Raw genomic sequence first — 72,089 nt, 5'->3', positions numbered from 1 at the left:
AAGGTGCTTTTTTGGGAGGCCGCTGCATTGGTGAAAACATTCTATTATGCCAAGAGCTTATGCATAGCTACCAAAAGGACACTCATGAAAAAAAATGTGCTTTAAAGATTGATATCATGAAAGCATATGACACCTTAAATTGGGATTTCTTGCTTGCTGTCCTTGATACCATTGATATGCCGCAAAAGTTCATTAATTGGATAAGGACTTGCATCTCTAGTCCTATGTTCTCGGTGGGCTTAAATGGTGAACTTGTTGGCTTCTTCAAAAGTACCAGAGGTTTAAGGCAAGGGGATCCACTCTCTCCTCACCTTTTTGTCATTACCATGGAGGTGCTCTCTTGCATGCTTAGTGAACTAAAGGAGAATGCTCATTTCAGCCATCATTGGAAGTGTAAGAAAAATAATATTACACACTTATGTTTTGCGGATGACCTCATGATATTTTGTAGGGCAGATGTGAATTCCATATCTCTAATAAAGGAGGTATTAGATTGCTTCCATTCATGGTCCAGACTTGGAACAAATCTGACCAAAAGCAATATTTATCTTTCGGGAGTCACTAATGCTGAAGCGGAGCACCTTAGATCAATCCTTGGCATTGAATTTGGCACACTTCCTTTTAAGTACCTTGGTGTACCTATGATATCCTCCAAACTAAAAGTTGATGATTGCAAACCCCTCATTGACAAGATTGTAGCTAGAATCTCTTCATGGAAAAGTAAATTCCTTTATTATGCTGGAAGACTTATTCTCATCAAGGCTATTCTTTTTAGCATCCAAGTATATTGGTCTTCAACCTTTATTCTCCCTGCAAAAGTACACAAGGTAATTGATGGCTACCTTAGAAATTTCCTTTGGATTGGAGACATAACCTGTAGCAAGAAGGAAAAGGTGGCTTGGGATGAGTTTTGTCTTCCAAAAGAGGAAGGAGGCTTGGGAATTATGAAAAGTAAATCTTGGAATAAGGCCGCTATGATGAAGCATATCTAGAAACTCCTTCAAAAAGCTGGTACATCTCTATGGGCTGATTGGATCAATGATAATTGGCTTAGAAGCAAAAGTTTTTAGGGGATTAAACCAAAATGGCAATTGTTCTTGGGTTTGGAGGAAATTACTTTTGCTTAGGAAAAGCATAAGAGGAAAAATCCAAAAAATTGTGGGGAATGGGCAGAATACTTATCTTTGGCATGACAATTGGCATCCTTTAGGACCCCTCTTTGACAAATATGGTCCTAGGGTGGTATATGACTCAAGACTACCATTGCATTGCAAGGTGAAGGAGGTGATTGAGGAAGATGCTTGGAAATGGCCATTGACAAATTCCACAGCCCTTTTGGAGATCAAAAATGCCATAATTCCAGCCCCTTCATTTGATGAAGTTATCCTATGGTGGAAACCAAGCACCAATGATCAATTCTCTATCAAATCGGCTTGGAACAGTACAAGGGAGTCAAAAGCTAAAGTTCCATGGTATAATATCATTTGGTTCAAAAGACACTTCCCTAGATACTCATTCATTGCATGGATGGGTATTAAGGGTGGTATGAAAACCAAGGATAAACTTCATAACCTCGGCATCATTCCAAACAATATATGTGGTCTTTGCAATTTGGCTCCGGAAAGCATGGACCACCTATTCTTTCAATGCTCCTATTCTGCCTCCATTTGGAATTATGTTTGCAATCTTTGCCATTTGGATAATCCCCCTCAACAATGGGGCTCTCTTGTTCCTTATTGTGCAAACAAATGGAAGGGTGATACTCTACTCCACATCATTTGCAAGTTATGTTTTGGGGCCACTATATACCACATTTGGCATCCTTTAGGACCCTTTATTGACAAATATGGTCCTAGGGTGGTATATGACTCGAGGCTACCGTTGTATTCCAAGGTAAAGGAGGTGATTCTTAGCCTTTTTTTTTTTAGTAGTAGGTAGTTGTAACGTAACCTAGGTTAACTGATAGTCGGTTTTTTTTGGTAAGTAATAATAATTTTATACCAAAGTAAGGATGTACAAGTGGCTTATCTAGGACAAAGCCCCTAGATTAAGCTTAACACAAGCATACCTAGGACAAGCCCCTAGGTTTTTTTTTTTTGGTAAGTAACTAGAGGATTACGGTAGGGGGATCCTCTCTCTCCGCACCTTTTTGTCATTGCCATGGAGGTGCTATCTTGCATGCTTAGTGAACTTAAGGAAATGCTCAATTTAGCCATCATTGGAAGTGTAAGAAAAATAATATCACTCACTTATGTTTTGCCGATGACCTCATGATTTTTTGTAGGGCGGATGTGCATTCCATATCTCTGATAAAAGGGGTATTAGAGTGCTTTCACTCTTGGTCCAGACTTAGAACTAATCAAACAAAGAGTAATATCTATCTCTCCGGAGTCAATAATGCTGAAGCGGAACATCTTAAATCAATCCTTGGTATTGAGTTTGGCATTCTCCCATTTAAATACCTTGGTGTACCTATGATTTCTTCCAAGCTAAGGGTTGATGATTGCAAACCCCTAATTGACAAGATTGTGGCTAGGATCTCCTCTTGGAAAAGTAAGTTCCTCTCATATGCTGGAAGACTTATTCTCATCAAGGCTATCCTCTTTAGCATCCAAGTATATTGGTCCTCAACGTTTATCCTTCCCGCAAAAGTACACAAGGTAATTGATGGCTACCTTAGAAATTTCCTTTGGAGTGGTGACATATCCTGTAGCAAGAAGGCAAAAGTTGCTTGGGATGATATTTGCCTTCCAAAAGAAGAAGGGGGTTTGGGCATAATGAAAAGCAAATCTTGGAACAAGGCCGCAATGATGAAGCATGTATGGAAACTCCTTCAAAAGTCTGGAACCTCTTTATGGGCAGATTGGATCAATGATAATCACCTCAGAAACAAAAGCTTTTGGGAGGTTAAACCAAATGGCAATTGTTCTTGGGTTTGGAGGAAATTACTTTTGCTTAGGGAGAGCACCAAAGGAAAAATCCAGAAAATTGTAGGAAATGGGCAGAATACTCACCTTTGGCATGACAATTGGCACCCTTTAGGACCCCTAATTGACAAATATGGTCCTAGGGTGGTTTATGACTCAAGACTTCCGTTGCATTGCAAAGTCAAGGAGGTGATTGAGGAAGGTGTATGGAAATGGCCTTTGACAAATTCTACAGCCCTCTTGGAAATAAAAACTACCATTATTCCTCCTCCCTCTCATGGTGATGATATCCTATGGTGGAAGCCTAGCACAAATGGTAAATTCACTATCAAATCAGCTTGGAATAGCATAAGGGTTTCAAAATCTAAAGTTCGATGGCATAGTATTATTTGGTTCAAAAGACATTTTCCAAGACACTCTTTCATTGTATGGATGGGTATCAAGGGTGGTATGAAAACCAAGGATAAGTTTCATAATCTCGGCATCATCCCTAGCAATGTATGTGGTCTTTGCAATTTGGCTCCGGAAAACATGGATCATCTTTTTTTCCAATGCCCCTATTCTGCCGCAATTTGGAATCATATTGCTAATCTTTGCCGCTTGGATAATCCCCCCCAACCATGGAGCACTCTTGTTCCTTATTATGCAAATAAATGGAAGGGCGACTCTCTTCTCCACATCATTTGTAAGCTTTGTTTTGGAGCCACTATCTACCACATTTGGTGTGAACGCAACCATGTTCTCTTTGGTAGTAGCAAATCTCCGAAAGATAGGATCATTGCCGCCATCAAGGATTGTGTGAAGGCTAGAGCTTATTCTTTATCAAACATTCCAAGCTCACGCATAAATGACTCCATTGTATTGATTTGGGACTTGCCAAACTCAATATTCCATTAACTCTTTGAGTTCCGAATATTGTAAAGAGTTATGCCTTGTGTTTCTTGTATCTAGATTTCTTGAGTATTTTGTTTGGTTGTGTAGCTTTAGGACAGTTTGCTCCCTTTAGTACTTGTGTTTGTGATGTATCTTTGGATCTCTTTGTTCCATTGTTTGAATGTTTTGAGCTTCATGTTGTTTCGACATAACCTAGGGGCTTGTCCTAGGTATGCTTGTGTTTAAGCTTAATCTAGGGGTTTTGTCCTAGATAGGCATTTGTACATTCTTTCTTTGGTATAAAATTATTATTACTGACCAAAAAAATAAATTTATACCAAGGAGAAAAGGATATACAATGGCTTATCTAGGACAAGCCTCTAGAAAAGCCTAACACAAGCATACCTAGGACAAACCCCTAGGTTTTGCAGATTAAAAACAACAATCACACAAATCAAATTGGAACAAAAAGCACCACAACAACAACACAAAAGCCTAATACAAGGAACACATCACAAGTTCGAACACCACCATAAGACTACTCAAAAATTGCATGAGGTATACCCCAATTTTTTGCAATTAGCACATTTTCACTAGTCTTGTTAACTTTTTTCAAGCAAGAAACTCTAACTCTAACACAATCTTGGATAAGCATTGTAACTCTCTCCCTTAGTAATCCACCTCTTCCAAAGCAAATGTCATTCCTAGCCTTCCATATGTGGTAGACGGTTGCCCCAAAGCATAGCTTACTCAAAATATTTTTGAAGCTATTCTCCCTCCATTTGTTAGCCAAATCCGCAATCAAAGAAGCCCACGGACTGGAAATGAGTTGTTGATGGCATAGATTAAGCAATCTATTCCAAATTTGGGAGCTAAAAACACATCTAAAAAAGAGATGATCCATGCTTTCCGGGTCCTCATTGCACAAAGGGCAAATATTTTGGGAGATAAGGCCGATTCTAACTAACTTGTCCCTTGTCATGAGCTTGCCTCTAATACCCAGTCACACAATGAAGGAGTGTCTTAGAAAGTGCCTTTTAAACCATACAAGATTGTGCCAAGTAACCTTTACTCTTCTACTTCTTGTTAGCTCCCATGTCGATTTGATAGAAAAAGTGCCATTAGTATTATGGGACCATATTAAAGAGTCCTCACCACCCATTGGGCAGCAAGGGAGAGCTTCCTTTATCTCCATAAGGTGGCATGAAGTAGCCGCTAGCCATTTCCACCCATGCTCATCAATTACTTCCTTTACTAAAGCATTCTTAGGGATCCCCGAATCATAGATAACCCGGGAACCATACTTCTCCAATAACAGTCCATGGGGGTGCCAATTATCAAGCCAAAGAAAAGTATTTTCCCCATTGCCAATAATCTTCTTGAAATTGGTCTTTCCCTAAGGCCTAGAATCTTCCTCCAAACCCATGAACTCTCACTATTCGGTTTGATTTCCCAAAAACATTTACCTCTAAGCTTGTTTGCCTTAATCCATTCCACCCAAAGAGAATTCCTTTTGTCAAGGAGGATCTTCCACATATTCTTGATGATGGCAGCCTTATTCCAAGATTTGCATCTCATAATGCCTAGGCCACCATCTTCTTTAGGAACACAAACCTCATCCCAAGCAACTTTGGCCTTTTTACCATCCATGGAAGCACTACCCCAAAGGAAGTTCCTTAAGATTTCATCTATCTCCTTATGGACACTTGAAGGGAGAATAAAGATATAGCCAGACCTGTTAAGAGTTTTTTCAAGAGAGAGAAAATGCTTTCCCTTCTCTCTAGAATCTCACCCCTTTATTTTTAATTTTTTTCAATATACCATCATCTTCCCCCATTGGTTGGGGTCCCTTTCGGCATCAACCTCTCGCCTGGAGACCCCTTTAGTCACCGGCTCCTCTCTTCATGGCTGTCCTTTCGTTGTTTTCACTCTTTGGGTTATCCTTCATTACTATAGTTTTTTTAGTTTTATTTTTTGTTTTTTTGTTCTCTTTGCCTTAGTTCTTCGTTTTTTTCATCATTGATCTTTGTCATTATCTCTCCAGTTTGCTTTTATCCAGTGTTAAACTTGGTTTTCCAGGTTTGCTTTTGTTCCCTCCTTCTTCTTCTTGGCGGTTTTGCTTAAACTTCCTCTCAAATTCAAAATTTCCAGTTTCTCTTTCTTCCTTTGTGTTCTTTCCCTTTTGGTGTATATAGAAGACCCCCTTTTCTTTTTTTCAAAGATGTTTTTTCCATTTTGGAGGGCTTTGTCTGCTGAGCCTTTCTTTTGCTGTTTCTTTCCGTTTTTGGCTTTCCTCATGGGAGAAGTTATGTCAAACAAGGAAAGTTCTTTGTCAACTCATGTTACCTCTTGCATGAAACACCATGATGGCCTTACTCTCTTGTCTAGGAATGCTACTGGAAATGCTTTTTTTATCCCCATAAAAGAGACTTGCATTGAAGGTTCCTCCCTCATACACTCCACTGCCAAGCCTACTGAACTGACTTTTTCGGCATCCTCTTCTTCAGTTCCGGTGACTGAAGGAAAGTGCTCTTGGAATAATTTATTCAAGGAGAAACAAGTTTCAAACCTTAAGCTTCAATACTTTCCTCCTTCGGAAAGCCTTACTGGAGGAAAGTACTCCATTTCCCCTCCTCCTGAAGTTGCGGATGAAGGTGCAAAAAGATGGGAGAAGTGTGCTATTGGTTTTTTCATTGGAAGAAGAATGTCGTTCCTCCTTGTCAAAAGGTATGCAATCCGCCATTGGTCCAACTATGGGCTTACTGATTTTATATCCACTGGAATGGGAGTTTATCTTCTAAAATTCAAGGATGAAGAAGGTATGATGAAAGTCTTGGAAGAGGGACATGGATGATTGGTGGACAGCCCCTATTTGTTAGGAGATGGGAAAAGAACCTCTCAATGGTGGCGGAAAACATAAAGAAGATAGCAGTATGGGTAAAATTCTATGGAGTTCCCTTGGAATATTGGTGCTTAAAGGGTTTTAGCCATATTGCTAGTGTCCTAGGCCGTCCCCTCTATGTGGATTTTGTCACGGAGGAAGGGAGTAGATTGGAGTATGCCCGTATTTGTGTGGAGATTAATGTAAACCATGATTTCCCGAAGAAATTGGAGCTTGTACTACCATCAAAAGAAAAAGTTGAAATTCGGCTGGAGTATGCATGGAAACCTTTAAAATGCAACTTGTGTAATATGTTTAGCCATGGAAATGAAGAGTGTAAAAGAAGAGTGGGAAGAGGAGAAGCTGAAAGAGGAAAATATGGCTTATATAAAGGAAGAAAGGTGAATAATAAGGAGAAGGCCTCAGGTGCAAAGGTGGGGATGGCAACTTCTGAAATTCAGAATACGGCTATGAATAACAATGGGAATGGTCGTCTAAACTCAATGACCCCTAGTAGTAGGAAGGAGGGGAAGAAAATCCTTAACAATAGTATGGGGATGATGAATAACAAGAAGTTTGCAGCCTTAGCCACCAATGGAAACATTGAGATTAATGCAGCTCAAAACGAAGGGGAGATTATCACGGTAGATGAAACACATGAGAAATTAGGCCCTTCAAATAGATTGGAATCTGTTCTTGGTGCCTCTTCCAGCAACGTGACATCAAAAGTGGCCGATCTTACAAGTGTGGAGCAGGTGGAGGAAATTCCCTCAAAAGAAGGAACTTCGGATCAGGAGCTTTGTGAATCTCCAGCAATCAATCACTTTGGAGGCAAAATTAAGGTTGATGAGGTGGATTTCATAAGGGAGAAAGGTGATGCTCTTAGCAAATCACAACGGAGGAGATTGATGAAGCAAAAACGAAATGCTTCCCCCATCAATTCTCTCAAATGACCAATATAGCTTGCTGGAATATTAGGGGCCTTAATGCTCCTATTAAGCAAAAGCAGGTTAGTAGATTCATTTTGCAAAGTAAGATTGATATTATGGCCATTCTTGAAACAAAAGTTCGAAGTACTAATGTCAATAGAGTATGCTCTAGCATTTGGGAAGGTTGGGAACATTGTAGTAATATGAGTGATGGTTCTATAGGCAGAATTTTGATTGGTTGGAATAAAGCTACTATTAGGCTCAATGTTATTGCGGATGATAGCCAATATATACATTGTGATGTGAAGCTTGTTAAGGAGAATTCTAGCATTGGCTTGACAATAGTCTATGGCAGCAATAATCCTATGGAGAGAAAGGTTCTTTGGAGTAATCTCATAAATCAAGCCCATATGATGCAAAATACACCTTGGATCATAATAGGAGATTTCAACACCATCAAACACCCCCTAGAAAAGGTTGGTGGGGCTGCTTGGGGAAACTACTACAGTGAAGACCTTAGTAATTGTATGAGAGATGCTGAATTGGATGACCTAAGGTTCATGGGTCATCTCCTAACTTGGAGTAATTGTAGTGAAGGAGCGAGAAGGATTGCATGCAAACTTGATAGGGCTCTCATCAATGATTCATGGAAGGATTTATTCCCAAATGCCATGGCTCATTTCCTCAACCCCTCCATTTCCGATCATTCTCCATGTTTGGTGAGAATTGGTACCATAGAAGATTGTAGGAAAGTTCCTTTTAAATTGTACAATATGTGGACACACCATGAAAACTTTCTCAATGTTGTTGCCAAAGTTTGGAACCAAGAAGCACAAGGCAGCCCCATGTTCATTGTGACAAGCAAACTTAAAAAGCTGAAAGTTGAGTTAAAAAAGTTCAATAAGGAGCATTTTGGCCACATCTCCGAAAGAGTGTTAGAAGCTAGAAGGCAACTTGAAAATATCCAAGAGCTTCTCCGGATAAGCCCCTTGGATAAGGATCTTGCTCGTGAGGAAAAAATAAGTTTAGAATCCTATAGATCCCTTTCTTTAGTTGAGGAATCTTTGGCTAGACAAAAATCAAGAGTTCATTGGCTTAAGGAAGGTGATCAAAACACAAAATTTTTTTTCAAAAGCATCGAAGGCAGAAGAAATAGAAACTTTATCTATGGGATCCAAAGGGAGAATGGAACTTTTGTTTATGGCATGGAGGAGGTAAAGGAGGAATTTGTGGATCACTTCAAATCTGTCCTAAATGTAAGGGAGCATTCAAATGTGAACCTTAAGCAGCTAAAAAAGGTAGTCAAATTCCCGCTTAGAAATGAGGAAAAAGAAATGCTCATCAAAGAAATTTCAGCGGAGGAAATCAAAGAAACCATTTTTGCCATGGATAATAACAAGGCCCCGGGTCCGGATGGATATGGTGCATGTTTTTTCAAGACAGCATGGAACATTATTGGTGATGATGTTATAAAGGCCATCAAGCACTTCTTCAAAACGAGCCACCTTTTAAAAGAGCTAAATTGTACCATTCTTGCACTTGTTCCTAAAGTTTCTAATCCTACTCTTTGCAAGGATTTCAGGCCTATTGCTTGCTGCAATACTTTGTACAAATGCATCACTAAAATCATGGCAAACCGCCTCAAGGTCATTCTTCCGCAATTCATTAACAAAGCTCAAGGTGCCTTTGTGGGAGGCCGTAGCATTGGTGAAAACATCCTTTTATGCCAAGAGCTTATGCATAGCTACCATAAGGACACTCATGAAAAGAAATGTGCCATTAAGATTGATATTATGAAAGCTTATGACACTCTAAATTGGGATTTCTTGCTTGCTACCCTTGATTCCATTGATATGCCGCAAACATTCATAACTTGGATAAGGATGTGCATTACTAGTCTTATGTTTTCGGTGGGCCTAAATGGTGAACTTGTTGGCTTCTTCAAAAGTGCTAGAGGGTTAAGGCAAGGGGATCCACTCTCTCCTCACCTTTTTATCATTGCCATGGAGGTGCTCTCTTGCATGCTTAGTGACCTAAAAGAGAATGCTCAATTTAGCCATCATTGGAAGTGCAAGAAGAATAATACCACTCACTTGTGTTTTGCGGATGACCTCATGATTTTTTGTAGGGCGGATGTATATTCCATATCTCTTATAAAAGAGGTATTAGATTGCTTCCATTCTTGGTTCGGGCTTAAATCAAATCTGTCCAAGAGCAATATCTACCTTTCCAGAGTCAATAATGCTGAAGCGAAACACCTTGAATCAATCCTTGGCATTGAGTTTGGCCCTCTTCCTTTTAAATACCTTGGTGTCCCTATGATTTCTTCAAAACTAAGGGTTGATGATTGCAAACCCCTCATTGACAAGATTGTGGCTAGGGTCTCATCTTGGAAAAGTAAGTTCCTTTCTTATGCTGGAAGACTTATCCTTATCAAAGCTATTCTCTTTAGCATCCAAGTATATTGGTCTTCAACATTTATCCTTCCCGCAAAAGTTCATAAGGTAATTGATGGCTACCTTAGAAATTTCCTTTGGAGTGGTGACATATCCTGTAGCAAGAAGGCAAAAGTTGCTTGGGATGATATTTGTCTTCCAAAAGAGGAAGGAGGATTGGGCATTATGAAAAGCAAATCTTGGAACAAGGCTGCAATGATGAAGCATATATGGAAACTCCTTCAAAATGCTGGAACATCCTTATGGGCTGATTGGATCAATGATAATCACCTTAGAAACAAAAGCTTTTGGGAGGTTAAACCAAGTGGCAATTGTTCTTTGGTTTGGAGGAAATTGCTTTTGCTTAGGGAAAGCCTTAAAGGAAAAATCCAAAGAATTGTAGGAAATGGGCAAAATACTCATCTTTGGCATGACAATTGGCACCCTTTAGGACCCCTCATTGACAAATATGGTCCTAGGGTGGTTTATGACTCAAGGCTTCCGTTGCATTGTAAAGTCAAGGAGGTGATTGAGGAAGAAGCATGGAAATGGCCATTGACAAATTCTACAGCTCTTTTAGAAATAAAAAATACTATTATGCCTCCTCCCTCTCATGGTGATGATATCCTATGGTGGAAACCAAGCACCAATGGTCAATTCTCCATCAAATCGGCTTAGAATAGCATTAGGGAATCCAAATCTAAAGTGTCGTGGTATAGTATCATTTGGTTCAAAAGACATTTCCCTAGGCACTCATTCATTGCATGGATGGGTATCAAGGGTGGTATGAAGACCAAGGATAAACTACATAACCTCGGCAACATTCCAAACAATGTGTGTGGTCTTTGCAATTTGGCTCCGGAAAGCATGGATCATCTCTTTTTCCTATGCCCCTATTCTACCGCTATTTGCAATCATTTTGCAAATCTTTGCCGGTTTGATAATCCCCCCTATCCATGGGGCACTCTTGTTCCTTATTATGCGAATAAATGGAAGGGAGATAATCTACTACACATCATTTGTAAGCTTTGCTTTGGTGCCACTCTATACCACATTTGGGGTGAATGCAACCATGTCTTCTTTGGTAGGAGCAAATCTCCAAAAGAGAGGATCATTGCCGCTATCAAGGATTGTGTGAAGGCTAGAACTTCGTCCTTATCAAACATTCCAAGTTCATGCATAAATGACTCCATTGCATTGATATGGGACTTGCCAAGATCTATATTTTGTTAACTCTTTGAATTCCGGATATTGGAAGTGTTGTGTATTGTGTTTCTTGTATCTAGTTTATACTTGTGTGATTCCTTGTATGGCTTGTAGTTTCGGTTTGTTTGCTCACCTTAGCCGTGTATTTGTCTTCCTTCTTAGTGAATTCGTTTCGTTTTGTAGCTTTGGTGCCATGAACACCATTTGTTCCATAAAGTGCATTTGCATTTGAGGTGTAGCTTTGATTCTCTTTGTAATTTTATTTGTGCTTTCTTGTGTTGCATGATGTTTCGGCATAACCTAGGGGCTTGTCCTAAGTATGCTTGTGTTAGGCTTAATCTAGGGGCTTTGTCCTAGATAAGCCATTTGTACATCATTCTCTTTGCTATAAAATCATTAATTACTTACCAAAAAAAAAGGGAGAATAAAGATAGATGACCAATACACTTGAATACTAAAGAGGACAGCCTTGATAAGTAGGAGCTTACCCGCATAGGATAGAAATTTGTTATGCCAAGAAGTAATTCTCCCAACAATCTTATGAATGAGCAGCTTGCAATCACTACTTTTGAGTTTTGAAGAAGTTATTGGTACCCCTAGATACTTGAAAGGCAAATCTCCACCTCCAAATTGATAGAAACCGAGAGTTTAAACTTCTCCTCTTGGGGCATCTCGGAAAGGAAAATGTTGCTTTTGTTGCAATTCATTTAGAGACTGGACCATTCATGAAAAATAATTAAGGATCTTTTCATGAGAGCAATAGAATCATAATCTGCCTTACAAAACAAAATAAGGTCATCGACAAAGCATAAATGAGTTATGTTGTTTTCCTTACATTTACAATGATGGCCAAGGAAGGATTGTTCTTGAGATCTCCAAGCATTCGGGAAAGGATCTCCATTGCCATGACAAATAGGTAAGGGGATAACGGGTCCCCTTGTCTAAGACCATGAGAGCTCTTGAAAAAACCCACCAATTCACCATTTATTCCCAAGGAGAAAGAAGGAGTTGTGATGCAACTTCTAATCCAACCAATGAATTTTCCATGAAAACCAATTGCTTCAAGAATAGCAAGGATGAAATCCTAATGAACCGTGTCATATTCCTTCAAAAGATCAATCTTCATAGCACACTTCTTGTCTTTGCTCACTTTATGGTAGTTATGCATGAGGTCTTGACACAACATTATGTTCTCCCCAATGTTCCGTCCTCCCACATAGGCTCCTTGGGCTTTATCAATGAAATTTGGGAGGATGACATTGAGTCGATTTGCAAGAATCTTAGAAATGCATTTGTAGATGGTATTATAGCAAGCTATAGGCCTATAATCTTTACACCTTGAAGAGTTAGCAACCTTAGGGACTAGAGCTAAAATAGTACAATTTTCCTCTTTGAGAAGATGTCCCGAGAAGAAGAAGTGCTTGATAGCCTTAACCACATCACTCCCAACAATCTCCCAAGCTACTTTAAAGAAGAAAACACTATATCCATCCGGCCCCAGAGCTTTATTGTTGTCCATGGCAAAAATAATGGATTTGATTTCATCCTCCTCCACTTCCTTGATCATGTTCTTTTTTTCTTGAAGCTCTAATCGAAAATTTAGCGGCCTTTGAATTTCCTCAACATTAGAATTGCAAGAATCTGTGGAATTGAGGACCTTCTTGAAGTAGCATACTAGTTCCTTCTTAACATCTCCCATATCACTCACAAAGGTCCCATCATCAAGGCACACACCATTGATAGAATTCCTACTCCTTCGAGCTTTGATGCATTTGAAGAAATATTTAGTATTTTGATCTCCTTCTTGAAGCCAATGAACCTTTGCTTTTTGGCGAGCCAAAGAATCTTCAGCTCCACTAAGTTTAGAGTAGTTCTCCAACCAAACCTTTTCTTCCTTAGCTAAGTCTTCATTTAGAGGGTTGATTTGGAGCTTATTCTGAACATCCTCCAGCCTTTCTTTTGCTTCTTCCACCTTTTCTGAAATTCTCCAAAACCTCTCCCTATTTAGCCTCCTTAAATCTCCTTTTAATCTCTTAAGCTTGCTGATGAGATTATACATAGGGCTACCTTCAATGTCCTCTTTCGAAGCTTCCTTCACAATGTTATGGAAACTTTTATGATTTGCCCACATGTTGTAGAATTTAAAAGGGACCTTTCTTCTCTCTTCACAACCTCCACAAGTCACAATACAAGGGGAATGGTCAGAGATGGAATGGTTGAGAAAGATGGCTAAGGATTTCTCAAAAGCATTTTTCCAATGTTCATTTACTAGAGCTCTATCCAACTTGCATGCTATCCTCCTATGGCCTTCACTACCGTTACTCCAAGTGAGCTGGTTTCCCATATACCGAAGATCATCTAGATTTGCCTCCCCACAACACTTGTTTAAGTCATCACAATAAGTATCTCCCCATGACACCCTTCCAATTTTCTCATTTGGACCCCTAATTGCATTGAAGTCGCCCATAATTAGCCACGGTTTCCTCCCCATTTGATTAGAGAACCTAGCTATTTCCTTCCATAAGCTTCTCCTTTCCAATGGTTGATTATACCCAGATACTATAGTTATAGCTATGAGGGTGTTCTCCTTTACTAACCAAGCCTCCCCATGAATGAATTGAGGGTTTTTCTCTATAATGTCTAATCTGATGATTTCCTTATTCCATCCTACCCAAATTCTCCCATTAGGGTGAATATCACTATTGTTGTCATACTCCCACTCCCTCCAAATATTACCATTCACTATAATTAAATTATCAATCCCTACTTTAGTTTCCAGCATAACCATTAATTCAATATTATTATTCTTAATGAAGTGTCTTACCTCCCTTTGCTTGATAGAAGCATTAAGGCCCCTAATATTCCAGTGTGCAATCTTGGTCATTTGGATAATGGGGGAGGGGAATTTGCTTTCTTAAGCTTAGCCAATTTCTTCCCCAAGTTCATAGTCTTCATGTCCATTTCCTTCTTCCTAAGATCCATCTCGTCCACCTTTAGCTTTCCACCAAATAGGACTATTGTTGGAGAGGCTTCGTTTTCCAAATCCTCCGCACCACTTGTGGCGGTTCCATCACGCTCCGGAACAATTCCACTTGCTGCTATAACTTGACTATTCTTGGATGTGCTAGCTGCATTCATCTTTTCTTTCACTGCCGAATTAACATCTTCAGTGGATTTCTTCGAATTTTCCTCCTCATGCATCACTAAGCTCCTTTTGTCTTGCTCATGGGGCTCAAAGTTGGCTAACACTGAGTATCTATTATTCTTATTAGTGTTTACCATCGAATTATGAATTTCCACACCTTTGCCTTTGGCCTTCTTGTCATTGCCTTTTGCCACTTGCATCATGTTATCTTTCCCATATTGTTTCTTAGATACTATCATCCCAGCCCCATCCTTCAGAATTTTCTGAGAGGTTGAGCTACCTTCAATCTTCAGAGCAAACGAACAGTTGGTTGTGGAGTGTCTAAAGCATTAGCAAACATTGCATTTTAGTGGTTTCCAACTATGCTCTACATTGATAACCATGCTTTCACCATTCGGTAAAGTTAAACTTATGGACTCTGGGCATTCAGCATCCACTTTGATCTCAATGCATATCCTTGCAAAATCCAGTCTTGTCCCTCCTTCAGTGATAGAATCCGCGTAAAGAGGAGTTCTAATGGCACTTGCTATGTAGCTAAGGCCTTTTGGAGCCCAATACTCAAGAGGAATGCCATACAATCTAACCTAAATAGCCACCTTCTTTACGTCATTGATCATCATGAGGAGGTTTGTAGTCTATTTCCTAACAAGGAAAGGCTGTCCACCAATGGTCAGTTGTCCTTCTTCCACCGCTCTAGAAACTCCATCCGTATCTTGGAATTTAAGAATAAAAACTCCTTGGCCAGAGGTCATAACCTCAATAAGGCCATAGGAAGCCCATATTTTCTCAAGAGTTCTCTTAACAGCCAAGAACAGGGGTCTTTTGCCAAGGAAAAATCCAACTGCACATGTTCTCCATTTTATAGCACCTTCTTCTGCAATTTCTAGAGGAGGAGCAACACACACATGCCCCTTTGCATCTCTTCCTTTAGGTTCAATGTATTCCAACTTAGCACATGACTTCTTTGGGGAGAAAAGGGAGCTCCAAGAAGCCTTTTTTTCTCCTTCTCCTACGGATTCCAAAGTACCAGCAATAGGAGGAACAACTTCCGAAACCTTTTCCAAGCCAAATGAAGACATACTAAAAGGTAAAAGGACGTTTGAGGAAAGAGGGAGGAAAGGAACAAAAGATGAGAATTGACTTACTGAAACTATGCAAACAGCCTGCAAAAGCAGAGCAAACAAAGGCACTGTAGACTAAAATAACCCAAAAAGGAAATAATAATACTGCCACGGAAAGAAGAATGCAACATGCACCAAATAGGAAATGGCGCAAAACACAAGAAACAACACCAAATTTGAATTTCAGAAGGGAGGGAACACCAACGACCCTAAAACAAGCTACAAACCTCAACAGAACAAATGGGTAGTATTGAAACTGATGAAATGAAAACTGGAACTGGAATGAGTTTGACACAGGGAAAAACCTTAATAGAGAAGAGCGCTAGAAACAGCACCTGCAAAAAAAGAATAAAGGGACACTAACATTATCGCCATTTAAAAGGAGGAGAGTTTTAAGCAGCAACCGAAAGAGGGGGAGAAGCTGGTGACCCTTGGTCACCGGACCGGAGGATGGTACTTGAAGGATACCACACCAGCTGAGAAGGAAAGACACTAACTATAAGAAAGAGGAAGAGGGGAAGGTGTTTTTTTAGAGAGAAGGGAGAACATGATTTTTAGAGAGAAGAGAGGCTTGACAAGCCCCTAGATTATGCCGAAACTAACAAGAAAGCTCAAAAATTCAAACAATGGAACAAAGAGATCCAAAGATACATTACAAAACAATCACTCTAAAGGGAAACACCATACTATGCCTACTCAAATATTGCATGAGGGATACCCCAATTGTTTGCAATTGACACATATTCACTAGACTTATTCACTTTCTTCAAACAATTTATCCTTACTCTAACACAATCTTTGATAAGCATTGTGACTCTCTCCTTTGGTACTCCACCTCTTCCAAAGCAAATATCATTCCTAGCCTTCCAAATGTGGTAGACGGTTGCACCAAAACACACCTTACTCAAAATATTCTTGAAATTGTCCTCCTTCCATTTGCTAGCCAATTTCAGAATCAAAGTGGTCCACGAAATGAGATTGAGATGTTGATTACATAGGTTAAGCACTTCATTCCAGATTTGGAAGCTAAATGCACACCTAAAGAAGAGATGATCCATGCATTCCGGTTCCTCATTACACAAAGGGCAAGAATTGTGGGAGATAAGGCCGAATCTCACTAATTTATCCCTTGTCATAAGTTTTCCTCTTATACCCAACCAAACAATGAAGGAATGTCTTAGAAAGTGCCTTTTAAACCATACAAGCTTGAGCCAAGTAACCTTCTCTCTCCTACCTCGAATTACCTCCCAAGCTGATTTGATGGAAAAAATTCCACTAGATTTGGGGGACCAAATTAAGGAGTCCTCTCCACCCATGGGGTAGCAAGGGAGAGCATCCTTTATATCTAAAAGGTGACATGAATTTGCCACCGGTCATTTCCACCTATGCTCCTTAATTACTTCTTTTACTAGAGCATTCTTAGGGATACACGAATCATAGATAATTCGAAGACCATATTTATCCAACAACGGTCCATGGGGGTGCCAATTGTCATGCCAAAGAAACGTGTTTTCCCCATTGCCAATGATCTTCTTAAACTTGGTCTTCATTAGATCCCTTAGGCCTAAAATCTTCCTCCAAACCCATGAACTCTCACCATTAGGATTTATTTCCCAAAAATATTTACCTCTTAGCTTGTTGGTTTTAACCCATTCCACCCAAAGAGAATTCCTCTTGTCAATAAGAATCTTCCACATGTTCTTTATTATGGTAGCTTTGTTCCAAGATTTGCTCCTCATAATACCTAAGCCACCCTCTATTTTAGGAACACATACCTCATCCCAAGCAACTTTGGCCTTCTTACCATCCATAGAAGCACCACTCCAAAGGAAATTCCTTAAGATTTCATCTATCTCCTTATGGACACTTGATGGGAGAATAAATATAGATGACCAATACACTTGAATGCTAAATAGGACTGCCTTAATAAGAATGAGCCTACCCGTATAAGATAAGAATTTGCTACGCCATGAGGTGATTCGCCCAACAATCTTTTGAACTAACAGCTTGCAATCACAACTTTTGAGCTTTGAAGAATTTATTGGAACACCTAAGTATTTGAAAGGCAATTCTCCCACCTCCATATTGATTATAGCCGAGAGTTGATTCTTCTCCTCTTGGGAGACCCCGTAATGGAATATATTGCTTTTGTTGCAATTAATTTTGAGCCTGGACCATTTATGGAAAAGGATTAGAGTATTTTCCATGAGGGAGATTGAATCACAATCCGCCCTACAAAACAAAATAAGATCATCAGCAAAGCATAGATGAGTTATATTGTTTTCCTTGCATTTCCAATAATGGCCAAAAGAAGGATGGTTCTTGAGATCCCCAAGCATACGGGATAGTATCTTCATTGCCATAACAAAGAGGTAAGGGGATATAGGGTCCCCTTGTCTTAGACCATGAGAACTCTTGAAGAAACCAACTAATTCACCATTAATCCCCAAGGTGAAAGAAGGAGTTGTGATACAACTCTCAATCCAGCCTATGAATTCCTCCGGCATACCAATAGCTCCAAGAATTGCAAGAATGAAATCCCAATGTACCATGTCATATGCCTTCAAGAGATCAATCTTCATAGCACATTTCTTATCTTTGCTCAATTTGTGAAAGTTATGCATAAGGTCTTGACACAACATGATGTTTTCTCCAATATTCCGTCCACCCACAAAGGCTCCTTGAGCTTTATCAATGAAGTTAGGGAGGATAACTTTAAGACGGTTTGCAAGGATCTTGGAGATACATTTGTAAATAGTGTTGCAGCAAGCTATAGGCCTATAGTCCTTGCACATAAAAGAGTTAGCCACCTTAGGAACAAGAGCAAGGATAGTACAATTTACCTCTTTAAGGAGACGACCCGAGGAGAAGAAATGCTTGATTGCTTTGATCACATCACTCCCAACAATCTCCCAAGCTGCCTTAAAGAAGAATGCACCATATCCATTCGGCCCCGGTGCTTTATTATTGTCCATGGTGAAAATGGTGGATTTGATTTCCTCCTCCTCCACTTCCTTGGTCATCATCTCCTTATCTTGGTGTGCCATTCGGAATGTGACCAGCCTTTGAATTTCCTCAATGTTTGATTTGCAAGAATCTGTGGAGTTGAGAACCTTCTTGAAGTAGCTTGCAAACTCCTTTTTAACTTCTCCCATGTCACTCACAAAAGTCCCATCATCAAGGCACACTCCTTTAATAGAATTTCTACTCCTTCGTCCTTTAATACATTTGAAAAAGTATTTGGTGTTTTGATCCCTTTCTTGAAGCCAATGGACCTTTGCTTTTTGACGAGCCAAGGATTCTTCAGCTTCACTAAGTCTACTATAGTTATCTAGCCATGTTTTTTCTTCCTTGGCTAAATCTTCATCAAGAAGGTAGATTTGGAGCCTATTTTGAGCACTCTCCAGGTTATTTTTTGCTTCCACCACCTTTTCGGAGATATTCCAAAAGCCATTCTTATTCAACTTCCTTAAAGCACCATTTAATCCCTTGAGTTTGTTGATAAGATTGAACATAGGGCTGCCCTCAAAATCCTCTTTCCAAGCCTCCCTTACAACATTGAGGAAGCTTTCATGATTTGCCCACATGTTTTAGAACTTGAATGGGACCTTCCTCCTCTCCTCACCACCCCCATAGGTCACCACACAAGGAGAATGACCTGAAATAGTAGGATTGAGAAAACTAGCAAAAGAATCCGCAAATACATCACTCCAATATTCATTGATAAGAGCTTTATCCAATTTGCAAGCTATCCTCCTTTGCCCTACACTAGAATTACTCCACGTGAGATGGTTCCCCATATACCTCAAGTCATCTAAGTTTGCCTCTCTACAACAATTGTTTAGATCATCACAATAAGTATCTCCCCACACAGCCCCTCCTATTTTTTCATTTGGACCTCTAATTGCGTTGAAATCACTCATAATTCGCCAAGGTTTACTACCCATCTGATTTGAATGTTTAATAATTTCTCTCCAAAGAGTTTTCCTCTCCAAAGGTTGGTTAAACCCATACACTATTGATAAAGCCACATGGGTTTTCTCCTTCACTAACCATGCTTCACAATGAATGAATTAGGGTGCCTTTTCTTTAATGTCTATGCTGATAGCTTCCTTATTCCATCCTACCCATATTCTCCCATTACAGCAAACCTCATTATTATTGTCATACTCCCAATCTCTCAAGATATTACTTGTCACTCTTGATAGATTATGAGACCCTACTTTAGTTTCTAACACAACCATGAAATCAATATTATTCTGAAGAATAAGATGTCTAACCTCCCTTTGCTTGATAGAAGCATTAAGGCCCCTAATATTCCAACATGCAAATTTGGTCATTTGGAAGAATGGGGTGGGGAATTTGCTTTCCTTTCCTTTGCCGATTTCTTCCCTAAGTTCCTACTCTTCAAATCAGCATCCTCCTTCCTAAAGTCCATCTCATCCACCTTAAGTTTTCCACCAAATGGAACCTTTGCCAGAGGCGCTTCTTGATCTATGTTCTCCATATCGCTCAAATTTAGACTTGTGTTTATGGGAGATACTTCACTCTCCCGTGCACTCACACTTGCTGCCATGGGAGGACAAGGCTCTTTTGACGTGCTAGCTTCACTTTCATACCTCTTTTCTTCCTTATTTGCATCATCGGAGGTGTTCCCATGCATTACTTCCTGATTCGGCATTATCTTATCTTTTTCCAGCTCTTGAGACTCCTTAATAGCCAAGGCAGAAAATCTATTACTCTTATGCGTTAACAAATTTTTCCCATAGGTTTTTGCATCTCCACCAATTTGCCTTTTGTTACTTGGGCCATTTTGTCTTTCCCATGAAGTCTCGTAGGCACCACAAATCCAGCCCCCTCCTTTAATGAATTTCGTGGAGTTATGTCATCACCTTGTTTTGATGCTAATGAGCAACTTGTTGTGGAATGTCCAAAACATTGGCATCTATTGCATTTTATAGGTTTCCAAGCATATTCTCCATTTGGCAAATCTAGGCTAATAGACTCGGGGCATTCCGAATCCACCTTTATCTCAATACAAACTCTAGCATACTCCAATCTTATCCCTTTTTCAGTAATGGAATCCATATATAGAGGATTTCCAATTGCACTTGCTATGTAGCTGAGCCCTTTCGGAGTCCAAAACTCAAGGGGAATGCCATACATTCTAACCCATATAGCCACCTTATTTACATCATTAATCACCATAGGGAGGTTTGTAGTCCATTTCCTAACAAGAAACGGCTATCCTTGTATGGTAAGTTGTCCCTCTTCCACGGCTCTTGAAGCTCCCTCAATATCTTGAAACTTTAGGATAAACACACCTTGGCCCGAAGTCATGACATCTCTGAGGCCATAAGTAGTCCATATCTTCTCCAATGCTCTTTTAACCGTCAAGAATAGTGGCCTTTTGCCAAGGAAAAAACCTACAACACAAGTGTTCCACTTTATTGCACCTTGCTCAGCAACTTCTTAAGAAGGTGCTACACAAATCCGCCCTTTAGTGTCTTTCCCTTTAGGTTCAAAAAACTCTAGCTTTACATTAAACTTCTTAGGGGTGAAGAGAGAGTTCCATGAAGCCCTCTTCACCCCTTCTCCAGCCACTTCCGCATGCTCCGCCAAGCAAGGAGCAGAATCAGACGCCTTCCCAATAGTAGGAGAAACCATACTATTTTTGTGCAAGGGAGCTACAGCCAAGAGAGAAGGACGTTGCATGGAAATAATAAAACTTTGTGTTATTCAAGAAAACGCAACAAGGAGAAGAGCACAACAACCTAAGCACAATAAATTAGGAAAGAGTATACTGCCCATGAAAAGAAAACCTGCAGCTTACACCAAAGAGGAAAGCTGCTTAAAATAACACAATGCTAAGTCAATAGAGTATGTTCTAGCATTTGGGAAGGTTGGGAACATTGTAGTAATATGAGTGATGGTTCTATAGGCAGAATTTTGATTGGTTGGAATAAGGCCACTATTAATCTCAATGTTATTGTGAATGATGGTCAATATATACATTGTGAGGTGAAGCTTGTTAAGGAGAATTCTAGCATTGGCTTGACAATAGTCTATGGCAGCAATAATCCTATGGAGAGGAAGGTTCTTTGGCGAAATCTCATAAATCAATCCCATATGATGCAAAATACACCTTGGATCATAATGGGAGATTTCAACACTATCAAGAACCCTCTAGAAAAGATTGGTGGGGCACCTTGGGGTAATTACTACTGTGAAGACCTTAAAAATTGCATGAGGGAAGCTGAATTGGATGACCTAAGGTTCATGGGCCATCTCCTAACTTGGAGTAACCGTAGTGAAGGAGGAAGAAGGATTGCATGTAAACTTGATAGGGCTCTTATCAATGATTCTTGGAAGGATGTATTCCCAAATGCCATGGCTCATTTCCTCAACCCCTCCATTTCCGATCATTCTCCATGTTTGGTGAGAATTGGAACCATAGAAGATTGTAGAAAAGTTCCTTTTAAATTCTACAATATGTGGACACACCATGAAAACTTTCTCAATATTGTTGCTGAAGTTTGGAACCAAGAAGCACAAGGCAGCCCCATGTTCAACGTGACAAGCAAACTTAAAAAGCTAAAAGTTGAGTTAAAAAAATTCAATAAGGAATACTTTGGCCACATTTCCGAAAGAGTGTTAGAAGCTAGGAAGCAACTTGAAAACGTCCAAGAACTACTCCGAATAAACCCCTTGGACGAGGATCTTGCTCAAGAGGAGAAGATGAGTTTAGAATCCTATAGATCCCTTTCTTTAGCTGAGGAATCTTTGGCTAGACAAAAATCAAGAGTTCATTGGCTTAAGGAAGGTGATCAAAACACAAAATTCTTCTTCAAGAGCATCAAAGGTAGAAGAAATAGAAACTCTATCTATGGGATCCAAAGGGAGGATGGAACTTTTGTTAATAACATGGAGGAAGTAAAGGAGGAATTTGTGAATCACTTCAAATCTGTCCTAAATGTAAGGGAGCATTCAAATGTAAACCTTGATCAGCTCAAAAAGATAGTCAAATTCCGGCTTGGAAGTGGGGAAAAGGATATGCTCAATAAAGAAATTTCAGCGGAGGAAATCAAAGAAACCATTTTTGCCATGGATAATAACAAGGCCCCGGGTCCGGATGGATATGGTGCATGTTTCTTCAAGGCAGCATGGAACATTGTTGGGGATGATGTTATAAAGGCCATTAAGCACTTCTTCAAAACAAGCCACCTTTTAAAAGAGGTAAATTGTACTATCCTTGCACTTGTTCCTAAAGTTTCTAATCCTTCTTTTTGCAAGGATTTCAGGCCTATTGCTTGTTGCAATACTTTGTACAAATGCATCACTAAAATCATGGCAAACCGACTCAAAGCCATTCTGCCGCAATTCATTAACAAAGCTCAAGGTGCCTTTGTGGGAGGCCGTAGCATTGGTGAAAACATCCTTTTATGCCAAGAGCTTATGCACAACTACCAAAAGGACACTCATGGAAAGAAATGCACCATAAAGATTGATATTATGAAGGCTTATGACACTTTAAATTGGGATTTCTTGCTTGCTGCCCTTGTGTCCATTGATATGCCGCAAACATTCATAAATTGGATTAGGACGTGCATCACTAGTCCTATGTATTCGGTGGGCCTAAATGGTGAACTTGTTGGCTTCTTCAAAAGTGCTAGAGGATTACGGCAGGGGGATCCTCTCTCTCCGCACCTTTTTGTCATTGCCATGGAGGTGCTATCTTGCATGCTTAGTGAACTTAAGGAGAATGCTCAATTTAGCCATCATTGGAAGTGTAAGAAAAATAATATCACTCACTTATGTTTTGCGGATGACCTCATGATTTTTTGTAGGGCGGATGTGCATTCCATATCTCTGATAAAAGGGGTACTAGAGTACTTTCACTCTTGGTCCGGACTTAGAACTAATCAAACAAAGAGCAATATCTATCTCTCCGGAGTCAATAATGCTGAAGCGGAACATCTTAAATCAATCTTTGGTATTGAGTTTGGCACTCTCCCATTTAAATACCTTGGTGTACCTATGATTTCTTCCAAGCTAAGGGTTGATGATTGCAAACCCCTAATTGACAAGATTGTGGCTAGGATCTCCTCTTGGAAAAGTAAGTTCCTCTCATATGCTGGAAGACTTATTCTCATCAAGGCTATCCTCTTTAGCATCCAAGTATATTGGTCCTCAATGTTTATCCTTCCCGCAAAAGTACACAAGGTAATTGATGGCTACCTTAGAAATTTCCTTTGGAGTGGTGACATATCCTGTAGCAAGAAGGCAAAAGTTGCTTGGGATGATATTTGCCTTCCAAAAGAAGAAGGGGGTTTGGGCATAATGAAAAGCAAATCTTGGAACAAGGCCGCAATGATGAAGCATGTATGGAAACTCCTTCAAAAGTCTGGAACCTCTTTATGGGCAGATTGGATCAATGATAATCACCTTAGAAACAAAAGCTTTTGGGAGGTTAAACCAAATGGCAATTGTTCTTGGGTTTGGAGGAAATTACTTTTGCTTAGGGAGAGCACCAAAGGAAAAATCCAGAAAATTGTAGGAAATGGGCAGAATACTCACCTTTGGCATGACAATTGGCACCCTTTAGGACCCCTCATTGACAAATATGGTCCTAGGGTGGTTTATGACTCAAGACTTCCGTTGCATTGCAAAGTCAAGGAGGTGATTGAGGAAGGTGTATGGAAATGGCCTTTGACAAATTCTACAGCCCTCTTGGAAATAAAAACTACCATTATTCCTCCTCCCTCTCATGGTGATGATATCCTATGGTGGAAGCCTAGCACAAATGGTAAATTCACTATCAAATCAGCTTGGAATAGCATAAGGGTTTCAAAATCTAAAGTTCCATGGCATAGTATTATTTGGTTCAAAAGACATTTTCCAAGACACTCTTTCATTGTATGGATGGGTATCAAGGGTGGTATGAAAACCAAGGATAAGTTTCATAATCTCGGCATCATCCCTAGCAATGTATGTGGTCTTTGCAATTTGGCTCCGGAAAGCATGGATCATCTTTTTTTCCAATGCCCCTATTCTGCCGCAATTTGGAATCATATTGCTAATCTTTGCCGCTTGGATAATCCCCCCCCAACCATGGAGCACTCTTGTTCCTTATTATGCAAATAAATGGAAGGGCGACTCTCTTCTCCACATCATTTGTAAGCTTTGTTTTGGAGCCACTATCTACCACATTTGGTGTGAACGCAACCATGTTCTCTTTGGTAGTAGCAAATCTCCGAAAGATAGGATCATTTCCGCCATCAAGGATTGTGTGAAGGCTAGAGCTTATTCTTTATCAAACATTCCAAGCTCACGCATAAATGACTCCATTGCATTGATTTGGGACTTGCCAAACTCAATATTCCATTAACTCTTTGAGTTCCGAATATTGTAAAGAGTTATGCCTTGTGTTTCTTGTATCTAGATTTCTTAAGTATTTTGTTTGGTTGTGTAGCTTTAGGACAGTTTGCTCCCTTTAGTACTTGTGTTTGTGATGTATCTTTGGATCTCTTTGTTCCATTGTTTGAATGTTTTGAGCTTCATGTTGTTTCGACATAACCTAGGGGCTTGTCCTAGGTATGCTTGTGTTTAAGCTTAATCTAGGGGTTTTGTCCTAGATAGGCATTTGTACATTCTTTCTTTGGTATAAAATTATTATTACTTACCAAAAAAAAAAACACAAGGAAGATGGAGGAACTGCAAGCTGGAAAATAACAAAGAACAAAGATACCACAACAAACAACTTAAGAAAACAAGATGGACACCTGAAAATATGAAACTGGAAAATGAGGAAACAAACACAAAGATTAAAATGAAGAGAAAACTAAGAACAGCAACACATAAAAACCTGACAACCTAATACTAGTGGAATGGAAAGAAGACCGAAAAGAGTGAAAACAAAGAGGAGAGCAACCATGAAGGGAGGAGCCGATGACCAGTGGGGTCACCGAACTGGAGGTTGGAGCCAGAAGGGCCACCAACCAAGGGAGAGGTTGACGGAAAGTGTAGGAAGTCAAAAAGAAAGGGAGGAGATTTTAGAGAGAAGGGAGAGCATTTTCAAGAGAGAGAAAAAATGTTCTCCATGAGTTTTTTTTCTCCCTTGGTTAACAGTTGGAGAAAGAGGAATTGCAACAAACTCCTGATGGTCGTTTGTCATAAGTATAGTTCTGATTTGTTCTTTAAAAAAAAGAAAGAGTTCCACATAATAGTGTGTGAGAACATTAGAGGCATGGATGACAATGATATAATATTTCTCACAAAAGTCAACTAAAAATGGCAACCTCTTACAAATGAAGATCCACCCTTTTATATAAGAGGCATGGATGACAATAATACAATATTTCCCACAAAAGTCAACTAAAAATGGCATGAATTAAGTTAAGTCATTCATTCTAAACCAAGCCCATACATAGTAATTAACTAAATAAAAAAGTTAGTTGTTTTTTCCTTAACTTTAGGAATGATGTTTTCTAACTAAAACAACCGAATTCTAATTTAGTTCCAATATAACTAAAAACCAATTTTGGGCTCTTTGGGCTTCTCAAAATATGCTTGGATGTTTGGGCTATTGATGGACTTCCAAGTCACACTTTTGGATCAATTGGAGCAAGCTATTCATTTGGACCTTAGGTGGATGTGATAAGACTGTACCCAAAAGTGGTTTTGGGCCAAAATTGAAGTTGCAATGCTTCCTTCGGCTTGGCATTGGCTAAAACTTCATTCTTCTTGGCTTCAAAGGTTGCATGGAGACTTGAGGATGACTTGGAACCCAAAAACGACAGTAGAGCCGCGTATACATCATTGGGTCTTACGTCGAATTATCAAGGTTCGCGTTAGTTGGTATCAGAGCTGAGTCGAATCAGGTTCCATATCTATCTTTTCTTGTGTTTTTTATTAGGAATTTTGTTCTTCAATAGCCATACATTGTAGAAATTTTTGTGTGTTTTGATTTTGTTGTCTTGGTGATTTCATTTTCTTGATTGTGTTTTGGTGTCCTTATTTCCATCAAATTCTTGAATTCATGATCAATCCTAAAATAGTCAAATTCTAGGTTGTCTGGGTGTCTAAATTATTTTCTTGATTGATCCAAAAAAAAAGAAAAAAACAAAAAAAAAATTGTAAAGGCCGAAAAGTAATTTAAATAGGGGGTGGCATGAATTTTTTGATCTAGATTCAAACAATCCTTTGGGGAGTGAATTAGGGTTAGCTTTGTGTGGGATTCGTAATCTCTTGGGAAAGATTTTGTTGTTGCCAAATTTGAAAGGGTACTTCTTGGTGTAAATTATTGTTGAAACTTGTCAAAACCTTGATTGTGAAAAAAAAAAAAGAAGCGGAAAAAAGAAAACAAAAAGCAAAAAAGAAAAGGTGAGGATTGGGAATTCCGAAATTGGGGGGAGTAATCTTGGATTGTTTCCTTTAATCTTTAGGGAAAAAGTCTTGTAATTAAGCCCTATGGGTGGCCTAGTGGTTTAAGGCTGTGGGGCTTACACCTGTGTCCCAGGTTCAAGTCACAAGAGGTCCCAAAATGCTACCACTAATAAGCCTAGGCGTACCTGGTCATCGGAGATAAGGGCAAGGTCGACAACCCCGGAGGTTTACCGGCAGCGTAAGCTGAAGGGTTCCCCCGGTCACCAAAAAAAAAAAAGTCTTGTAATTGCCTAAATTGGGAGATTGAATTTGTTCCTAAAATCTTTAAATTTTCCTTGATATGAAGATCCACCCTTTTATATGGGAGGCATGGATGCCAATGATACAATATTTCCCACAAAAGTCAACTAAAAATGGCATGTATTAAGCTAAGTCATTCATTCTAAACCAAGCCCATACAAAGTAATTAACTAAAGACAAAAATTAGTTGTTTTTTTCTTAACTTTAGGAATGATGTTTCTTAATTAAAACAACTAAATTCTAATTTAGTTCCAATGTAACTAAAAACCAATTTTGGGCTCTTTAGGCTTCTCAAAATGATGCTTGAATGTTTGGGCTATTGATAGACTTCCAAAGTCACACTTTTGGATCAATTGGAGCAAACTATTCATTTGGACCTTGGGTGGATGTGATAAGACTATACCCAAAAGTGGTTTTGGGCCAAAATTGAAGGTGCAATGCTTCCTTTGGGTTGGGATTGGCTAGAACTTCATTCTTCTTGGCTTTAAAGGTTGCATGGAGACTTAAGGATGGCTTGGAACCCAAAAATGACAATGGGGCCGCGTATACATCACCTCCCCGGGTTGAGAAGGATTTGCCCTCAAATCCTCAAGATCGTTATCCTCCACTTGCTGACCATTTATAAACAAGCTCTCTTTCTTGACTTCTTTTCCCTTAATAGCTTTATGAACTTGTTGTGGACTAAGAGGAGTTAAAGTGATAGTCTTGCATATTGCTCATTTGAAGATGTATGTAAATTGGCCATCAAAAAGGTAACCATGCAACTTTCTCTCTCTAAAAATATGCTCTCCTTTCTCTCTAAAAATCCACCTCTCCCCTCTTCCACCTCCTCTTAGGTCTTGTGTTTCATTCTCGGCTGTGGTGGTATCTCTTAGGCCCTTTCCTCCGGTCCGGTGACCTTGGTCACCGTCTCCTCTCCCTCCTCCGGTCTATTTTAATGTCACAGTCATTTTTTTTTCCTAATGGTGATAGCTTAGGAGTTCTTTTTCCTTGTTTTGAAGGTGCTGCTTTTAGAGTTTGTCTCTTCTAAAACTTCCGGTGTCATCCCTTCCCAGTTGCGGTTTTCTGTCTTCTTTTCTGGTGCTTTTCTCCTTTTCCGATTTAGCTTGTTAGATTGTTAGTTGTTGCTGGTTTCCCTCTGGTGCATATCCATCAAGGCAATGCAACAAGTCACAAACTGAAAATCTGGAATTTATTGTTCATATGGCACAGCAGCATTTTGTCTTCCAATTTGACCAATCAAATGACTTCCAAAACATACAAATTATGGTTCATTGGAAAGGGCATTCAAAGAGCTTTCTAATGATATATGATAGCAATCACAACTCAATCAACAAGGCATTCAAAACTAGTTTCAAAATTGGATGGCAAAATCTGAAAATGGGAAAATTACATACTGTGAACAGTATCCGGGCATATAACACACATTCACACTTTGGATTTCAAGGGGTAACAAGAAAGTTAACCAAGGCATAAAGGAAATTTCCACCAACCTTGGGGTCTTCCACCACCAATTCTTCCTCCAAGATGAATTGGATAAAGGAAAGAGCAACTAAAGAAAAGCTACAAAGTTTTACTTGAATTTTTCATTAGCAAAGAAGTCTAGCTTACAAATGAAAATCCACTTTCATATATACAAGAGCAAGTGGCGGCAAAATGGAGCATTAATTTTGACATGGAAGCTTTTCCCTTCATTTAAGCTTAACCATTCATTCAATACTAAGGCCATACTATATTAATTCAAGAAAACAACAAAAAGGGACAACTTTTCCCTAAAAGGTGGAACTATGTCCACCAACTAAAGTTACTTGCTTCCCATTTAGTTGCAATCCAACTAAATGGGCTTCATGGCATCTTGGGCTTCAAGTGGGCTTGGAGTTGGCTTCTTGGACTCATTTAAGTTTCCATTTCATTAAGGCCTTGGATGCAAGTAATGAAATTGCACCCAAAAGTAAAGTTGGGCTAATGTGGAAAAAGCAATGAATCTTTGGGCTTGCATGGAGCTAATTCTTCATTCTCAATGGTGGCTTGAGCCAAATGGAGACTTGATAGAGAATTGGAAGCTAGGGTTGGAGAGGTAACCGAAAATACATCATCCCCCTCGGGTTGGGAAGGACTTGCCCTCAAGTCCTCAAGGTGGCTATCCTCCATGTATGGTGAAAGATCTCCAATGTTGAAGGTGGCCGAGACTCCTCCCATTTCATCCGGAAGATTCACCTTGTATGCATTGTCATTTACCCTCTCAAGCACTTCAAATGGTCCATCAGCCCTTGGAGCTAGCTTACTCCTCCTTTTGCTTGGAAATCTCTCTTTTCTCAAATGCACCCAAACCAAGTCACCCGGTTTGAAAATGGATGGCTTCCTATGCTTGTTGATCTTCCTCTTATGAGCTTCATTGGCCTTCATGATTTGAAATTTGATGGTTTCATGGAGCTTCTTCATGGCAGCAGCTTTCTCCTTGGCATCCTTGTGAACTTGCACATCAAGAGGTAAGGAAGTTAGATCCAAAGGAGTTAAGGGATTAAGGCCATAGACTACCTCAAATGGAGAGTGTCCGGTTGTTGCACTTGGACTCCTATTGTAGGAAAATTCAGCTTGAGCAATCTTCAAGTCCCAATCCCTTAAGTGCTTGTTAACCAAAGTCCTCAAGATTGTTCCCAAAGTCCTATTAGTTACTTCGGTTTGACCATCGGTTTGAGGGTGGTGAGAGGTGCTAAACATGAGCTTGGTTCCCATTTTGCTCCATAATGTCCTCCAAAAGTGGCTCAAGAACTTGGTGTCTCTATCCGAAACTATGGTTCTTGGAATTCCATGTAGCTTCACCACTTCCTTGAAGAATAATTCAGCCACCTTGCTAGCATCTTCAGTCTTGGAACAAGGGATGAAGTGGGCCATTTTAGAGAATCTATCTACTACCACCATTATAGCATCCTTTCCCCTTTGAGTTCTTGGAAGAGCCACAATAAAATCCATGCTAAGATCCTCCCATGGCTGCTCCGGAATAGGTAAAGGCATGTAAGGACCAGGTTTGAAATGAGACTTGGACCTTTGACATGTGCCACACCTTGCAATAATGGCTTGGACGTCACTCACCATCTTAGGCCAATAGAAATGCTCCTTAAGCATGTCTAAGGTCTTATTTATGCCAAAATGACCTGCTAATCCACCACCATGTGTCTCCCTAATGAGAAGTTCCCTAAAAGAGCTCTTAGGGATGCATAATTTAGCTCCTTTGAAAAGAAAACCATCATGGACAGAATAGTCTTCATATGCCCCTCTAGAACACTTCTTCATGATCTCCCAAAGCTTATCATCTTCATTGTAATATTGTCTCATAAGCTGGAAACCTAGAACTCTTGCATCAAGAATGGATAACAAGTAATGCCTCCTTGAAAGAGCATCCGCAACTACATTGGAAGAACCTTGTTTATATGCTGAAACAAAGGAGAAAGATTGGAGGAATTCCACCCATTTAGCATGCCTTGAACTTATCTTATGTTGGCTACTAAGAAACTTCAAGGCTTGGTGATCGGAATGAAGCACAAATTGTTTAGGCCTTAGTTAATGACTCCAATGATCAAGGGCTCTAACAATTGCATAGAATTCTTTGTCATAGGTGGAGTATCTTCTCTTGGACTCATTCAACTTCTCACTAAAGTAAGCAATGGGTCTTTTGGCTTGAGTTAGGACTGCCCCAATGCCAACTCCACTTGCATCACATTCCACTTCAAATACCTTATCAAAATCAGGTAGAGCAAGTATGGGGGCTTCACATAACTTCTTTTAACCTCTTCAAATGCTTTGGAGGCTGCTGTGGACCATTCAAACCCATTTTTCTTCATACATTCAGTGATGGGAGCCATAAGAGTGCTAAAATTAGGCACAAAACGCCTATAAAAAGAAGCAAGGCTGTGGAAGCTCCTTACTTCAGTGAGAGTCTTTGGTTGGGGCCAAGTTTTAATGGCATCTACCTTAGATTGATCTACTTGAATGCCATCCTTAGAAACTACATATCCAAGGAACACAACTTGGTCTACAAAGAATTCACATTTCTCTTCTTTTGCATATAACTTATTCTTCCTCAACACATCAAAAACACTTCTCAAATGCAAGACATGATCATCAAGAGTTTTGCTATATACTAATATGTCATCAAAATAAACAACAACAAATGCACCAATGTAAGGTTTGAGTACCTCATTCATAAGCCTCATGAAAGTGCTTGGAGCATTTGAAAGGCCAAAAGGCATAACCAACCATTCATATAAGCCTCCCTTAGTCTTGAAGGCTGTCTTCCATTCATCCCCTTATTTCATCCTTATTTGATGGTAGCCACTCCTTAGATCAATTTTGGAGAAGACACAAGCACCATGTAACTCATCAAGCATGTCATCAAGTCTAGGGATGGGATACCTATACTTGATGGTTATATTGTTAATGGCTCTACTATCCACACACATCCTATATGAACCATCTTTCTTAGGAACAAGTAGGGCTGGAACGGAACATGGACTCATGCTAGGCTTTACAAAGCCTTTTTCAATCAATTCTTCCACTTGCCTTTGCAACTCTTTAGTCTCCATGGGATTGCATCTATAGGCTGGCTTATTAGGCAATGGTGCACCCGGAACCAAGTCAATTTGATGCTCAATGCCTCTTATAGGAGGGAGGCCGGATGGAAGCTCTAGTGGGAACACATCTTCAAATTCAGCCAAGAGAGATTGAACTAAGGGATGAGCTTCTTTCTTCTCATGTTTGAGCTCCCCTTCAAGTATAAGTAATGCAAAGATAGGTTGCAAACTCAAAAGAGCCCTTTCTACTTGCTGCCCATTCATATACATACTCTCCCTTTTAGCTTCTTTCCCTTTGATAGCCTTGTTAGCTTCTTGGGGACTAAGAGGTAGCAAAGTAATGGTCTTCCCCTTGAATTTGAAGGAATAAGTGTTCTTTTTACCATTATGAGTTACTTCTCTATCAAATTGCCAAGGTCTCCCTAGCAACAAATGGCATGCATCCATGGGAACTACATCACACACAATCTCATCTTGGTAATGCTTGCCAATGGAAAAGGAAACAAGTACTTGTTTGGCTACTTGGAGGCTGGTCCCATTGCTCAACCATTGGAGCTTATATGGTTGAGGATGAGGTATGGTAGATAATCCAAGTTTCTCCACTAATGTAGATGAAGCCACGTTTGCACAACTTCCACTATCTATAATCAAAGAACACACCTTGCCTCCAATGGTGCATCTTGATTGGAAAATTTGGAGCCTTTGTTCCTCATGTGGGAAGGACTTGGAATGCAATGCTCTTCTAATCACTAACATCTCTCCTTCATCAGCCCTTTGCATGACCTCCTCTTCTTCTTCTTCGGCAGCTCCATCTTCATGGCCATAATCTACATTTTCTTCATCTTCTTGAAGAGACTCTTCAATAGCTTGAATCTCCATCAATGACAAAGTTCTTCTATTTGGGCATTCGGCTTGGAAGTGTCCATAGCCTTGACATTTGAAGCACTTTTTATTGGATAGATCAAGTCTTCCCATAATTGGTTTGTTCTTGCTAGGTTCTACCACCTTTTCTTTTCCTTTCTCCTTGGAAGTGATTTCGGCAGCCTTATAGTTGGATGGTGAACCCTTTTGAAAGGTGGTTCCCTTGTGGAAAGGAGGGCTTTTGTAGAATGAAATCCCCTTGGTGAATGGCTTGGCAACCGTAGACTTCATGGCCTTCTTTTGCTTCTCCACCTTAATAGCTAACTTACAAACATCTTCAAATGTGCAATATGGTTGCAATTCTACCATATGAGCAATGTCTTGGTTTAAACCACCAATGAATCTTGCAATGGTTTGCTCTTTCACTTCCGGCAGCTCACTTCTCATTAATAGCTTCTCAAACTCCCTTATGTAAGGCTCTACTCCATCACTTCCTTGCTTAAGGGTGTGTAGCTTGAGGTAAAGATCTTGTTTATGGTTGTCCGGAAGGAATCTTCTCTTCATAAGCTTCTTTAGTTTCTCCCAAGATCTCACTCTCTCTTTACCATCCCTTTCCCTTTGCTTCTTAAGATTTTCCCACCACAAGGATGCATAATCCTTGAATTTCAAGATGGCAAGTTTACATTTCTTCTCATCCGAATAGCCCTTATATTCAAAAACTCTCTCTATGGCATGTAACCAATCAACAAAATCATCCGGACTCATGCTCCCTTCGAATTCTGGAATTTCAATTCTTAAACCCCTATCATCATCCTTTTCTCTCCTAGGTGGCCTCTCTTGTTCTTCCTCACTTGAATAATCATGAAGCATCAATTCCTCCCTATGATGTCTAGGAGGAGGAGGGGAAGGTCTAATATGTCTTCTTGGTTGATGTAGTTGGGTTGGGTGAGGTGGAGGAGGGGGTATTTGGCTTTGTGTTGAAGTTTGGGGCTGTGATAAGGGTGCCCTACTTTAAGTGAGGGTCAAGTCTCTCATCATTTGCATCATTTGATTCATTTGGTCCTTAATGGCCTTAAGTTCTCCTTTAACTTCTTCTTTTAATGCCATGTGGGCAAATTCCCAAGGATAAGGAGGTGAGGAGGATGAGGATGAAGTTCTTTTGTGGGACATTTGTGGTAATGGTTAATGGTTATAAGTGTGTAAGGGTTGGGGTGAGTATTGGTAAGTGTTTAGGTTAAGGAAGGTTTGTGTTTAAGGCAAATTAAGGTTCTGTGAACAGTAATTTTGTAGTAAACAGTAAATTCCGGGAGGTGAACAGTAGCTCCGGAGATGAAAATCAGTCAACAAATCACACAAATAACCTATGCTATGATACCAAATGGTGCATATCCATCAAGGCAATGCAACAAGTCACAAACTGAAAATCTGGAATTTATTGTTCATATGGCACAACAGCATTTTGTCTTCCAATTTGACCAATCAAATGACTTCCAAAACATACAAATTATGGTTCATTGGAAAGGGCATTCAAAGAGCTTTCTAATGATATATGATAGCAATCACAACTCAATCAACAAGGCATTCAAAACTAGTTTCAAAGTTGGATGGCAAAATCTAAAAATGGGAAAATTACATACTGTGAACAGTATCCGGGCATATAACACACATTCACACTTTGGATTTCAAGGGGTAACAAGAAAGTTAACCAAGGCATAAAGGAAATTTCCACCAACCTTGGGGTCTTCCACCACCAATTCTTCCTCCAAGATGAATTGGATAAAGGAAAGAGCAACTAAAGAAAAGCTACAAAGCTTTACTTGAATTTTTCATTAGCAAAGAAGTCTAGCTTACAAATGAAAATCCACTTTCATATATACAAGAGCAAGTGGCAGCAAAATGGAGCATTAATTTTGACATGGAAGCTTTTCCCTTCATTTAAGCTTAACCATTCATTCAATACTAAGGCCATACTATATTAATTCAAGAAAACAACAAAAAGGGACAACTTTTCCCTAAAAGGTGGAACTATGTCCACCAACTAAAGTTACTTGCTTCCCATTTAGTTGCAATCCAACTAAATGGGCTTCATGGCATCTTGGGCTTCAAGTGGGCTTGGAGTTGGCTTCTTGGACTCATTTAAGTTTCCATTTCATTAAGGCCTTGGATGCAAGTAATGAAATTGCACCCAAAAGTAAAGTTGGGCCAATGTGGAAAAAGCAATGAATCTTTGGGCTTGCATGGAGCTAATTCTTCATTCTCAATGGTGGCTTGAGCCAAATGGAGACTTGATAGAGAATTGGAAGCTAGGGTTGGAGAGGTAGCCGAAAATACATCACCCTTTCTCCTAAAATTCAAAATTTTGAACGTTGGCTTGTGTTTTGCGCCATTTCCTTTTTGGTGCATTCGGTTTTATGCTTTCCGTGGCAGGTTTCCTCCTTTCCACTTCAGGTTATTTTAGTTTGCTGTGCATTTGGTCTGCTTTGTTTTGCAGGCTGTTTTGCATTGATTTGGTTAGTCTCTCCTCATCTTTCTCTACCTCCTCCTTTTTCCTTTTTTGTCCATAACCATTCTTAGCATGTCGTCTTCTGGACAAGTTAAACCTACTGAAGCTTTTGTGGTTTCCGGTGGTGAGAAAGAAGATATTAAGGCTTCTTGGAGCTCCCTTTTCTCCCCAAAGGAGTCTTGTTCTAAGCTGGAATATTATGAGCCTAGAGGAAGAGATGCAAAAGGGCGTGTGTGTGTAGCTCCTCCTCTAGAAATTGTGGAAGAGGGAGCTGCAAAATGGAGAACTTGTGTGGTGGGTTTTTTCCTAGGCAAAAGACCTCCATTCTTGACTGTTAAAAGAACACTTGAGAAAATATGGGCATCCTATGGACTTAGTGAGGTTATGACCTCTGGCCAAGGAGTCTTTATTCTTAAATTTCAAGACATGGATGGAGTTTCTAGAGCGGTGGAAGTAGGACAACTTACTATTGGTGGACAGCCATTTATAGTTCGGAAATGGACTACAAACCTTCCCATGATGATCAATGATGTCAAGAAGGTGGCTATTTGGGTTAGATTGTATGGCATTCCACTTGAGTTTTGGTCTCCAAAAGGACTTAGCTACATAGCAAGTGCCATTGGGAATCCTCTTTATATGGATGCTGTTACGGAAGGAGGGACAAGATTAGAGTTTGCACGTATATGCATTGAGATCAAAGTGGATGCGGAATGGTCGGAATCTATTAGTTTAACTCTTCCAAATGGTGAAAGCTTGGTGATCAATGTAGAGTATAGTTGGAAACCACTAAAATGCAATGGGTGCCAATGCTTTGGACACTCCACTGCTAATTGTTATTTTGCTCCGAAATTTGAAGGTAGCACATCTTCTCGGAAAAGTCTTAAGGATGGGGATGGACTGATAATAGCAAAGAAGCTACTTGGGAAAGATAGCAAACTGAAGTTGGCAAACGACAAGACAAAAAGGCCAAAAGTAAAGGTGTGGAGAGGCATAATTCGGTGGAAAACACAAATAAGAATAATAGATACTCAGCTTTAGCCAACTATGAGTCCAATGAGCAAATCAATGGGAGTCTAATGATGGTGAAAGAAGTAAACTTGGAGAAAACCAATGAAGTTGTCATTTCGGAAGGAAAAGAAAATCTGAATGAAGCAAGCACTTCAAAGAATAGTCAAGCTACAGCAGCAAGGGGAATAGATTCGGAGGGTGACGGAGCTGGTACAAATGGTGGGGAGGACTTGGAAAATGAGGGCTCTCCAACAATAGTCCCATTTGGAGGAAAGCTAAAAGTGGATGAGATGGATCTTAGGAAGAAGGAAGTGGACGTGAAGACTATGAACTTGGGGAAAAAATCGGCAAAGCTCAAGAAAGCAAATTCCCCTCCACCATCATCCAAATGACAAAGATAGCTTGCTGGAACATTAGGGGCCTCAATGCTCCTATCAAGCAAAGGGAGGTAAGGCATTTTATCAAGCATAATAACATTGAACTAATGGCTGTGTTGGAAACTAAAGTGGGGAATGATAGCTTAAGTAGAGTGAATGGTAATATTTGGAAGGAGTGGGAGTATGCAAATAACAATGATAGTCACCCTAATGGGAGAATTTGGGTAGGATGGAATAAGGATATTATCAGATTGAATGTTATTGAGAAAAATCCGCAATTCATTCATGGGGAGGCTTGGTTAGTAAAGGAGAGTTCTCTTATAGCCTTAACTATAGTCTATGGGTATAATCAACCTTTGGAAAGAAGAAGACTATGGAAGGAAATTAATAGGCTATCCGTTTGGATGGGGAACAAACCATGGCTAATAATGGGTGACTTTAATGCAATTAAGGGTCCAAATGAGAAAATTGGAGGAGTGTCATGGGGAGATACTTATTGTGATGACTTAAACAAGTGTTGTGGGGAAGCAAACCTAGATGATCTTCGGTATATGGGAAACCAACTCACTTGGAGTAATTGTAGTGAAGGACATAGGAGGATAGCATGCAAGTTGGATAGAGCACTAGTAAATGAAAATTGGAAAGATGCTTTTGAGGAATCCCTAGCCATTTTTCTCAACCCTTCCATCTCTGACCATTCCCCATGTATTGTGACTTGTGGAGGTGGTGAAAAGAGGAGGAAGGTCCCTTTCAAGTTCTACAACATGTGGGCAACTCATGATAGTTTCCTTAATATTGTGAGGGAGGCTTGGAAAGAGGACTTTGAAGGCAGCCCTATGTATAATCTCATCAGCAAGCTTAAGAGATTAAAAGGTGTTTTAAGGAGGCTAAATAAGGAGGGGTTTTGGAGAATATCAGAAAAGGTGGAAGAAGCAAAAGATAGGTTGGAGGATGTTCAAAATAGACTACAAAGCAGCCCTCTAAATGAAGATTTAGCTAAAGAAGAAAAGGTTTGGTTGGAGAACTACAAAAGTCTAAGTGAAGCTGAAGAATCTTTAGCTCGCCAAAAAGCTAAAGTTCATTGACTTCAAGAAGGAGATCAATATACCAAATTTTTCTTCAAATGCATCAAAGCCCGAAGGAGTAGGAACTCTATCAATGGTGTGTGCCTAGATGATGGAACCTTTGTTAGTAATATGGAGGATGTTAAGAAGGAGTTTGTTAGCTATTTCAAGAGAGTCCTTAATACCACGGTTTCGTGCAACTCCAATGTTGAGGAAATTCAAAGGCTGCTAAAATTCCAATTAGAGATTCAAGAGAAAGAGAACATGATCAAGGAAGTGGGGAAAGAGGAAATCAAATCCATTATTTTTGGCATGGACAACAACAAAGCTCCGGGGCCGGATGGTTATGGTGCCTTCTTCTTTAAAGTCACTTGGGAGATTGTAGGGAATGATATGATTAAGGCAGTCCAACACTTTTTCTCTTCAGGCCATCTTCTCAAAGAGGTAAATTGCACTATTTTAGCTCTTGTCCCTAAGGTTGCTAACTCTTCAAGGTGTATGGAGTATAGGCCGATAGCTTGCTGTAATACCATCTACAAATGCATTTCTAAGATCCTTGCAAATCGTCTCAAAGCTATTCTTCTGAATTTCATTGATAAAGCCCAAGGAGCATTTGTGGGAGGACGGTGCATTGGAGAGAATATAATGTTGTGTCAAGACCTTATGCATAATTACCATAGAATGAGCAAAGACAAGAAGTGTGCTATGAAGATTGATCTATTGAAGGCATATGACACGGTTCATTGGGACTTCATCCTTGCTATTCTTGAAGCAATTGGTTTTCATGGAAAATTCATTGGCTGGATTAGAAGCTGCATCACAACTCCTTCCTTCTCATTGGGAATTAATGGTGAATTGGTGGGTTTTTTCAAGAGCTCTCATGGTCTTAGACAAGGGGACCCATTATCCCCTTACCTTTTTGTCATGGCAATGGAGATCCTCTCCCGGATGCTTGGAGAACTCAAGAACATTCCTTCTTTTGGTCATCATTGGAAATGTAAGAAGAACAACATAACTCATTTGTGCTTTGCCGATGACCTTATTTTGTTTTGTAGGGCAGATGTTGAATCCATTACTCTAATGAAAAGATCCTTAATCCTTTTTCATGAATGGTCCGGACTCCAAATGAACTGCAACAAAAGCAATATATACATTTCCGGAATACCCCAAGAGGAGAAGATCAAGCTTGCGGATTCTATCAATTTGGAGGTGGGAGAATTGCCTTTCAAGTATCTAGGAGTTCCAATAACTTCTTCAAAGCTCAAAAGAAGTGATTGCAAGCTGCTTATTAATAAGATTGTGGGGAGAATTAATTCGTGGCGTAACAAATTCTTATCTTATGCTTGAAGACTTTTACTTATCAAGGTTGTCCTATTTAGCATTCAAGTGTATTGGTCTTCTATATTTATTCTTCCTTCAAGTGTGCATAAGGAAATAGATGGAATTTTGAGGAATTTTCTTTGGAGTGGTGTTGCTATGGATGGAAAAAAGGCCAAAGTAGCTTGGGATGAGGTATGTGTTCCTAAAGAGGAGGGTGGTCTTGGCATTATAAGGTGCAAAGCGTGGAATAAGGCTGCCATCATAAAGAATATGTGGAAGATTCTCCTTGATAAGGGGAATTCACTTTGGGTGGAATGGATTAAGGCAAACAAGCTTAGAGGAAAATGTTTTTGGGAGATCAAACTGAATAGTGAGAGTTCATGGTTTTGGAGGAAGATTCTAAGCCTTAGGGAACAAATGAAAACCAAGTTCAAGAAAGTCATTGGCAATGGGGAAAACACTTTTCTTTGGCTTGATAATTGGCACCCCTATGGACCGTTAATGGATAAGTACGACACCCGGATCATCTATGATTCGGGAATCCCTAAGTATGCTTTAGTAAAAGAAGTCATTGATGAGCATGGGTGGAAATGGCCAGCAGCTAATTCTTGCCACCTTATGGAGATAAAGGAAGCTCTCCCTTGCTGCCCAATAGGAGGGGAGGATGTTTTAACATGGTCCCCTAATACTAATGGCAATTTCACTATCAAATCGGCATGGGAGATAATGAGGAGCAGGAAAGACAAGGTTAGTTAGCACAACATTGTATGGTTTAAAAGGCATTTCCTAAGACACTCTTTCATTGTATGGATGGGTATTAGAGGTAAACTAATGACAAGGGATAAGTTAGCAAGAATTGGCCTTATATCCCACAATGTATGCCCATTATGCAAAGAGGATCCGGAAAGCATGGATCATCTATTTTTTAGGTGTGATTTTAGCTCCCAAATCTGGAATGGAATGCTCAATCTTTGCCATCAACAAATCATGTATAGCTCATGGACTTCATTGGTCGCGGAATTAGCTAACAAATGGAAGGAGAATAGCTTCAAGAATATTTTGAGTAAACTTTGCCTTGGGGTAGCCGTATACCATATTTGGAAAGCTAGGAATGACCTTTGTTTTGGAAGAGATGGATTACCAAGGGAGAGAGTCCGAATGCTTATTCAAGAATGTGTTAGAGTTAGAGTTTCTTGCTTAAGAAAGGTTACCAAGTCTAGTGAAAATGTCCTCCTTGCAAACAATTGGGATATACCTCATGTAATTTTTGAATAGCTTTTGGTGGTGATTGTCTTGTAATATGTCTTGGTTTTAGGTTTTACTTGGTTTGGGTATGTGATTCGGCATAACCTAGGGAATTGTCCTAGGTATGCTTGTGTGTTGTGTTGTATCTTTGGATCACTTTGATTCATTGTTTGTTTTAGAGATTTCTTGTTTGTTGCGGCATAACCTAGGGGCTTGTCCTAGGTATGCTTGTATAAAGCTAAATCTAGGGGCTTTGTCCTAGATAAGCATTTGTATATCCTTTCTTTGGTATAAACTTATTATTAATTACCAAAAAAAAAAAAGTGATAGTCTTGCCATTGAATTTAAAGGAGTTAAGTGTTCTTCTTGCCATCATGCTTCACATCCCTGTCAAATTGCCAAGGTCTTCCCAATAACAAGTGACGAGCATCCATAGGAATTACATTATACAAAATCTCATCATTATAATGCTTGCCAATGGAGAAGGAAATAAGCACTTGCCTTGCAACTTGTAGGCTAGTTCCATTACTCAACCATTGTAGTTTGTATGGTTGATGGGGTGGCATAGTGGATAACCCAAGTTTTTCTACTAAGGAAGATGAGACCACATTTGCACAACTCCCACTATCAATAATTAAAGAACACACTTTACCTCCAATGATACACCTTGATTGAAGTTCTTTTGTGGGATATTTTTTATAGTGGCTGGTTAGTGAAGGCTAATAGTTATTAGTGTTTAAGGGTGGGGTAAGAATTGGTAAGTGCTTAGGCAAAATTAAGGTTCTATAAATAGTAACTTTATAGTGAAGAGTAATTTCTAGTTGTGTACAGTAGCTCCCAGAAGAAGATTACAGTCAATAAATCACAAAAACAGCTTAGGCTTTGATACCAAATGGTGCATTTCCCATCAAACAATACAATAATACTCAAACACAATTTCAAGATTCACTGTTCAAATAGTTACGCAATTTTTTTTTGTTCTTACAATTTAACCAACCAAATCAACTCCAAATCCAATTGAATTCATTTCATCATAATCACAACATAATGAACTTTCTTTCAAGCTATGGATGTACACAATTGGTATTGAATGAGGCAATCAAAATACAAGTAGAATACACTGGTAGAAATAGTAATTATGCTACAACTCTCTGCCATAGGATTGAAAACCCTTCACATGCATGCGATTTGGATTCTAAGGAACACACTAATAAAAAACAAGGCATAAAGGAAAGAGATCCACCAACCTTGGGGTCTTCCACCACCAATCTCCACCAAAGATGATTGGATAAAGGAAGGACAAGTGAAAGCTTCAAAGCACTTCACAAAGATTTTATTGTCTTTTTTTTTAAAACAAGTTAAAAACCTTTACAAATGAAGGCTCACCCTTTATATAGAAAAGGGCAGTAGTAAGATCCTATAAGAGTTAACAAAACCAACTAAAATTGCATGAATTAAGCTAAGCCTTTCATTATAAATTAAGCCCATATCTACTTTTCCCTTGACTTTAGGAATTATGTTTCCTAACTAAAGCAACCAATCTCTCATCTTGTTACAAGTCAACCGAATACACAAAATGGGCTTTTTGGGCTTCAAAATGGTGCTTGGATGGCTAGGCCTTGATAGATCTCCTCATGAAACTCTCTTTTGGGCTAATGAGACCACGTTATTCACTTGGACGTTAGGTGTATGCAATGATATTGATGTATTTTCGGCTACCTCTCCAACCCTAGCTTCCAATTCTCTATCAAGTCTCCATTTGGCTCAAGCCACCATTGAGAATGAAGAATTAGCTCCATGCAAGCCCAAAGATTCATTGCTTTTTCCACATTGGCCCAACTTTACTTTTGGGTGCAATTTCATTACTTGCATCCAAGGCCTTAATGAAATGGAAACTTAAATGAGTCCAAGAAGCCAACTCCAAGCCCACTTGAAGCCCAAGATGCCATGAAGCCCATTTAGTTGGATTGCAACTAAATGGGAAGCAAGTAACTTTAGTTGGTGGACATAGTTCCACCTTTTAGGGAAAAGTTGTCCCTTTTTGTTGTTTTCTTGAATTAATATAGTATGGCCTTAGTATTGAATGAATGGTTAAGCTTAAATGAAGGGAAAAGCTTCCATGTCAAAATTAATGCTCCATTTTGCCGCCACTTGCTCTTGTATATATGAAAGTGGATTTTCATTTGTAAGCTAGACTTCTTTGCTAATGAAAAATTCAAGTAAAGCTTTGTAGCTTTTCTTTAGTTGCTCTTTCCTTTATCCAATTCATCTTGGAGGAAGAATTGGTGGTGGAAGACCCCAAGGTTGGTGGAAATTTCCTTTATGCCTTGGTTAACTTTCTTGTTACCCCTTGAAATCCAAAGTGTGAATGTGTGTTATATGCCTGGATACTGTTCACAGTATGTAATTTTGCCATTTTCAGATTTTGCCATCAAACTTTGAAACAAGTTTTGAATGCTTTGTTGATTGAGTTGTGATTGCTATCATATACCATTAGAAAGCTCTTTGAATGCCCTTTCCAATGAACTATAATTTGTATGTTTTGGAAGTCATTTGATTGGTTAAATTGGAAGCCAAAGTGCTGCTGGGTTATGAACAATAATTTCCAGATTTTGAGTTTGTGACTTGTTGCATTGCCTTGATGGATATGCACCATTTGGTATCAGAGCATAGGTTATTTGTGTGATTTGTTGACTGATTTTCATCTCCGGAGCTACTGTTCACCTCCCGGAATTTACTGTTCACTACAAAATTACTGTTCACAGAACCTTAATTTGCCTTAAACACAAACCTTCCTTAACCTAAACACTTACCAATACTCACCCCAACCCTTACAGACTTATAACCATTAACCATTACCACAAATGTCCCACAAAAGAACTTCATCCTCATCCTCCTCACCTCCTCATCCTTGGGAATTTGCCCACATGGCATTAAAAGAAGAAGTTAAAGGAGAACTTAAGGCCATTAAGGACCAAATGAATCAAATGATGCAAATGATGAGAGGCTTGACCCTCACTCAAAGTAGGGCACCCTTATCACAGCCCCAAACTTCAACACAAAGCCAAATACCCCCTCCTCCACCTCACCCAACCCAACTACATCAACCAAGAAGACATATTAGACCTTCCCCTCCTCCTCCTAGACATCATAGGGAGGAATTGATGCTTCATGATTATTCAAGTGAGGAAGAACAATAAAGGCCACCTAGGAGAGAAAAGGATGATGATAGGGGTTTAAGAATTGAAATTCCAGAATTCGAAGGGAGCATGAGTCCGGATGATTTTGTTGATTGGTTACATGCCATAGAGAGAGTTTTTGAATATAAGGGCTATTCGGATGAGAAGAAATGTAAACTTGCCATCTTGAAATTCAAGGATTATGCATCCTTGTGGTGGGAAAATCTTAAGAAGCAAAGGGAAAGGGATGGTAAAGAGAGAGTGAGATCTTGGGAGAAACTAAAGAAGCTTATGAAGAGAAGATTCCTTCCGGACAACCATAAACAAGATCTTTACCTCAAGCTACACACCCTTAAGCAAGGAAGTGATGGAGTAGAGCATTACATAAGGGAGTTTGAGAAGCTATTAATGAGAAGTGAGCTGCCGGAAGTGAAAGAGCAAACCATTGCAAGATTCATTGGTGGTTTAAACCAAGACATTGCTCATATGGTAGAATTGCAACCATATTGCACATTTGAAGATGTTTGTAAGTTGGCTATTAAGGTGGAGAAGCAAAAGAAGGCCATGAAGTCTACGGTTGCCAAGCCATTCACCAAGGGGACTTCATTCTACAAAAGCCCTCCTTTCCACAAGGGAACCACCTTTCAAAAGGGTTCCCCATCCAACTATAAGGCTGCCGAAATCACTTCCAAGGAGAAAGGAAAAGAAAAGGTGGTAGAACCTAGCAAGAACAAACCAATTATGGGAAGACTTGATCTATCCAATAAAAAGTGCTTCAAATGTCAAGGCTATGGACACTTCCAAGCCGAATGCCCAAATAGAAGAACTTTGTCATTGATGGAGATTCAAGCTATTGAAGAGTCTCTTCAAGAAGATGAAGAAAATGTAGATTATGGCCATGAAGATGGAGCTGCCGAAGAAGAAGAAGAGGAGGTCATGCAAAGGGCTGATGAAGGAGAGATGTTAGTGATTAGAAGAGCATTGCATTCCAAGTCCTTCCCACATGAGGAACAAAGGCTCCAAATTTTCCAATCAAGATGCACCATTGGAGGCAAGGTGTGTTCTTTGATTATAGATAGTGGAAGTTGTGCAAACGTGGCTTCATCTACATTAGTGGAGAAACTTGGATTATCTACCATACCTCATCCTCAACCATATAAGCTCCAATGGTTGAGCAATGGGACCAGCCTCCAAGTAGCCAAACAAGTACTTGTTTCCTTTTCCATTGGCAAGCATTACCAAGATGAGATTGTGTGTGATGTAGTTCCCATGGATGCATGCCATTTGTTGCTAGGGAGACCTTGGCAATTTGATAGAGAAGTAACTCATAATGGTAAAAAGAACACTTATTCCTTCAAATTCAAGGGGAAGACCATTACTTTGCTACCTCTTAGTCCCCAAGAAGCTAACAAGGCTATCAAAGGGAAAGAAGCTAAAAGGGAGAGTATGTATATGAATGGGCAGCAAGTAGAAAGGGCTCTTTTGAGTTTGCAACCTATCTTTGCATTACTTATACTTGAAGGGGAGCTCAAACATGAGAAGAAAGAAGCTCATCCCTTAGTTCAATCTCTCTTGGCTGAATTTGAAGATGTGTTCCCACTAGAGCTTCCATCCGGCCTCCCTCCTATAAGAGGCATTGAGCATCAAATTGACTTGGTTCCGGGTGCACCATTGCCTAATAAGCCAGCCTATAGATGCAATCCCATGGAGACTAAAGAGTTGCAAAGGCAAGTGGAAGAATTGATTGAAAAAGGCTTTGTAAAGCCTAGCATGAGTCCATGTTCCGTTCCAGCCCTACTTGTTCCTAAGAAAGATGGTTCATATAGGATGTGTGTGGATAGTAGAGCCATTAACAATATAACCATCAAGTATAGGTATCCCATCCCTAGACTTGATGACATGCTTGATGAGTTACATGGTGCTTGTGTCTTCTCCAAAATTGATCTAAGGAGTGGCTACCATCAAATAAGGATGAAATAAGGGGATGAATGGAAGACAGCCTTCAAGACTAAGGGAGGCTTATATGAATGGTTGGTTATGCCTTTTGGCCTTTCAAATGCTCCAAGCACTTTCATGAGGCTTATGAATGAGGTACTCAAACCTTACATTGGTGCATTTGTTGTTGTTTATTTTGATGACATATTAGTATATAGCAAAACTCTTGATGATCATGTCTTGCATTTGAGAAGTGTTTTTGATGTGTTGAGGAAGAATAAGTTATATGCAAAAGAAGAGAAGTGTGAATTCTTTGTAGACCAAGTTGTGTTCCTTGGATATGTAGTTTCTAAGGATGGCATTCAAGTAGATCAATCTAAGGTAGATGCCATTAAAACTTGGCCCCAACCAAAGACTCTCACTGAAGTAAGGAGCTTCCACAGCCTTGCTTCTTTTTATAGGCGTTTTGTGCCTAATTTTAGCACTCTTATGGCTCCCATCACTGAATGTATGAAGAAAAATGGGTTTGAATGGTCCACAACAGCCTCCAAAGCATTTGAAGAGGTTAAAAGAAGTTATGTGAAGCCCCCATACTTGCTCTACCTGATTTTGATAAGGTATTTGAAGTGGAATGTGATGCAAGTGGAGTTGGCATTGGGGCAGTCCTAACTCAAGCCAAAAGACCCATTGCTTACTTTAGTGAGAAGTTGAATGAGTCCAAGAGAAGATACTCCACCTATGACAAAGAATTCTATGCAATTGTTAGAGCCCTTGATCATTGGAGTCATTAACTAAGGCCTAAACAATTTGTGCTTCATTCCGATCACCAAGCCTTGAAGTTTCTTAGTAGCCAACATAAGATAAGTTCAAGGCATGCTAAATGGGTGGAATTCCTCCAATCTTTCTCCTTTGTTTCAGCATATAAACAAGGTTCTTCCAATGTAGTTGCGGATGCTCTTTCAAGGAGGGATTACTTGTTATCCATTCTTGATGCAAGAGTTCTAGGTTTCCAGCTTATGAGACAATATTACAATGAAGATGATAAGCTTTGGGAGATCATGAAGAAGTGTTCTAGAGGGGCATATGAAGACTATTCTGTCCATGATGGTTTTCTTTTCAAAGGAGCTAAATTATGCATCCCTAAGAGCTCTTTTAGGGAACTTCTCATTAGGGAGACACATGGTGGTGGATTAGCAGGTCATTTTGGCATAAATAAGACCTTAGACATGCTTAAGGAGCATTTCTATTGGCCTAAGATGGTGAGTGACGTCCAAGCCATTATTGCAAGGTGTGGCACATGTCAAAGGTCCAAGTCTCATTTCAAACCTGGTCCTTACATGCCTTTACCTATTCCGGAGCAGCCATGGGAGGATCTTAGCATGGATTTTATTGTGGCTCTTCCAAGAACTCAAAGGGGAAAGGATGCTATAATGGTGGTAGTAGATAGATTCTCTAAAATGGCCCACTTCATCCCTTGTTCCAAGACTGAAGATGCTAGCAAGGTGGCTGAATTATTCTTCAAGGAAGTGGTGAAGCTACATGGAATTCCAAGAACCATAGTTTCGGATAGAGACACCAAGTTCTTGAGCCACTTTTGGAGGACATTATGGAGCAAAATGGGAACCAAGCTCATGTTTAGCACCTCTCACCACCCTCAAACCGATGGTCAAACCGAAGTAACTAATAGGACTTTGGGAACAATCTTGAGGACTTTGGTTAACAAGCACTTAAGGGATTGGGACTTGAAGATTGCTCAAGCTGAATTTTCCTACAATAGGAGTCCAAGTGCAACAACCGGACACTCTCCATTTGAGGTAGTCTATGGCCTTAATCCCTTAACTCCTTTGGATCTAACTTCCTTACCTCTTGATGTGCAAGTTCACAAGGATGCCAAGGAGAAAGCTGCTGCCATGAAGAAGCTCCATGAAACCATCAAATTTCAAATCATGAAGGCCAATGAAGCTCATAAGAGGAAGATCAACAAGCATAGGAAGCCATCCATTTTCAAACCGGGTGACTTGGTTTGGGTGCATTTGAGAAAAGAGAGATTTCCAAGCAAAAGGAGGAGTAAGCTAGCTCCAAGGGCTGATGGACCATTTGAAGTGCTTGAGAGGGTAAATGACAATGCATACAAGGTGAATCTTCCGGATGAAATGGGAGGAGTCTCGGCCACCTTCAACATTGGAGATCTTTCACCATACATGGAGGATAGCCACCTTGAGGACTTGAGGGCAAGTCCTTCCCAACCCGGGGGGGATGATGTATTTTCGGCTACCTCTCCAACCCTAGCTTCCAATTCTCTATCAAGTCTCCATTTGGCTCAAGCCACCATTGAGAATGAAGAATTAGCTCCATGCAAGCCCAAAGATTCATTGCTTTTTCCACATTGGCCCAACTTTACTTTTGGGTGCAATTTCATTACTTGCATCCAAGGCCTTAATGAAATGGAAACTTAAATGAGTCCAAGAAGCCAACTCCAAGCCCACTTGAAGCCCAAGATGCCATGAAGCCCATTTAGTTGGATTGCAACTAAATGGGAAGCAAGTAACTTTAGTTGGTGGACATAGTTCCACCTTTTAGGGAAAAGTTGTCCCTTTTTGTTGTTTTCTTGAATTAATATAGTATGGCCTTAGTATTGAATGAATGGTTAAGCTTAAATGAAGGGAAAAGCTTCCATGTCAAAATTAATGCTCCATTTTGCCGCCACTTGCTCTTGTATATATGAAAGTGGATTTTCATTTGTAAGCTAGACTTCTTTGCTAATGAAAAATTCAAGTAAAGCTTTGTAGCTTTTCTTTAGTTGCTCTTTCCTTTATCCAATTCATCTTGGAGGAAGAATTGGTGGTGGAAGACCCCAAGGTTGGTGGAAATTTCCTTTATGCCTTGGTTAACTTTCTTGTTACCCCTTGAAATCCAAAGTGTGAATGTGTGTTATATGCCTGGATACTGTTCACAGTATGTAATTTTGCCATTTTCAGATTTTGCCATCAAACTTTGAAACAAGTTTTGAATGCTTTGTTGATTGAGTTGTGATTGCTATCATATACCATTAGAAAGCTCTTTGAATGCCCTTTCCAATGAACTATAATTTGTATGTTTTGGAAGTCATTTGATTGGTTAAATTGGAAGCCAAAGTGCTGCTGGGTTATGAACAATAATTTCCAGATTTTGAGTTTGTGACTTGTTGCATTGCCTTGATGGATATGCACCAGATATTATACCCAAAAGTGGATTAAGGCTAAAAGTAAAAAAGTTTGATGTTCTTGAATTGGTGCATTGCTGGACATTCATTCTCCTTACTTTATTGGGCAACAAGTAGAGTTGATAAAGGCTTGGAAGCCGGAATTGGAGAGGTGACCAAATATACATCACCAAGTGTGTCAAAAAGAGATGAGAAACCACCTTATAAGCCAAAAACTGAACACTCTAAACCTAGGGAAGAGAAACCTAGTCAAGAAAGACCTAGTACCAAACTCAAACCACCGAAGAGAAACAATGAGATCAAATGTTTTAAGTGTTTGGGTAAGGGTCACATAGCCTTGCAGTGCCCTAACAAAAGAACTATGCTATTAAGGGACAATAGTGAGTATGAGATAGAATAAGAGTCTAGTGATAAGTCTATGCCACCATTAGAGGATGCTAGTAATGAAGAGTTAGAGTATGTAGTAGAAGGCAAGGCATTAGTGTCTAGGAGAGCTTTTAATTTACAATACAAGGAAGAAAATGATGAGTAGAGAGAGAATATCTTCTATACTAGGTGTCATGTGAAGGGTAAGGTATGCACTTTAATCATAGATGAGGTTAGTTGCATGAATGTAACTAGTATCAAGCTTGTAGAAAAACTTAGTTTACCTATACTTAAACACCCTGGACCTTATAAACTTCAATGGATGAATGACTATGGAGAGATTAGGGTAAATAAATAAGTGCTGGTGGCTTTTTCTATGGATAGCTATCATGATAAGGTTTTTGTGTGATGTAGTACCCATGCATGTCAATCACATTTTGTTGGATAGGGCTTGGCAATACGATAGAAAAGTGACACATGATAGGTTTAAAAATAGGTATTCCTTCATGATGAACAATAAGTTAATAACCCTTGTACCTTTGTCATCAAAACTAGTTTATGATGATCAGGGGAGGAGGAGAAAGATGCTTGATGAAAAGAAAGAAGTGAGAGTGAGAAGAAAAGAGAAAATTTAAGTGAGGAGAGAAGGGAAAGTGGGCCAGAAAAAAGAAAGAAGAAAAAAAGAGTGAGAAATTCAGCCTTGAGAAAAAAGGAGGGAGAGAAAAAAATAATTTTATGCAAAAGCAAGTGATGTGAGGGTAGCCTTTATGACTAAACAATATTTGACCATTCTCTTCCTAGTGTGTTTATTTCTCTTTTGCAGAAGTTTGAAGACATATTCCTTGAGAAGATTCCAGATGGATCGCCACTAGCTCATGTGATTGAGCACCAGATTGATATCATATGTGGAGTGACGATACCTAATCACCCAGCCTATAGAAGTAATCCCAAGAAGACGAAGGAGCTTCAGAGGTGAGTGAAAGAGCTAATGAAGAAGGGATATGTGAGGGAGAGCATGAGCCCATGGCTTGTATGAGTGGTTAGTAATGCCATTTGGGTTTACTAATGTACCTAGTATGTTTATGAGGTTAATGAACCATGTCTTGTGTCTATTTTGATGATATACTCATTTATAGTCATAGTCTAGATAAGCATAAAGGACACATGCGTGATGTTTCACTTGTGCTTAGGAAAGAAAGATTGTTTAGTAATCTTAACAAGTGTTCTATTTGCATTAACCAGGTTGTGTTCCTAGGATTTGTGATCTCATCTAGAAGGATTAAGGTAGATGAGGAGAAGGTCAAGTGATGGAGGCATCGTAGGTGCATCGAGCCATCAAGGAGATCCACTACATATTCCGATTAGGCCAATTATGAGGAGTAGAGCTAAGAAGATGCAACAAGCTTAGTTGGACTCGTGGAGGGCTTGGAGACTAAGATCAACTCACTCAAGGATGATTGGATGCTTGAGGGAGCCAACAGAGAGGTCAACTTGATTCAGGCCTAAGCTTATGGGCAAACAGACTTTGAACGGCTATAACTTTTGATCCGAGAGGAGTTACGAGGTTTGTAATATATCAACGTGAAGCTTATTTCGAGCTCTATAACGACAACTAGCTTTGCTGGTTGCACCCAATTTGGAGGCCCAAATAACATCATTTCAGTTTGTATTTCATAGTTTTTTGTTTACCCAAATTTAGGATTTTCAGTTTTATGATTTTGATCTTGTTTGTGATAGGGCTAGATTTTATTGAGCCCAAGTAACATATTTTCTTTTAATTTAATTAGTGCTTTGGGTAGTTACTTAGGTAATGGGCTTAGAAAGTTTGGAAGTCCATTGGGTCATGGGTAGTTTAGGGTTAAGTTGGCATTATACTATAAAAACAAAAAATTTCATGATGAATGCAGTTTTTTGGCCAACTTTCACAAATAGATTGCTTACTGTTGAGTTTACAATCTTTGAACTTATCAAGCTTCATCTTATGGCATTCACCATTCATAATACCAAGGTTTATTCAACTCCATATCGATTCGGGTTAAAGTTTAATTACGTGATGAAACTGATTCAATCCTGGGAAAATATCTTCTTAAGTGTTGGGTCTTGCGTCAAATCGTCAAGGTTCGCATTAGTTGGTATCAGAGCTGAGTCAAATCAGGTTTCGTATCTATCTTTTCTTGTGTTTTCGATTAGGAATTCTCTTCTTCATTAGTCATGCATTATAGGAATTTTTGAGTGTGTTTTGATTTCGTTCTCTTGGTGATTTCATTTTTGTTTTTTTGATTGTGTTTTGGTGTCCTTGTTTCCGTCAAATTCTTGAATTCATGATTAACCCTAGAATAGTTGAATTCTAGGTTGTGTGGTGTCTAATTGTCTTCTTGATTGATCCAAAAAAAAAAAAGAAAAAAAAATATATATATTGTTGAAGGTCGAAAGTAATTTAAATTGAGGGTGGCGTGATTTTTTATCTAGATTCAAACAAACCTTTGGGGAGTGAATTAGGGATTAGCTTTGTGTGGGATTCTTGATCTCTTGGGAAAGATTTTGTCGTTGTCGAAAGTGCAAGGGTAGTTCTTGGTGGAAATTATTGTTTGATTGCCTTGATTGTTAAAAAAAAAAAATAGTAGCCAAAAAAAAAACAGAAGCAAAAAAAAAAGTGGGAAATTAGGGAGAATAATCTTGGATTAGGATTGCCTTGTTTCCTTTTAATCTTTAGGAAAAGCATTGTAATTACCTAAGTTGGGAGATTGAGTTCTTGATTTGTTTCTAAAAATTTAAATTTTCCTTGAAAATTTTGGTATTCCCAAATTAGGGGATTAGACCTTGGTTATTCCCTTAATTGCTTTGAATTTTTTAGAGAGGATTTTGTGTGCTCTAAAGAAGTTATTTCTTTCCTATTTTCGGCCAAGTAGTTTAAAAAAAAAGCTAAAAAAAAAGAAAAAAAGGACCAAAAAAAGCAATAAAAAAAAGAGGAAAAAAAAAGAGAGAGATCAAGGAGAAAGTTAGCACACTTACCTCCTTTGAATTTGATTTCCTTTATTCTTCTTATCTCTTTTGAATTTCTTTCCCTCGACTATTCATTCTTGTAATTGTGTTAATTTTTTTTTTCCAATTCTAAAAATTTTCTTTCTTCTTGAATCTTAGTCTCTTTTATTTTTAATAGTCGGTAATCGTAACGTAACCTAGGTTGACTGGTGGTCGTTTGTCACAAGTACCATTTTGATTTGTTCTTAAAGAAAAAAAGAGTTTCAGATTAGAGAGTTAGTGAGAACATTAGAGTGAAAACACGAGCGTGAGTGTAAACACGTGAGGGAGCGTGTGAGGATTATTGTTCACAAACACATTTTGTTTTCTAAAATTATAACATGGTAGAAGATTCGGGTAAAACCCTAAACATGGTGAGGGAGCGTGTGAGGATTATTATAACATGGTTGAAGGTTCACAAACACATTTACAATGCAAGTGATCCAACAATAGTTTGAGTGACTTTTTAATGTAATAGGGAGTGTTAACGACAGATTGGACAGATTAGAGCAGCAGCAGAGTGATAGAGGGGAAAGTAGTACAACTAAAGGTAGGAGAAAAGCATCAGTAGTAAGGGATGAGGATAGGATAGTTAGCGACAGTGAGGATGATGGAATAAGTGATAGGCTGAATAATATAAGTAGTAAAAGAGGACATCGAAGTCATAGAAATAGTATTTATAAAGAGAGTAGGCAAAGTGATAGTAACCTTAGTAGCATTAAGATGAAAATTTCACCTTTTTAGGGTAGAAACAATTCGGAAGCCTACTTAGATTGGGAGTGAAAAGTAGATCAGGTTTTTGATATACATAGGTATTCCGAGGAGAAAAAGGTGAAGTTGGATGCTATAGAATTCACTGATTATGCTAGCATTTGGTGGGACTAGTTGTTGAAAAGTGGACGTAGGAGTTTGGGTAGACCTATAGATACTTGGGATGATATGAAAAGTGTAATGAGGCAGCGTTTTGTTCATAGTCACTACCATAAGGATTTACTTCAGAAGTTACAGGGGCTTAGGCAAGAGACCAAGAGTGTGGAGGACTATCACAAAGAGATGGAGATAGCCATGATTGGGCTAATATAGAGGAAGATAAGGAAACCACTATGGCTAGGTTTTTAAATGGGTTGAATAAGGAAATAGCAAATGTTGTAGAGCTAGAGGATTTAGTACATATGGCAATGAAGGTAGAAAGATAATTACAGCGTAAGGGTAAAAGGGATGTAGTTTCCTATTCTAGTCTTGGGAATCGAGTGTGTCAAAGAGAGATGATAGGCCACCTTTTAAGCCAAAAACTTAGTACTCTAAACCTAAGGGAGAGAGGAGTCTAGCAGAGAAAAGTCTAGTATTAAACCCGAGCCATCAAAGAGGAACAATGAGATAAAATGTTTTAAGTATTTGGATAGGGGTCACATAGTTTCCCAATGTCCTAACAAAAGAACCATGGTGTTGAGAGAAGATGGTGAATATGAGACAGAGGAAGAGTCTAGTGATGAGTCTATGCCACCATTAGAGGATGCTAGTGATGTAGAGTTGGAGTATGCAGTAGAGGGTGAGGCATTAGTGTTTAAGAGAGCTATGAGTTTACACTATAAGGAACAAAATGACAAGTAGAGAGAGAATATTTTCCATACTAGATGTCATGTGAAGGGTAAGGTGTGTACTTTAATTATAGATAGGGATAGTTGCACGAATGTAGCCAGTACTGAACTTGTAGAAAAACTTAGTTTAACCATAATCAAACACCCTAGACCTTATAAGCTTTAGTGGTTGAATGACTATGGAGAAATTAGGGTGAATAAACAAGTAGTGGTGGCTTTGTCTGTGGGTAGGTATCAAGATGAGGTGTTATGTAATGTAGTACCCATGCATGTTGGACACATCTTGTTAGGGAGACTATGGCAATATGATAGAAAGGTGATACATGACGGATTTAAGAATAGATACTCTTTCATGATAGGCCATAAACTCATCACACTTGTACCATTGTCAGCAAAGCAAGTCTATGAGGGTTAAGTGAAGAGAAGAAAGATGAATGAAGAGCAAAAAGAAAGTGAGAGTGAAAACAAAAAGAGAGAAAATGTGAATGAAGATGAGCGAAGAAAAAGTAAGGCCGAAAAGATGGGAGTGGAAAAAGAGGGTGAGCAATTCGGCCATGAGAGAAAAAACAAGGAGTGAAAAAAAGAGAGTTTTTATGGGAAGATGAGTAATGTGAGGATTGCCCTTATGACTAAACAATATCCATTATTGTTAGTTTACAAGGAAAGTTTTATATCTTTCACTAATGCTAACAATTCTCTTCCTAGTGTGTTTGTTTCTCTTTTGCAAGAGTTTGAAGACATATTCCCTGAGGAGATTCCTAATGGACTATCTCCAATTTGTGGCATCGAGCACCAAATCGACTTCATACCTGGAGTGGCGATTCCCAATCGACCAGCCTATAGAAGTAATCTCGAGGAGATAAAGGAGCTTCAAAGGCAAGTGGAGGAGTTGATGAAAAAGGGATACGTGAGAGATAGCATGAGTCTGTGTGTCGTACCAGTGATTCTAGTGCCTAAAAGGATAGGACGTGGAGAATGTGCGTTGATTGTCAAGCCATCAAAAAAATCATTGTAAAGTATCGTTATCCTATACCTAGGTTAGATGATATGCTTGATGAGTTGCATGGATCTTGTATCTTTTCAAAAATTGATTTGAAAAGTGAGTATCATCAGATTAGGATGAAAGAGGGCAATGAATGGAAAACTACTTTTAAAACCAAGCATGGACTATATGAATGGTTGGTAATGCCATTAGGGCTTACTAACATGCCTAGTACGTTTATGAGATTAATGAACCATGTCTTACGTGCATTTTTTGGCAAGTTTGTAGTCTTTTATTTTGATGATATTTTCATTTATAATCGTAGTCTAAATGAGCATGTAGGACATGTGTATGATGTTTTGCTTGTGCTTAGGAAAGAGAGGTTGTTTGGTAATCTTAAGAAATGTTCCTTTTGCACTGACCAAGTTGTGTTCCTAGGATTTGTGGTTTCATCTAAGGGGTCGTTTGATTCCAGTTTTTGAAAATTACTTTAGTAATCTATCTTTTATTAAGGGGTTTGCCTTGATAATGGATCTTTTGTGAGCGACAAGGGAGAAGTCAAAAAGGAGTTTGTAAACTACTTCAAGAAGGTTCTCAACTCCACGGATGCTTGCAATTTAAACATTAAAGAAATACAAAGGCTGGTTACATTCCAAATGGAGCACCAAGTAAAGGAGATGTTGATCAAGGAAGTGGAGGAGGATGAGATCAAAACTACCATTTTTGCCATGGACAACAATAAAGCACCGGGGCCGGATGGTTATGGAGCTTTCTTTTTTAAGGCAGCTTGGGAGATTGTTGGGAGTGATGTCATCAAGGCAATCAAGCATTTCTTCTTCTCGGGTCATCTCCTTAAAGAGGTAAATAGTACTATCCTTGCTCTTGTTCCTAAGGTGGCTAACGCTTCTATGTGCAAGGACTATAGGCCTATAGCTTGCTGCAACACCATTTACAAATGTATCTCCAAGATCCTAGCAAACCGTCTTAAAGCCATCCTCCCAAACTTCATTGATAAAGCTCAAGGTGCCTTTGTGGGTGGTCGGAACATTGGAGAAAATATCATGTTGTGTCAAGAATTAATGCACAACTTTCACAAAGTGGGCAAAGATAAGAAGTGTGCTATGAAGATTGATCTCTTGAAGGCTTATGATTCGATTCATTGGGATTTTATTCTTGCAATTCTTGGAACTATTGGCACCCCGGGGAAATTCATAGGCTGGATCAAGAGTTGCATCACTACTCCTTCTTTCTCCTTGGGAATCAATGGTGAATTAGTTGGTTTCTTCAAGAGTTCTCATGGATTAAGACAAAGGGACCCTATATCCCTTTACCTCTTTGTAATGGCAATGGAGATCCTCTCCCGTATGCTTGGGGAACTTAAAAACCAACCTTCGTTTGGCCATTATTGGAAATGCAAGGTAAACAATATTACTCATCTTTGTTTTGCCGATGACCTTATCTTATTTTGTAGGGCGGATAGTGATTCCATTTCCCTAATGGAGAATACTCTTAGCCTATTCCATAAATGGTCCGGACTTAAAATGAATTGCTCTAAAAGTAACATTTACCTTTCCGGGGTTTCCCAAGAGGAGAAGAATCATCTTTCGGCTATGAGCAAAATGGAGGTGGGAGAGCTGCCATTCAAGTACTTAGGAGTGCCTATAACTTCTTCAAAGCTCAAAAGTGGTGAATGCAAGCTGCTGATTCAAAAGATTGTGGGGCGAATCACCTCTTGGCGGAGCAAAGCTTTATCTTATGCGGGTAGGCTCATTCTTATTAGGGCAGTCCTTTTTAGCATTCAAATATATTGGTCTTCAATATTTATTTTTCCTTCAAGTGTCCATAAGGAGATAGATGGAATTTTAAGGAATTTCCTATAGAGTGGTGCTTCAATGGAGGGTAAGAAGGCCAAAGTTGCTTGGGAGGAGGTATGTGTTCCCAAAAAGGAGGGTGGTTTAGGAATCATGAAGAGCAAAGCTTGGAACAAAGCTGCCATAATAAAAAACATGTGGAAGATTCTTAATGATAAGCGGAATTCTCTATGGGTGGAATGGATCAAGACCAACAAACTAAGAGGCAAATGCTTTTGGGAAATAAAGCCTAATGGTGAGAGTTCTTGGGTTTGGAGGAAGATCCTTGGCCTTAGGGAACAAATGAAGTCCAAGTTCAAGAAGATCATTGGCAATGGGAAAAAAACATTTCTATGGCATGACAATTGGCACCCCTATGGTCCTTTGTTGGATAAATATGGACCTAGGATTATTTATGATTCGGGTATCCCAAAGAATGCTCTCGTAAGGGAAGTAATTGAGGAGCATCGGTGGAAATGGCCAGTGGCAAATTCATGTCACCTTTTGGAGATAAAGGATGCTCTCCCTTGCTGCCCTTTACGTGGAGAGGACTCCTTAATTTGGTCCCCCAAGTCTAATGGAGAATTTTTCGTCAAAGCGGTTTGGGAAGTCATCCGAGAAAGAAAGGAAAAGGTAACTTGGCACAAGCTTATATGGTTGAAACGACACTTTCTAAGACATTCTTTCATTGTTTGGTTGGGTATTAGGGGAAAACTTATGACAAGGGATAAATTAATCCGAATTGGCCTTATCTCCCACAATGTTTGCCTTTTGTGTAATGAGGAACCGGAATGCATGGACCATCTCTTCTTTAGGTGTGCATTTAGCTTTCAAATCTGGAATGAAGTGATTAACTTATGTCATCAACAAATTAATCTCATGCCGTGGACCTCCTTGATTGAGGAGTTGACTAAAGAATGGAAGGTGGACAACTTCAAGAATATTTTGAGTAAGGTGTGTTTTGGTGCTACCGTCTACCACATATGGAAGGTTAGGAATGATATTTGCTTTGGAAGAAGTGGATCACCAAAGGAGAGAGTCACAATGCTTATTAAAGAGTGTGTTAGGGTAAGGGTAAATTGTTTGAAGAAAGTGAACAAGTCTAGTGAAAATGTGTCAATTGCAAACAATTGGAGTATCTCTCATGCTATATTTGAGTAGTCATAGATTGTTGCTTCTCATATAGTTTGTTTATGATGTAGTTCAGTCTTTGTTATTTTATGGTTTGATTTTATTTGTTGCTTGTTAGATTCGGCATAACCTAGGGACTTGTCCTAGGTATGCTTGTGTTTAGCTTAAGCTAGGAATTTGTCCTAGATTTGCTATTGTATATCCTTTACTTGGTATAAAATTATTTTACTTACCAAAAAAAAAAAAAAATCTATCTTTTATTCCCTTGTTTAGTTTGTTAGTAATAAGATATTACAGTAATATTCTATTACCAATGCTGATGTGGTAGACAATATAGGTGATAATCTGATTACCACCTTCATCTTAGGTATTTAAAGATTACCAAGGTAATCTTGATTTTATTATAATTATATTATTATTTATTAATTTTTTGAGACAAAAATAAATTTATTTTTAATTAATATGATAAATAATATAAAAAATATTTAAAAATGATTTATTCAAGGGCATTTAAGTAAAATAATTTACTAGTAATCTTTTATTACCTTTGAACAAACATAATAATTATTTATACCTATCAAATTTTATCAAACATAGTAATCATTTATACCCAAAAATCTTCTAAGTAATCTATCTTTAAGGTAATCTTTCTATTTTGGTAATAAAATATTACCCAAACCAAACGCCCCCTAAAGGAATTAAGGTAGATAAAGAGAAGGTCAAGGTTATCTGAGAGTGGCCAACACCTACTTCTATGACCGAGGTTAGGAGTTTCCATGGTTTAGCTAGTTTTTATAAGAGATTTGTACAAGGCTTTAGTACACTAGTGGCACCACTAACTGAAGTTATTAAAAAGAATGTAGGATTTAGGTTGGGTGAGAACAAGAGCGTGCATTTGCATTAATTAAGGATAAGTTAAGTTTTGCACCTTTACTTGCGCTACCTGATTTTTCTAAACCATTTGAACTTGAGTGTAGTGCTTCAGGTATAGGTATTGGAGCTGTTTTGATGCAGGAAAATAGACCCATAGCGTATTTCAGTGAGAAACTCAACGGACCCACTTTGAAGTACCCTACTTATGATAAGGAGCTGTACGCTTTGGTGAGAGCGTTGGAGACGTGGCAGCATTACCTTTGGCCACGTGAGTTCGTCATCAAGACAGATCATGAGTCCCTAAAAACATTTAAAGGGACAAGGTAAGTTGAACAAGAGACATGCAAGGTGGGTTAAATACATCGAAACTTTTCCTTATGTCATTCATTACAAACAAGGTAACGAAAATGTTGTGGCAGATGCGTTATCTATCTCACAGGTATACTCTAATCTCAACTTTAGATACAAGTTACTTGGTTTTGAGTATATAAAAGATTTGTATGTGAATGATTTTGACTTTTTTAGTATTTATGAAGCTTGTGAGAAAACTGCATTTGGTAAATTTTTTAGGCATGATGGTTATTTATTTCGTGAAAATAGATTATGTGTGCCTATGAGTTCCTTACGTGAATTGCTTGTGAGGGAAGCACATGGGGGTGGATTAATGGGGTCATTTCAGTATAGCTAAGACTTTAGATGTACTACAAGAGCATTTCTTTTAGCCACATATGAAACGAGATGTAGAGCGTGTTTGTACTCATTGTATTAAGTGTAAACAGGCCAAGTCTAGAGTCTTACCCCATGGTTTATATACATCTTTACCTATTCCTATTGTACCTTAAGAGGATATTTCTATGGACTTTATTTTAGGGTTACCTAGGTCTAGAAAGGGTAGTGATTTGGTTTTTGCCGTAGTTGATAGGTTTTCAAAAATGGCACACTTTATTCCATATCGTAAAACTGATGATGCAACTTATATTGCTGATTTGTTTTTCATAGAGATTGTGCGTTTGCATGGAGTTCTAAAAAGTATTGTATCTAATCGTGATGTGAAGTTTTTAAGCTATTTTTGGAAGGTATTGTGGGGTAAGTTAAGTACTAACCTACTATTTTCCATAATGTGTCACCCACAGACGGATGAACAAATAGAGGTAGTCAATAGAACTTTATCTCAGTTATTGCGTGTTGTATTTGAAAAGAACTTGAGAACTTAGGAGGATAGCTTGCCACATGTAGAATTTGCATATAATAGGGTTGTGCATACATCTATTGGTTATTCACCTTTTGAAGTTGTTTATGGTTTTAATCCACTTATACCTTTGGACTTGTTACCTTTACCTATTGAGGAACGTACTAGTTTAGATGGCAAAAGGAAGGTAGAGGTAGTTCGACAACTTCATGAGAAAGTTAGACAAAATATTGAGAGGAGCACTGAGCAATATGTCAAACAAGCTAACAAAAGAAGGCACAAGGTGGTCTTCCAACCTGGTGATTGGGTTTGGGCACACATGCGGAAGGAATGGTTTCCATCCCAATGCAGATCTAAGTTGCATCCGAGGGGTGATGGTCCATTTCAAGTACTCAAACGGATCAATGATAATGCTTATAGATTGGATCTTCTAGGTGAGTATAATATAAGTGCTACTTTTAATGTTTCTAACTTATCTCCTTTTGATGATGTAGATTTAAAGACAAATCCTTTTCAAGAGGGAGGGAATGATAAAGGCATCGTAGGCACATCAAGCCATTAAGGAGATCTGCTACATATTCCGATTGGGCCAATTACGAGGAGTAGAGCTAAGATTTAACAAGCCTTAGTTGGACTCATGGAGGGCTTGAAGACTAAGATCAGCTCACTCAAAGACGATTGGATGCTTGAAGGAGCCAATAGAGAGGTCAACTTGATTCAGGCCCAAGCTTATGCGCGAATAGATTTTGAACGACCATAACTTTTGATCCGGGAGGAGTTATGAGGCTTGTAATATATCAATACGAAGCTCATTTCGGGCTCTATAATAACAACCAACTTTTCCAGTTGCATCCAATTTGGAGCCCAAATAACATCGTTTCAATCCATATTTCAAATTTTTTGTTTACCCAAATTTAGGATTTTCAATTTTATGATTTTGATCTTGTTTATGATCGAGCTAGACTTTATTGAGCCCAAGTGACATATTTTCTTTTAATTTAATTAGTGCTTTGGGTAGTTACTTAGGTAATGGGCTTGGGAAGTTTGGAAGTCCATTGGGTCATGGGTAGTTTAGGGTTAGGTTGGCATTGTACTATAAAAACAAAACATTTCATGATAAATGCAGTTTTTTGGCCGACTTTCACAAATAGATTGCTTACTGTTGAGTTTGCAATCTTTGAACTTATCAAGCTTCGTCTTGTGGCGTTCACCATTCATAATACCAAGGTTCGTTCGATTCCATATCGATTCTAGTCAAGGTTTAATTACGTGACGAAATCGATTCAATCTTGGGAAAATATCTTCTTGAGTGTTGGGTCTTGCATCAAATCGTCAAGGTTTGCATCATTAAGGCTATTAGAGAGTGGCCGATGCCTATTTCCATTACCGAGGTTAGGAGTTTTCATGGTCTAGCTAGTTTTTATAGAAGATTTATGCGAGACTTTAGTACAGTAGTTGTGCCATTAACTGAAATAATTAAAAAGAATATAGGGTTTAATTGGGGTGAGGAACAAGAACGTGCATTTGCTTTGATTAAAGATAAGTTGAGTTTTGCACCTTTACTTTTTTTTGGTAAGTAATAATTTTATACCAAAGAGAAAAGATGTACAAATGGTTTATCTAGGACAAACCCCTAGTTTAAACCTAACACAAGCATACCTAGGACAAGTCCCTAGGTTATGCCAAATCACAAATGGTGTTAAGGGCACCAAAGTTACAATACAAATAACTTCACTAGAAAGGAAAACAAACACAAGGACTAAAGGGAGCAAACCAACCCAAAACTACAAAACCATACAAGGAATCTCACAATTATAAACTAGATACAAGAAACACAAAGACATAACACTTTACAATATTTGGAACTCAAAAAGTTAACGAAATATTGATCTTGGCAAGTCCCATATCAATGCAATGGAGTCATTTATGCATGAGCTTGGAATGTTTGATAAGGACGAAGTTCTAGCCTTCACACAATCCTTGATGGCGACAATGATCCTATCTTTTGGAGATTTGCTCCTACCAAAGAGAACATGGTTGCGTTCACACCAAATGTGGTATAGAGTGGCGCCGAAGCAAAGCTTACAAATGATGTGGTGTAGAGAATGTCCCTTCCATTTATTTGCATAATAAGGAACAAAGGTGCTCCATGGTTGGGGGGGATTATCCAAACGACAAAGATTAGCAATATAATTCCAAATGGCGGCAGATAGGGGCATTGGAAAAAGAGATGATCCATGCTTTCTGGAGCCAAATTGCAAAGACCACACACATTGTTAGGAATGATGCCGAGGTTATGAAGCTTATCCTTGGTTTTCATACCACCCTTGATACCCATCCATGCAATGAAAGAGTGCCTAGGAAAATGTCTTTTGAACCAAATAATACTATACCACGGAACTTTAGATTTGGATTCCCTTATGCTATTCAATACCGATTTGATAGAGAATTGACCATTTATGCTTGGTTTCCACCATAGGATATCATCACCATGTGAGGGAGGAGGAATAATGGTATTTTTTATTTCTAAAAGGGCTGTAGAATTTGTCAATGGCCATTTCCATGCTTCTTCCTCAATCACCTCCTTGACTTTGCAATGCAACGGAAGCCTTTACTTGCTTTGCCTAATTTTTCTAAACTGTTTGAAGTTAAGTAAGATGCTTCAGGTGTAACACCCGGATTTAGGAATGCCAGAAAACTCTACTTCCAAAATTACCCTTAGAGTTGATTTTATAAGTTTTTGTTTAAAGAAATTGTAAAAGAATTCTTTAAAACTACTAAATAAGCAATAATTTTCAAAGGCGATAAAATGGTCATTTTAGAAGGATTTAAGAGACAAAGCGGGAATGTAAATTGAATGGCACACTTGAAATTATATAATGGTGCTAAGGGTTTTTGGTAATGGGTTAAGGATAAAATAGTCATTTTGGAGAAGACTAAAGGTGAATTAGTCCAAAATGCTTATAAAACAACAAAACTATTCATTTTCTTCTTCCTTGGTCGAGAATCCTCCATAACTTCACTAAAGTTTTTCTTCAAACAAAAATTCATCATAAAACCTAGCTAAACTACCTAATTTCCAAAGCCTCTAATTATAAAAAGTGTAGATCTATCAATTCTGGTAAGTTCTAAGGTAAAAAAATTAATTTTTAAGAGATGTCAAGTTTAAAGTTTTGATGAATGATTTTGTTTTTGATTGATTAAGTTTACTAGAAAGAAGAAAGGAAGGAGGATAGACTTAAATCACCTAATTAGCAAAGAAAAGGTAAGAATTTCATACTTTACATACTTGAAGTAATTTGAGTTAGGTTATTCAAATAACCTTTCCTTGTATAAGTGTGTAGGGTATAAAATTAAGGTGATTTATGCTCAAAAGAATAAATAATTTCATTAGGACTTATGATGTAATTTTTTATCATAAGGGCATTTTAGACATTTCTTATTCCTAAGGTTAGCTTAGTTGATTTTGTGTATTAAGTATGTGGAAATGATGAATTGATGGAAGAATTTGCACTAAAAGTGGGCATATAATTTTTGGCCATAGGGGTAAAAGTGTCATTTTATGTGTTGTAAGTTAACTTTTGTTTAATTATGTGTATGATATGTGTACTAACCCTTATATTAAGCTTATATTGTATATTTTGAAATTAATTTGATGCATGAGATATATATATAAATACACAAGAAAATAATATGATGCTTAATAAGGAGTGAAAAGAAATCAGTTGTACTGTGCAGACAATAAAAAAATATATCAGTTATACTATGTGAACAGTAAAGAAAAATGTCAACTGTATTATATAGACAACAAAGAAAAATAGTGAAATATACGTGTAAGAGAAGATTATACCTCATATGGTGACTACATGTACTGTCATATGTAGCTAGGCCGGTCAATGAAAATATTTGATAAACAAAAAAAAAATTAGCAAATGTTTTATGAAAGTCATTTGCATTAGAATCATGCATGCAAGCCTATGTGGGTAATTAAGAGTTGAGAAAGATATACGATGTAAAAATAGAAAAGTCATGACACTCATACATGCACAAATCATAACGTGAGAATCATACTTGTATAGTAAGAAAAGGAATAAATATATGAATAAAGAGAATTATGATATATGGTTAATGTGTGTTTCGTGTAAATTATCTTGTATGTGACTAGCCTGGACACCCTGAGTATGGAAAAAATTAGTACTGGTATGAAATGCTTTGAGTATTTAGTATAATTTTCTTATTGAGCTGTGGTCGCTCACTCTATTTAATTTAATATTTTTACAGGTAAAGAGTTATAACAGGGGTTCCCGAGAAGCACTAGCAAGACATGAGGCTGAGGGAGGACGACACTATATTTTTGTTGATTTATATGTTTTAGATGTATATGTGAATATATATATATATATATATATATATATATATATATATATATATGTGTGGTTGTTGTATTGATATGCATGTACATTTATATAGTGGTTAGTATGTCCTCATAAGAATATATATATTTATATTTATATAGTGTTAATTGTTAGAATTGGTTATAAGGTTCCTATGGGTGGCAATTTTTCTGAGGGTGACTATGATTTATTTATTCCATTAATTGTAATTGAGTTGATGAAAATTCAGTTAGTTGGTAGGACTAGTTTGTGTGAATTGGTAATTATGAGTGTTACAATGCATAATAAAAAATTTCCTAGACCCTTTAAAATGGGGGAACTCTTGCCATTTTTCTATAACACACTTATTGGTTAGGAAATGTTATATTTTTTTGTTTCAAAACGCGATTTTGGGCACTTAAAGGTAGATATAATATAATATAATCTAAGATAATATCATATTTATGTAGTTTTGCATTTTGGTATTGCATAGGTGTCCCTCGTGTCTCATAGATCAACTACCGAGAATTGACTACTATAAGTTGTTTTCTTTGCATGTATTCAAATAATTGTAGAAGGGTTAAATTCTATGGAATTCCATTGGAATTTTGGAGTTTGAAGGGTTTTAGCCATATTGGTAGCTTTCTAGGTCGTCCCCTTTATGCGGATTCAGTCACAGAGGAAGAGAGTAGACTGGAGAATGCACATATTTGTGTAGAGATTAGCGTCAACCATGATTTTCTGGATACAATGGAGCTTGTACTACCAAATAAAGAAAATGTTGCAATCTGGCTAGAGTATGCGTGGAAACCTTTAAAATGCAACTTGTGTAAGATGTTCGGTCATGGAAATGAAGAGTGTAAAAAGAGAGTGGAAAAAGGAGAGACTGATAAAGGGAAATTTAGCTTGTATAAAGGAAAGAAGGAAACTAGTAAGGAGAAAGCTACAGGTGCAAAAGCAGGGATGGCAAATTATGAAAATCACCAAGTTGTAGAGGAGAGCAATGGGAGTGGTAGAGTTAACTTAGAGACCCCAATGATGCAAATTATCAAGGGATAACTTCACCAAATTCACACATGGGGAAGGGGAAGCATTCTACTTCAACAAACACAAAGAATTTGGATCCATTGAGCTATGACGGAGGCCTAATTACACGAGCAAGAGCCAAGAAGATGAAAGCAGCAATCATTGGGCTCGTTCAAAGTCATTTAGAGCTTATGGGAAAGAGTCCGAGCAAAGTCGAAGGGCAACTCATGGTCAACGACATGACAAGCATGGAGTTTAGTTCAAGACTTGTGCATTTAATTCAATTTGAAGAATTAAAAGAGCTTACATTAACACAAGGAGCCCAAATACATGAATTGGGCTAAAGGCAGCAAGGAGCACATGTTGGGCTTAGTCGAATATGCATATGGAAGCCCAAGTCACATCAATTCAGCTAGCCCTTTTTGTGATTAGTTATTATCTAGTTGTTATCCTAGTTTAATTAGGAAAGCTTGTTTAGTTATTATCTAATTGTTATCCTAGTTTAATTAGGAGAGTGCTTAGTTGTCATGAGTTGTTATTTTCCTTTTTTTTAAAGGATTTATTTCGTTTTTTAGGGTTAGAAGCAACATATATATAGGTATTAAACTCAAGATTATGGACAGCTTGATTATAATAAAAAATTCTGAATTTCTCCAAAGTTCTTGTGAGAGTTTTCTTTGAATTCATTTCTTGAGAAAGTTGTGAATTCTTTCTTTGATAATTAGAGTTCCTTGTTGTTAGATAACAAGAGGGTTCTAATTCTTTTGGTTTATGCTAGATAGATCTTTGGGCAAGATTCCAATAGATTGTTATAGTTCTTGTTAGATCGATTAGCAAGGGTTGTATCACCCAAGGATAAAGCTAGTGATCGGAACGCAGAACTATGACAATAATGTGGGGGCGTTAAAAAATAACAAATTTGCAGCCTTAGCCACCAATGAACCTAGTGGAATTAAGATAATTCATAATGAAGGGAAGGTTACCATATTAGATAAGACATGTGAGAAATTAGTCTTATCTAATATCTTGGACTCAACTCACGGTGCATCTTCATCTAGCACCATGATATCAAATGTGGCCAAACATACAAATTTGGAGCAAGTGGAGAAACATCTTACAAAAGATGAAGATGCAGATCATGACCTATGTGAATCTCCATAAATAAACCATTTTGGAGGCAAAATCAAGGTTAATAAAGTGGACTTCAAAAGGGAGAAGGGTGATATTCTAAGCAAATCACAGCGGAGGAAGTTGGTGAAACAAAGGCGAAGCTCATCCCCCATTGATTCTCCTAAATGGCCAATTTAGCATGCTAGAACATTAAGGGCCTAAATGCTCCTATGAAGCAAAAGGAGGTTAGGAGATTCATTTTGCAAAATAAGATTGATATTATGGCTATTCTTGAAACAAAAGTACGTAGTACGAATGTTAATAGAGTATGCTATAGTATTTGGGAAGGTTGGGAACATTGTACTAATGCGATGGATGATTCTATAGGCAGAATTTGGATTTGATGTAATAAAGCTACTATTAGGCTCAATGTTATTGCGGATGATGCCCAATACTTGCATTGTGATGTAAGGCTTGTTAAGGAAAATACTAGTTTTGGCTTGACAATAGTCTATGACAACAATAATCCCATGGAGAGGAAGGACCTTTGGCATAATCTCATTAATAAATCCCACATAATGCAAAACTCCCCTAGGATTATATTAGGAGATTTTAATGCTATTAGACACCCTCATGAAAAGGTTGATGAGGCAACTTGGGGTAATTCCTATTGTGAAGACCTTAGAAATTGCAATAGGGAGGTTGAATTGGATGACCTAAGGTTCATGGGTCATCTCCTTACTTGGTGCAATTGTAGTGAAGGTGAGAGGAGGATAGCATGCAAACTAGATAAGGCTCTCATTAATGATACTTGGAAGGATACTTTCCCAAATGTTATGGCTCATTTCCTCAACCCCTTCTATATCCGACCACTCTCCTTACATGGTAAGAATGGGAACCATAGAAGCTTGCAGGAAAGTTCCGTTTAAATTCTTTAATATGTGGACACACCATGAAAACTTTCTCAACATTGTTGGTGAAGTTTGGAGCCATGAAGTAAAAGGCAGCCCCATGTTCAATGTGATAAGTAAGTTTAAAAAGCTGAAAGGTGAGTTAAATAAGTTAAATAAGGAGTATTTTGGCCACATTTCCGAAAGAGTGTTAGAAGTTAGGAGGCAACTTGAAAACATCCAAGAGCTTCTCTATATTAATCCTTTGGATGAGGAACTTGCTCGAGAGGAAAAAATCAGTTTAGAAACCTATAGATCCCTTTCATTAGCTGAGGAATCTTTGGCTAGACAAAAATCAAAAGTTCATTGGCTGAAGGAAGGTGATCAAAATACAAAGTTCTTTTTCAAGAGCATCAAAGGTAGAAGGAATAGGAACTCTATCTATGGGATCCTAAAGGAGGATGGATCTTTTATAAACAACATAGAGGAGGTCAAGAAGGAGTTTGTGGAGCACTTCAAATCTGTTGGTGCATATTCAACCAAACATGCAATAAGAAACCAAAAATCAAAAACTGTTTTCACTGTTTATGTAGTATGAGCAGTTTTTTTGTTCTTGTATTTTAACCAACCAAATCAACTCCAAATCCAACCGAATTCATTCCATCATAATCACAACACAAAGAACTTTCTTTCAAGCTATAGACGTACACAATTGGAGTAGAGTAAGGCAATCAAATCACAAGTAGAATGCAGTGGTAGAAATGGTAATTATGTTGCAACTCTCTGCCATAATCAAAATTAACACACATACACACTCTAATTTGGATTTCTAAGGAAACATAAAGTGTAACCAAGGCATAAAGGAAAGTTCCACCAACCTTGGGGCTTTCCACCACCAATCTTCCACCAAGAATGATTGGATAAAGGAAATAAGAAAGAGAGCCAACAAAGCTTCTTCAAGTTTTCATTCAAAAGTAAAAAAACTGCATTTTACAAAGCATAGCCACTTTATATGGGAGTAAGTGGCAGCAAGATATATGTGTACATAGACTTTTAATAAATTAGTTCACCCTAGCCCTTAATTCACTCTAAACCACACAAAATAAGCCATGCCATACTTTAAATAAATGCAATAGGACAAAATGTTACTATTATTCCATAAAAAGTGGGCTCTTGTCTTCACCAAAGCTCTCCTTTAATCCAATTTCGTCCAACTCTCCCAATTGGGCTTTGAACACCTTTTTGGGCTTCAAAATGGAGTGATGGATGGTTGTAACTTCACTTGGGCTTCTCAAAATGATGCTTGGACATTTGGACCATTGATGGACTTTAAAAGTTGCACTTTTTGATCAATTGGAATAAGCTATTCATTTGGACCTTGGGTGGATGTAATAAGACTATATCCAAAAGTGGTTTTGGGCCAAAATTGAGGGTGCAATGCTTCCTTTGGCTTGGGATTTGCTGGAACTTCATTCTTCTTGGCTTCAAAGGTTGCATAGAGACTTAAGGATGACTTGGAACCCAAAAATGACAATGAAGCCGCATATACATCATCTGTCCTAAATGGAAATGAGTATTCTAATGTGAATCATGAGAAGCTCAAAAAGTTAGTCAAATCCCAGCTTGGACATGAGGAAAGGGATATGCTCATAAGAGAAGTTTCAGTGGAGGAGATCAAAGAAACCATTTTTGCTATGGATAATAACAAGGCTCCGGGTCCGAATGGATATAGTGCATGTTTCTTCAAGGCAGCATGGGACATAATTGGTGATGATGTTGTGAAGGCCATCAAGCACTTTTTTAAAACGGGCCATCTCTTAAAAGAAGTTAATTACACTATACTTGCTCTTGTTGTTGTTGCATTGTCTTAACTTCTAGAATTGAGTTTGTGCGTTGTTGCATTGTCTTGATAGAAATGCACCACTTACCATCAATATTAGCACGTTCATTAGTAGACAAAGGTAAAATATCCAAAAGAGTTTAAGGATTAAAGCTATAAACAACTTCAAAAAGTGAAAATGAAGTAGTAGAATGAACAGATCTATTATAAGCAAATTCAACATATGGTAAACACTTCTCCCATTGCCTTAAGTTCTTTTGAATGATAACACGTAACAAAGTAGTAAGTGTCCTATTAACTACTTCAGTTTGTCCATCCGTTTGAGGATGTGCAACAATAGAAAATAAGAGTTTAGTTCGCAATTTATTCCATAAATTGCACCAAAAATGACTTAAAAACTTAACATCTCTATCACTAACAATGGTTATTGGCAGACAATGCAAGCGAATCACTTTCTTAAAGAACAAATCAGTAATATGTGTTGCATCATTGGTTTTAGAACATGCAATAAAATGAGCCATTTTACTAAAACTATCAACAACTACAAATATGTTGTCCTTACCACTTTGAGACGTCGATAATCCTAAGAAAAAATCCATAGAAATATTAGTCCAAGGTTGGTTAGGTACGGGTTAAGGGGTATACAAGCCATGCGGTTTGACTTAGATTTTGCTTGCTTACATGTAATGACTTATCATAAACAGATTGAACATCATGCTTCATATTAGGCCAATAAAAATAATCACACAATATGTCTAGTGTTTTTTGCACACCAAAATGACCTATCAACCCACCCCTGTGAGTTTCCCTAACAAGCAACTCACGAATAGAACAAATAGGCACGCATAATTTATCTCTCCTAAATAGAAATCCTTCATGCCTATAAAAATCACCAAACGCACACTTAGCACATGCATTCCATACTTGGCCAAAATCAGAATCATTAGTATATAAGTCCTTAAGTAAGTCAAAACCAAGTAACTTAGTTTGCAAAGAAGTAAGTAATGCATACCATCTAGACAATGCATCGGCAACAACGTTTTCCTTTCTATGTTTGTACTTGATCACATAAAGAAACATTTCGATGAACTTTAGCCACTTAGCATGTCTTTTATAAAGCTTACCTTGGGATTTCAAGAACTTTAAGCTCTCATGATTAGAATGAATGATGAATTCCCTTGGCCACAAATAATGTTGCCATGTTTGAAGAGTTCTTACTAATGCATAAAGTTTCTTGTCATAAGTGGGATAATTCAAGGCTGTCCCACTTAGCTTTTCACTAAAGTAAGCAATTGGTTTGAAATCTTGCATCAAAACATCCCCTATTCCTATTCCAGATACGTCACATTCTACCTCAAAAATTTTATCAAAGTTAGGCAAACATAACAAAGGTGCATTAGTAAGCTTTTCTTTCAAGATATTGAAAGCCCGATCATGCACATCTTCCCATTTAAAAACAACATTCTTTTTAACAAGTTCATTTAAAGCTGCAGCAATAGAACTAAAATTTTTAACAAACCTTCGTAAAAACTTGCTAAACCATGAAAACTTCTTACCTCGTTCATGTTCTTAGGTGTAGTCCAATCCCTTATCACCTTTACCTTCTCTTCATCCACACTAATACCTTGCGAACTAACAACATAGCCAAGAAATACAACGGATTCCATGCAAAATGTACACTTTTTGATATTAGCATACAATTGGTTCTCTCTTAACATACTAAAAATAGCATGCAAGTGTTTCACATGTTCACCAAATTCTTCCTATAAACTAAAATATCATCAAAATAAATTACTACAAATTTACCTATGAAAGCATGCAAGACATGATTCATTAACCTCATGAATATATTAGGTGCATTAGTTAAACCAAAAGGCATTACTAACCACTCATACAATCCATATTTAGTTTTAAATACGATCTTCCATTCAACTCCCTCTTTCATGAGAATTTGATAGTAGCCACTCTTTAAATCAATTTTTGAAAACACACACGAACCATGCAACTCATCAAGCATATCATCTAATCAAGGGATAGTATGTCTATACTTTATTGTGATCTTATTGATGGCTTACCAATCCATGCACATGCACCATGTTCCATCTTTCTTTGGGACTAGAATGATAGGAACCAAGCATGGGCTAAGACTCTCTCTGACAAATCCCTTTTCCACCAACTCATCCACTTGCCTTTGTATCTCCTTTGTCTCCTTAGGATTAGTTCTATAGGCAGGTCGATTTGGTATGGCAGCCCTAGGTATGAAGTCGATTTGGCGCTCAATACCTCTTAAAAGAGGTAATCCATGGGGAATCTCTTCGGGAAACAAGTCTTCAAACTCCTACAATAATGAAACAACCACACTAGGCAAAGAGGGGTTAAGGTCATTAGTAAGAAAATAAACATCCTTGTACATAAGTACAAGTAGTTACCGCTTGCGATCATAGCACTCTTAACCTCACTTTTTTTGGCAAACACACTCGCTCTCTTACTTTTCTCCCCTTTTTGCACACCTTTCTCTTTAAATTTTCTGTTGGCCTTACTCTTTTCACTTGAATTTTTCCTCTGGGCCTCACTTCCTTCCTCTCTTCTCTTTTGACCTCTCACTCTCTTTCTTTTTTTTTTTTTTCCCTCTTGTTCTCTTATTTGTTCTTCTCTCATTTTGCACTCTCTTACTATCTTAATCTGATCCTCATATGCTTCAAAAGGTTTAAGAGGAGTTAATATAACAATCTGATTATTAAATTCAAAAGAGTATTTATTCTTGTAGCTATTATGAGTAACCTTCCTATCAAGCTGCCATGGTTGGCAAAGAAGTATATGACCAGCATGCATTGGTGCCACATCACAAAGAGCCTCATCCTTGTACTTGCCGATAGAGAAGGCAACTAAAACTTGCTTGGTTACTCTAATTTCTCCACACTCATTCAACCATTGCAACTTATACTGCTTAGGATGCTTGAAGGTTTCCAGATTGAGCTTATCTACCAACAAAGTACTAGCAACATTAATACAACTTCCACTATCAATAATCATGCTACATACCTTGTCTTTAACGTGGCATCTTATATGGAAAATGTGCTCACGTTGCTCCTCATCATTACTATCCTTAGGCTGAATATTTAGTATTCGCCTTGTAACCAACATATCTCCATGAATGGGTTCTTCAACATCAATATTAGAACAATCCTCCAATGGTGGCATGTCATTATCACTTGAACTAACACTTTCTATGTCACCATTCTCCAACACAATTATAGCTCTTTTATTTGGACATTGAGATGCAATTGTTGACTTGAGGAGTCATTATGCTCTTATTTTGATGATAACAAACTAATATGTCCCTAAGCATATTGACTAATGATTTTACTTGAGT

The 72,089-nt window shown here is 38.4% G+C and overlaps 3 protein-coding genes across 3 annotated transcripts; 1 reads left to right on the top strand and 2 right to left on the bottom strand.

Annotated features, from left to right (window-relative positions):
• Nucleotides 1-19,853: 19,853 nt before the first annotated feature.
• Nucleotides 19,854-20,683, bottom strand: LOC123213699. The gene is made up of 2 exons (XM_044633173.1): nt 20,321-20,683; nt 19,854-20,228 (listed from the first exon to the last, which is right to left on the bottom strand). Exons 1-2 carry the CDS (start codon nt 20,681-20,683, stop codon nt 19,854-19,856), a joined length of 738 nt encoding a protein of 245 aa, XP_044489108.1.
• Nucleotides 20,684-36,629: 15,946 nt separating this feature from the next.
• Nucleotides 36,630-37,607, top strand: LOC123213698. Its single transcript, XM_044633172.1, has 2 exons — nt 36,630-37,288; nt 37,376-37,607. The coding sequence occupies exons 1-2, from the start codon at nt 36,630-36,632 to the stop codon at nt 37,605-37,607; spliced, it is 891 nt and encodes a 296-aa protein (XP_044489107.1).
• A 31,730-nt stretch (nt 37,608-69,337) lies between these two features.
• LOC123213696 lies at nt 69,338-71,917 on the bottom strand. Its single transcript, XM_044633171.1, has 4 exons — nt 71,390-71,917; nt 70,792-71,054; nt 70,273-70,348; nt 69,338-70,180 (listed from the first exon to the last, which is right to left on the bottom strand). The coding sequence occupies exons 1-4, from the start codon at nt 71,915-71,917 to the stop codon at nt 69,338-69,340; spliced, it is 1,710 nt and encodes a 569-aa protein (XP_044489106.1).
• Nucleotides 71,918-72,089: the final 172 nt, after the last annotated feature.

The sequence above is a fragment of the Mangifera indica genome, chromosome 4 (genome assembly GCF_011075055.1).
Source record: "Mangifera indica cultivar Alphonso chromosome 4, CATAS_Mindica_2.1, whole genome shotgun sequence".
Classification (NCBI taxonomy): domain Eukaryota; kingdom Viridiplantae; phylum Streptophyta; class Magnoliopsida; order Sapindales; family Anacardiaceae; genus Mangifera; species Mangifera indica.
Note: the sequence above shows the minus strand (reverse complement) of the source record. Positions and strands in the feature narration are given on the sequence as shown.

What these genes read in the sequence shown, in the direction of transcription:
- LOC123213696 (XM_044633171.1), bottom strand. Translation starts at nt 71,917, where the DNA reads ATGCCACCATTGGAGGATTGTTCTAATATTGATGTTGAAGAACCCATT. An exon ending in ATGAGGATCAGATTAAGATA is followed by an intron (nt 71,055 to 71,389) that starts GTAAGAGAGTGC and finishes TCATTATTGTAG; the next exon opens with GAGTTTGAAGACTTGTTTCC. An exon ending in CACCTAAGAACATGAACGAG is followed by an intron (nt 70,181 to 70,272) that starts GTAAGAAGTTTT and finishes CTTGTTAAAAAG; the next exon opens with AATGTTGTTTTTAAATGGGA.
- LOC123213699 (XM_044633173.1), bottom strand. Translation starts at nt 20,683, where the DNA reads ATGTATGGCATTCCCCTTGAGTTTTGGACTCCGAAAGGGCTCAGCTAC. An exon ending in GGAAAGACAAAATGGCCCAA is followed by an intron (nt 20,229 to 20,320) that starts GTAACAAAAGGC and finishes TTGGCTATTAAG; the next exon opens with GAGTCTCAAGAGCTGGAAAA.
- LOC123213698 (XM_044633172.1), top strand. Translation starts at nt 36,630, where the DNA reads ATGGCTGTGTTGGAAACTAAAGTGGGGAATGATAGCTTAAGTAGAGTG. An exon ending in CCTTTCAAGTTCTACAACAT is followed by an intron (nt 37,289 to 37,375) that starts GTGGGCAACTCA and finishes TAATCTCATCAG; the next exon opens with CAAGCTTAAGAGATTAAAAG.